General features: G+C 42.0%; 1 protein-coding gene and 1 pseudogene across 1 annotated transcript; both read left to right on the forward strand.

Moving 5' to 3' along the window:
• Nucleotides 1-27042: 27042 nt before the first annotated feature.
• Nucleotides 27043-28285, forward strand: LOC146677169 (uncharacterized; annotated as a pseudogene).
• A 48-nt stretch (nucleotides 28286-28333) lies between these two features.
• LOC146677170 (uncharacterized) lies at nucleotides 28334-29320 on the forward strand. Its single transcript, XM_085381293.1, has 2 exons — nucleotides 28334-28576; nucleotides 28797-29320. The coding sequence occupies exons 1-2, from the start codon at nucleotides 28334-28336 to the stop codon at nucleotides 29313-29315; spliced, it is 762 nt and encodes a 253-aa protein (XP_085237419.1). The 3' UTR covers nucleotides 29316-29320.
• The last annotated feature ends 42769 nt before the right edge of the window (nucleotides 29321-72089 follow it).

The following is a 72089-nucleotide window of genomic DNA, read 5'->3' on the forward strand; positions in this document are numbered from 1 at the left end:
GATAAACTACAAACTGGCTTTGAAATTTATAGAAATGTATATAATTGCTACAACAATGAAATAAAATTAGCCAAACAAGCCTACATTTCCCTGCTGACTAACAATAATATAATTCTGCTGTTTTATTCTCATCCATTCAAAAATGACTTAATTCTTCCAAAACTGTGTCAACAGAGTTTCAATCCACAAATAAATGTAACAAATTTGATGCTTTCTTCCAAAGTTTCTAATACAGGTATAATTAGAGGTAATATCTTAGCCTCCTGTAGTACTTTATTTGACATTGTCTCATATTCTGCTCAGTTCCTACATTCTTACCTGTGCAGTCTACAGATCCTGTAGATCTGGAAATATATACATATATATTTATTTGAACAATGAAACAAGTTTTTTTCACCTGTTTACTGAAACATATTCCAATTATAGTTATATATCATGGACATGGACATAATGTGTAGACTGTCAGCTTTCATTTGACAGTGTCCACAAATCAGATGAAGGGTTTAGGAGTTTCAGCTAACATGTGCCACCCTGTTTTTAAAGAAACCAAAGGTAATCGGACAGTTGCCTCAATAACATGCGGCAGGTGAAACAAGCCATCCTTAAGCTGCGGAAAAACTGAAAGCTGACAGAGCATTAAAAGGAGGAAACCCAGAATCTGGTGATGTCCATGAGTTCAAGACTTCAGGCCGTCATTGCCAGCAAAAGGCTTTCAAAAAGTATTAGAAATGAACATTTTATTTTCAGGGGCAAAGAAGATGAATGCAGAAAGGAAGGACATCGAGTTAGGAACCTGAAGATTCTGATTTATAAACAGCCTTTTATTTTGAAATTCACCTTCAATACTAATATGGTAATAAGTCCACAGATGGCTGAGATCTAGTGGAGAAGATTGGTGGTTTTGTCCGGGTGGTGTTTTGAAATTATAAGCAGCTCCTAAAATGCTCTGCACAGGAAATAGATGATTTATATCCATTCTGCTGCTGACTTGTTCAGCCATTGTTTGTGTTTGTGCCTACTATGGATAATTTGTTGGAAACCTGTCGCTTACACATACATTAAGAAAGTCATTACTCAGGTGGAGATCAGCATTGTAAAGCCGCTACAACTCTCTCTCTCTCTCTCTCTCTCTCTCTCTCTCTCTCTCACACACACACACACACACACACACACACACACACACACACACACACACACACACACACACACACGTGCAGAAACCATATAACTCTCTCACAAACACACAGAAACATCATCTCTGAATCAGCAGGATTTATTTCTGCTTACATGTTAGGAAAAGTTGAGCATTACCTACTGAAGAGCCAAAGGCAGCATTTTAAATGTCTTTTTTAGCTAAAAAGACGAGTCTCCAATATCGTATCTACCTCATTAGTGTCCCCCAAGAGCATATAATGGTTCCTGACCATGGAAGCCAGTAAATATCAGTAACAGATTAAATGCGCACTGCGTATCAAATTACACAGAAGATAGAAGAGAATGAAATATTTTGCCTACCTTTGGCACAAGAAGACTCTTCTTGACAAATACGATTTTTTCAGGTGACAGTATGATGCTGGTTACAGCTGCATTCTTGAAAGGCCCAACAGCAGAGCCCGAGGGTGACACACATTTATCCCCTCACCCTTATTAAACTGTTGGCATCTTTATATAAAAACCCATGTAGAAGTGTAGTAATGGTAATACAAATAGACCAACCATGTTTGGAAACTAGCAGCGCAGTGATACACACAATTAATTGTAAGTGCACACTAATTATTCCCAGAAGTATGCAGAATAACACACTATCAGACACTTCATGGAGAAACCTAAAGAACACAGTGTGTGTCTGAGTGCCTGCTTGTGTGCACATCTATCTTGTTCGGCTGGGGCCTTTAAACATATCTTGCATTAGGAGCGCTGCATATGCACATGTTGGTTGTTGTCGTGCTTTCTCTGCTGTGTTTTTGTTGTTGTTTTTTCTTCAGCCGGTGTCGAAGCAGATTTCCAGTGTTTGCTCTCCCCTCTTTCTCTCCTTCTGTGAACTCTCTCCTCAACTTCTCTTTCTTTCCTCTTTTTCTTTTCTGTCCGTAGTGATTGTAATAACTCAAAAATCCAAATAAAGTTTGAATAAAATATGACTGTTAAGTAGACCATTATGGCAAATGGTCCACTTAGCAAAGTAAAGCATGTTTTGGCCTTCAGACAAAAATTCTGAGGCTACAAAAAAGAAATAAATAAATACTTGAGTAAATTCTTTGATCAGAATGTGTGTCATACCAAAGGCCTGGTGTAGTGAAATGCATATTACATGAATGGCTCTACGTTATGTTTGCCAGTCAGTCTCTGTTATCAGGGTTAGGCTCAAACCTTCCTGTGATTCTGAACTAGATGAGCGTTTAAGAAAACAGATGATTTCTCTTTGCTTTCTGCGCAGCATTTTATGCTGTGTAGTCTTTCCCAGAACACCCACCTGACTTTACACTAACCTGTACACTACTTCATGTGTCATTCAGCACTGTAAAATGACTATGTAATGATTTCATAAATAGTCAGTGTAAAATGGCCAGAGGCAAGTACGCTGGAAGAAACAGCAGCAAGCTACAGTAAATCAGTCTTTATTACACCGTCTCTGTGTAACAACCTGGCAATTTTAATTTATGGTGCACCTCTGTTCTCTTCATTCTCAGGTTATGGAGTGGGCTAGTAAAAGCTTAGATTTGACACCAACTGAAACACTGTGGGAGGATTTGTAAAGGGCAGTAAATGGACACTGAAACATTTTGCATCTGGAGGAATTTTGCATCTACGAATGGTCAAAAATTACAGCCAGTGGATGTAAGTGACATGAGGACTGCATACAAAACATCTTCAAGAGGCTTCTTCTGTTCAACAGAGCAATGGTGGATACTAGTACAAAGCATGTTCTTACTATTTTCCCTAAGAAGAATATATTATCTATTATTTATTTCTTTAGATCAATTGATATTTGTTTACATACTGCCAAAACACAACATCAGTCACCTCAAAGATTTATACTGTAAGATAAAGACACTAAAATAAAGCATGGTCTACGGTGGCCCTCAGAGGTCAAACTGCAACTTATGAAAACACCAGCAAACAGAAAAACTTTCCTCAAATCTTTAAAATTAGCCAATAATTTTCATAGAACTGTTTAGGTCCTGTAAACTACCATTCAAATATTCAGGATTGTTGAATTTATTTTTAAATTACTTTTGGAAAACTCAGAAATACATTCAATATATCTTATGTAGAGCAAAATTGACTTGTTAGGATAAAAAAAACATTATTTGTTCCTGATGTCGTTCCACCATCTCTGGGGAAACAAGGCAGAACACTGCTCATCACTTCAGTATCGAGATGATAAAATAACACATTATGTCAACAAATTGCTTAAACAACCTGATTTGTATTAGAAACAAGCACATATTTTCCTTACCTCACTGGCACACTTATCCATCTGTTGTTTAATTAAGTAAATGACGATTTAAGACTGAATAGGCAACTAATTACTGCAGCTGATTATTCTTGATTACTGCCTGAATGGAAGAGTCTTTGGGATCTCAGGGAGTGGGCATCCCACCACTAACCCCTCATACAGTTTCCCAGTCTAATGCAACCATTAAAATCAAATCATGACTTTCTGTCAGATACCGTAAGACTTTAGAGGTGTTGGTGATACTAACTGCTGTCTCTTGTCATGGGCAAGATGCCCAATTTAAATCTGGCTGTCCTTTAACATTTCGCCTAATCCTTTCTAGTCTGGTTTGCTCTGCCTTGTTCCATTTTCCGCCTCCATGGAGGCAGAAAAATAAAGAGCAAAAATTTTATTTGTATAGCACCTTTCAAGATAAAAATCACAAAGTGCCTCACAGAAAAGATAAAACATAGAAACAGAAATCAAGTCTACAGATCTCAGGCTCAAAGGAAGGGAGTTCCAGAGTCTGGGGGACACAGGTACAAACGCTCTGTCGCCTTTTGTTTTCAGCCTCGTATGTTGGACGACCAGCAGACCCTGATCACATGACCTCAGGGACCTGCTGGGGATGTACAGATGTAAAAGATCTCTGATACAGGTTGGTGCTTGTCCATGTAGATCCCTGAATGTCAAAGTCAAACTCTTGAAGTGGATTCTGAATTTTATGGGGAGCCAGTGCAACTGGATCAGCAGAGGTGTAACGTGGGAGTACTTAGAAGACTTGGTCAGAAGTTTTGCGGCAGACTTGGAGACGATCCACGGAGGCTTTACATAAACACGTGAACAAAGAATTACAATAAGTCAAACGAGATGAGACAAATGCATGGATGACCATTTCTAGTTCTGAGCGTGATATAATGGGACTCAGCTTAGCAATATTTTTTAAATGATAAAAACCGGAGCGAACCAATAAATTAGCATGAGTGTCCAAAGTCACAGCTGAATCAAAAGTTACACCAAGGTTCCTGACAGAAGGTTTGGCAAATGTACTGAGAGGGCCTAAGCTATCCATAACCATAAGTACCAATTTTTGGGAGCACAAACACGGACTTCAGTTTTCTGCTCATTTAGCTGAAGAAAGTTATCAGCCATCCATCCCCTAATGGAATCTAAGCACCTATGCAAAATCTGTAGTTTGAAAACATCTTGGGGCTTAAAGGAGACATACAACTGAATATCATCTGCATAGCAGTGATAAGAAATATCTTTAAAAGTGCTCAATAAGTGCTGAATAGGGAGTATATACTGCAAAAACAATGAAGGCCCCAAAACAGAGCCCTGTGGCACACCATATTCAAGAGAAGTCGAAGAGGACCTGTATTTAGAGTTAGCCACAGAAAAAGATCGTTCACACAGATAGCATGCCAACCAGTCCAAAGCAGACCCCGATATACCCACCCAGTGTCTCAGCCTATCTAGCAAAATGTGATGGTCAACAGTATCAAAGGCAGAGGTCAGGTCCAACATCAGCAAGACAGAACAGTACCCTGCATCACAGTTCATCAAGATGTCATAAGCTGCTTAGCAACAACCTTTTTCTAAAATCTTAGCAATGAATGGTAATTTTGAAATTGGTCTGTAGCTGCTAAGAGGCAGCGGACCACTAGCGGACGTGGTATTGGAGCGATGATTTTGTTTTGCCGGTCATGTTCTTCGCCAAAATCCGGAACGACTACCGAAGATAGCCATGTCGTGGAGACCCGCCCGGGGGTCACGGAGCCGCGGACGACCAAAACAGACGTGGAGACGGTCATTCATTGAGGACCTGAAAGCGGTCGATCTTTCATTGGACGAGGATGGAGATGTGGCTGCAAACTGAGCCCGTTGGCAATCCCTTGCCTCCCAAAGGAGGAACTAAGTCTAAGTCTAAGTAAACTGTAAGAAGACAACCGTCAAGGTTAGGTTTTTTTAACAGTGGGTGAATAACAGTTCAAGTTCAAGTTCAAGTTGGCTTTATTGTCACTTCAACCATATACATTTAGTTCACAGTGAAACGAAACAACGTTCCTCCAGGACCAAGGTGCTACATGCAACATAAATTTACAACATAAGTTAACACTAAACTAGCTAACTAAGAGGCCTAGTTAGCTGGCTAGCAGAGACAAGATGGACTGACCTAACATAATTACAACATAAATTAACAAAAAACTAACTATCTAACTATCTAAGGAAGACTAGGAAGTAAAGAAGTTAGTGCAAAAATCCAGTAATAATATTGTGCAAAAGAGCATTTACAGGTTGGTGTGTACGATAGTTTGGTGGTGTAGGTCGGTCTGGGTCGGTGTGTTTGTGCTTGTGTTGATTAGTCAGTCTAGACTCAATGCTTGAGGTAGTTAAGTTAAGCTGAGTGATAATGTTGTGTGTGTGCGCGTGTGTGTGTGTTTATCAGTCAGTCCCTTTTTGTTGAGGAGACGGATGGCTTGTGGAAAAAAGCTGTTGCACAATCTGGATGTGTGTGCCCGAATGCTTTGGTACCTTTATCCAGATGGTAGGAGTGTGAAGAGTGTGTGAGAGGGGTGTGTCCGATCAGCCACAATGCTGGTGGCTTTGCAAATGCAGCGTGTAGTGTAGATGTCCTCAATAGAGGGGAGAGAGACCCCGATGATCTTGTCTGCTGTTCCCACTATCCGCTGTAGGGTCTTGCGGTCCGATATGGCACAGTTCCCAAACCAGACAGTGATACAGCCACTCAGGATACTCTCGATAGTTCCTCTATAGAAAGTGGTCAGGATCGGTGGTGGAAGCTGGGCCCTTCTCAGTCTTCTCAGAAAGAAGAGACGCTGTTGGGCTTTCTTGTGCAGGGAGCTGGTGTTGAGGGACCAGCCGAGGTCCTTCTCCAGGTGGTGAGACACAGCACCTGGTCGTTTGGAGGAGAGGTGGACTTCCTCACCGCCACGTCGTTCTGCCTGTCGAACTGAGCGTAGAAGCTGTTCAGCGCAACTGGGAGGGAGCCGTGGCTCCTGGTGGCCAGGTTTTCACCTGCTTCAGAACCGGTTTTGATCACCTGACGAGTGGTCTGTATGCTGGAATTAGCATAACAGAGATGTGGTCTGAGTAGCCAAGGTGGGGGCGGGGCTCTGCGCTTTATGCGCCGGGCATGTTTGTGTAAACAAGATCCAGCGTGTTTTCCCCTCTCATTGCAAAGTCCACATACTGATGGAATCTAGGAAGCACTGACTTGAGATTTGCATGGTTGAAATCTCCAGCAACAATAAACAGTCCATCCGGGTGTGTATTTTGCAGTTCACTGATCTTTGTATACAATTCCCCTAGTGCTTCCTTAGCATTAGCGCCAGGTGGAATGTACACGCCGATAATAAAAAAAACAGTGGTGAATTCCCGTGGTAAATAAAAAGGTCTGCATCTAACAATCACAAACTCCACCAGCGATGAGCAATAACTAGAAACTAGCACAGAGTTCTTGCACCATTTCGCGTTGATGTAAACACACAAGCCGCCACCGCGAGTCTTACCACACAGAGCTGAGTTTCTGTCGGCGCGAAACGAGGCCAGCCCGTTTAGCTGAATAGCGGCGTCCGGTACTCTGTCGCTGAGCCATGTCTCCGTTAAAACAAAGACACAGCAGTCTCTAACCTCACGCTGTGTAGCCTGCTGGAGTCGGATGTAATCCAGTTTATTATCCAGGGAACAGGCGTTGGATAAGATGATGGACGGGAGAGCCGGCCGGCTAGGGCTTTTTTTAAAAAAAACAAAAAAATAAATAAATAAACACGTTACACACAAAAACGATGTAGCACCAAATTTTGGCTCCGGAGCGGCCGCTGCGTGCTACTGCCGCGCCGCCAGCTGGGTTAGATCAATCAGCATTCTTACAATAACCAGGGACCTGACCAGAAACCAATGAAGTATTGATAATTGTAAGCATACAGGGACTGATTGACTGAAAGACATTTTTAAACAAAGATCCAGGGAAAATATCAAGAGAGCAGCAGGACGCTTTCATCAAATTAACTAATTTGAGCAGCTCAGATAAGGACACAGGTAAAAATATTTCTAAAATAATAGGCCTAGGTGGAGTTGGAGCAGACAAGAGTGACACAGAAGGAGAGATATTGTTCCTGACATTACTAACTTTTTCAACAGAGAAAGAAAGAAAGTTTTCACAATCTTCATTCGAGGTAACTAAAACAGACTGAACACTCCTTCAGTCAAATATTTTGGGTTTTCTTTTGGTAACCTCAACAGAAAACTAATAAGTCTTTACCTCCCCCACTTCTCTCTCTGTGCTCTCACTCTGTTTTTAAAAAAAATATCAATCAAATTCATATTAAAAATAAGAGAACCACATGAGTGAGGGAAAGCACACAGCGCATCAGCTCTCACCTCACTTCCTGCTATCAATTTCAGAGCAATTAGGTCTTGCAAAGGGTTTTAATTTCAGGTGGGAAATTGAATTCTGTCAAGATATGATCTGCATTAAGACATGTTCACAGCCTAACACTATACTCTGCATATCTGTGACTGTATTGTACTGCTTCAGACACTCATCACACACACACGCACACATTCAAAGACCATTTTATCACACTTTGACAGGATGGGATCAATAAGGAGATACTGGGATATATTAATTGATAAAGGAATCTTAATAAGAAAGTCTATAGAAAAGCTGATAAGTGACATAACTGTTAGACAGCCGCAGCTTTTAAACACCAGACCCTGCTGACATGACTGCAAGCCTGCCTAATACAAAAACAGGAAGTAATGACTTAAATAAATATTTTCACATATTTTTAGTTTCCTTTAGGAGTGAGGTGAGTTTGTATGGTGCAGAGAGCATTGCTCAGCATTTTAACACATATGCTGGGGCTGAGAAATTAAAGTGGTCCATTCTCCAAAGCACAATTAGAAACAGTAAAGTATACAACAGCATCACAAAGTCAATCCATCGAGCTTTGTTCACTGAAACACGAAAAGCAATTTCATGGAATCCACTAAATCAAGAACACTGTCAGAGAACAGTTGTGAAAAAAATGCTATAAAGCAGTAATTTAAGAGGATGATTAGCACCCACTTTTTCTGAGGGGAGGGCAGAGTATTTTGCAGTGGATAGTAGTGTCACGTTGTTTTAACACCTCAACCAGAATGAGACCACCATTGTTGAAGAGAATAAACATTTAACAACAGTCAGTCACAATATAACCACGTCAAATAAAACACTGCCTCTGAACTAATGTGACTTCATTATGCGAGATCTGATTTATCTCCAGTGACAATGGTGTGATGGAGAAAGTAGGTTCTCAAGGTGGAACAGCTTTAAGATCCATCCATCCAGACCTCCCTGGCTGGGGAGAGGGAGGTCTGGGCCTCTTTGCTTAGGCTCTTTGCTTAGGCTGCTGCCCCCGCGACCCGGCCTCGGATGACGATGCATCCATCGTCATCCGAGGCCGAGGCCGAGGCGAGGTGGTTCGGGCATCTTTGTCAGATGCCCGAACCACCTCAACTGGCTCCTTTCGATGTGGAGGAGCAGCGGCTCTACTCTGAGCCCCTCCCGGATGGCTGAACTTCTCACCCTATCTCTAAGGGAGAGGCCAGCCACCCTTCGGAGGAAGCTCATTTCTGCCGCTTGTATCCGCGATCTCGTTCTTTCGGTCACTACCCACAGCTCGTGGCCATAGGTGAGGGTAGGGACGTAGATCGACCGGTAAATTGAGAGCTTCGCTTTTACACTCAGCTCCCTCTTCACCACGACGGACCGGTGCAGCGTCCGCATTACTGCAGCTGCACCGGTCCGTCTGTCGATCTCCGGCTCCCTTCTCCCATCACTCGCGAACAAGACCCAGAGATACTTGAACTCCTCCACTTGGGGCAGGAACTCATCCCCAACCAGAAGTGGGCACTCCACCCTTTTCCGGCTGAGAACCCTGGCCTCAGATTTGGAGGTGCTGATCCTCATTCCCGCTGCTTCACACTCGGCTGCAAACCATTTCAGTGCGAGCTGGAGGCCCTCACCCGATGAAGCCAACAGAACCACATCATCCGCAAAAATCAGAGATGAGATCCTGAGGCCACCAAAGCGAAAGCCCTCCGCCACTTGGCTGCGCCTAGAAATCCTGTCCATAAAAATTATGAACAGAACCGGAGACAAAGGGCAGCCCTGGCGGAGCCCATCACCCACCGGGAACGAGTCTGACTTATTGCTGGCAATGCGAACCAAGCTCTTGCAACGGTTGTATAGGGATCGAATGGCCCGTAGCAATGGGCCAGACACCCCATACTCCCGCAACACCTCCCACAGGACACCCCGAGGGACACGGTCGAATGCCTTCTCCAAGTCCACAAAACACATGTAGACTGGTTGGGCAAACTCCCATGCACCCTCAAGTATCCTCGAGAGGATAAAGAGCTGGTCCAGTGTTCCGCGACCAGGACGAAAACCGCATTGTTCCTCCTGTATCCGAGGTTCGACTAGCGGACGAACTCTCCTTTCCAGCACCCTGGCATAGACTTTCCCAGGGAGGCTGAGGAGTGTGATCCCCCTGTAGTTGGAACACACCCTCCGGTCCCCCTTCTTAAAGATGGGGACCACCACCCCGGTCTGCCAGTCCACAGGTACTGCCCCTGATCTCCACGCAACATTGCAGAGGCGTGTCAACCAGGACAGCCCTACAACGTCCAGAGCCTTCAGGAACTCGGGGCGGACCTCATCAACACCAGGGGCTCTGCCACCAAGGAGTTGTTTAACTGCCTCAGTGACCTCGCCCCCGGAAATTGGCGGGTCATTCCCCTCATCCCCAGACTCTGCTTCCTCCTCGGAAGACGTGTCAGTGGGATTAAGGAGGTCCTCGAAGTATTCCTTCCACCGCCTGACAATTTTCTCAGTCGACGTCAGCAGCGCTCCACCAGCACTATACACAGTGCAGGTAGAGCACCGCTTTCCCCTCCTGAGACGCCTGACGGTTTGCCAGAATCTCTTCGAGGCAGTCCGAAAGTCTTTTTCCATGTCCTCTCCGAACTCCTCCCACACCCGAGTTTTTGCTTCAGCCACTGCCCGAGCCGCATTCCGCTTGGCCTGTCGATACCTGTCGGCTGCCTCCGGAGTCCCACAGGCTAACCAAGCCCGATAGGACTCCTTCTTCAGCCTGGTGGCTCCCTTTACCTCTGGTGTCCACCATTTGGTTCGGGGATTACCACCACGGTAGGCACCAACCACCTTGCGGCCGCAGCTCAATGCAGCAGCTTCGGCAATGGAGACGCTGAACATGGTCCATTCGGACTCAATGTACCCAGTCTCCCTCGGAATGCTGTTGAAGCTCTGCCGGAGGTGTGCGTTGAAGATCTCGCGGACTGGGGCCTCTGCTAGACGTTCCCAGCACACCCTCACTACACGTTTAGGTGCACCAGGTCTGTCCAGCGTCCTCCCCCGCCACCTGATCCAACTCACCACCAGGTGGTGATCAGTTGACAGCTCAGCCCCTCTCTTTACCCGAGTGTCCAGAACATATGGTCGCAGGTCTGGTGATACGATTACAAAATCGATCATCGACCTACGGCCTAGAGCGTCCTGGTGCCACGTGCACTTATGGACACTCTCTAGCCATTTCTAAACAAATGCAAATTTCAAGATGATCGGTTTAATTGTACATAAGTACAGGTGTGGTGGGATGTTGTATGTCGATTGGCTGCACGGGAGGGGTGGTGCAGTGCATTTAGGAGGTGGTGCCAGGGGGAGGCTGTCAAGCACAGCTAGAGAGTGTCTATATGGGTCCACTCCTCTGAGTGTTAAATACAACACTGTTGAGTGTTAAATTAACACTTTTGACAGTGTTATATGTTTAAAAGTAACCTAGTCAGATTTGAAGATTAACAAAGACTAACACTGAGCAGTGCTGATTTTCTAATACTGGAATATTTCTAACATTTTGAGTTATTTTCCAGTGTTAGAAAATCAGCTAGAAAATCAGTTAGTCTTTGTTAATCTTCAAAACTGACTACTTTTAAACATATAACACTGTCAAAAGTGTTAATTTAACACTAAACAGTGTTGTGTTTAACACTCAGAGGAGTGGACCCATATAGACACTCTCTAGTGTTAATTTAACACTGGAGATTTTGCTGTGTAATCATGCCTCCCATATTTCAGTATAAGAAGAAGGAGCCGTGAGCATAAAGCTGCACATGGATACGTGAGACTGGTAAAGGAACGTGAGACTGAAAAGACCATAAATCCTAAAGTCAACATTGTGCTTGTTGTAACATATAGTTGTGTTAACACAACTATATGTTACAACCGTTTGGTTTCTTTTTGCTCAGATGCAGAAGAAGACCCAAACTCAGATGAGAGGAAATTGGTACGGGTGAGGAATAAAGTGCTTATATAAAAAATGGACCCCAGTAATGACTTCAGTACTGAAAAACCGTCAATAACTTGTGAAGTCCATGTAGCTGCTGCCATTAAAGCAAAAGTGAGAACAATTACTAGGATATATTGAAACTTTTTATGGAAATTTAACCTTTTAAGCCAACATGATCTTCTGTTATGTAAAAAAAATTAATATGACAAATAATTTTATCTCATTTATCTTTATTCTTTATCCTACAGTGTGCTCTGGGGCACATTAAACATTCTCAACATGAGCAAAATCAGAAGTTGTGCTCCTCTAACTTCTTGACTTCACATTTGTTAAGCAAAGAAATGCTGTTGTTAAATGCTTCTCAGTGCATTTAAGAATCTGTTTGAAGATTTAATTGTTTATAAGTCATTAAATTGTTTAGTACCTTTCTGATCTTTTAACTATGCATATTCATAAAAGCTCACTATCCTTTATGACCTCCCTACGTTTGTCTTCACTGATTACAAGCTTGTGGTCAGCTTCAGTTACGAGAATGTTTCTTCTCCTTCAGTGGACATCTTGGCTGACACATTAATCATCGAGAGGATACTTCTGTAGACCGCCCAGTGCAGACAGATGATCATTAACACTCAGCATGTTTCTCTGGATCTCTGAATATTTTTGGATAACACATGTGGTCACAACTGATTGACCCCAAGCCATTAAATATGCAAATCTGATTATGTAGCGATTAATCATCATAAATGTGGCAATTACAGCCATGTCACTGAAGTCATCCAAACCCCAGTACAGTAAGCAGGGTTACTGTGGCATTTAGACAGAGTTACCTGAATCATGATGTAAGAACAGACCATGAAAGACAATATTTCGTATCTTTGCATAGCGATATGGTTCATTACTTGATCCCAGTGATCCTCCTAGTCTGAAGATGAGTGCGAATTCATTCAAGTCATGACTAATGAAAATACATTACCAGTAAAAAGTTTGGTCGCACCTTCTCATTTAATGTTTTTTCTTTGTTTTCATGACTGTTTACATTGTAGATTCTCACTGAAGGCGTCAAAATCATGAATGAACACATATGGAATTATGTCGCAAATAACACGCGTGAAATAACTCAAAACATGTTTTATATTTTAGATTATTTGTAATATCCACCCTTTGTTTGATTACTCCTTTGCACTCTTAGCATTCTCTCCATGAGCTTCATGATGTCGTCACCTGAAATGGTTTTCCAACAGTCTTGAAGGAGTTCCCACCTGTTGGCCCTTTTTCCTTCACTCTGCGCTCGCTCCCATCTAATCTCAAACCATCTCCATAGGGTTTAGGTCAGGTGACTGTGGAGACCAGCCCATTTGCCACAGCATTCCATCACTCTACTTCTTGGTCAAATTGCCCTTACACAGCTGACTCAGATGAATGTATCCTCAGCAGCAGAGGTGAGTCTCGGTCTTCTTTTCCACATGTGAGCCAGTTTCTTTGTCATGGTTTTTCCAACAGCAGTTGGGGACACATTCAAAGTGTTTGTAATTTTCCAGACTGACTGACCTTCAGTTTTTAAAGTAATGATGGACTGTCATTTATCTTTACTTAGAACTCATATTATGGCAGGAACCAATCAGCTAGCAGTCAGCTGTCAGCTCTGTACCAACCTGACTTCTGTACAACATAACTGACAGTGCCAACCCCATTAAGAATGCAAGAAATTGACTACATCATGTAGCTCATTGAGAGAAGGAAACAAGTCAACAAAGCAAAGGGTGGCTGCTTTGATAAATAACTCTATATAAGTTTTATATTTAAGATTCCTCAATGTTTTCTTTGCTACATAATCCCATATATCTTGTTTTATATATGTCTACAGTAAGATTTAAGATTTAAGACTCGACAAGTTTATTGTCGTGTCGTATCGTACCTAGCCTGAAACGAAATACTGTTTCTCACCAGCCTCTACAGTGCAATAAACAATGTAGTTTAAAAAAGAATAATTTTAAAAAGAGCAGTAAAAAGGCAGTAATAAATTGCAACAATAAATAGGGATAAATAACATCAAATCTAAATTCTAAATTCTGTATCTACATTGTAGATACATTGTATGTATCTACAATGTAGATACATTGTATGTATCTACATTGTAGATAATGTATCTACAATGTAGAAAATAGCAAAAATAAAGAAAAAACATGGAATGAGAAGGTGTGTCCAAGGCTTTTGACCATGTGGGGGCAGCAGAACATGTTCTTGTAGAAACAGTTAGCTTCACCTGTCCGGATAACCGGTTACTACTGTGTATGTATTTCATGCTCATTCCATAGGTTGCAGTTTTTCTGTATAGCTGCATCTTGATCAATTTGATGGTCATCATTAGCATAACCTGGCGACAAACTTGACTACAACATCAAATTAGGCAAAAATCGTATTGGATGACTTGTTTAAACACAGCTCAAGATGATGCATATTTATGTAATATGTCCAGTTATGTTCCCTAATTATTTAAGGGTGAATTATTTTTTCCACTGTATTTGAAGTCTGAGCTTCAAGACCACAAAGAACAAAAAGCCTGTAGTATAAAGTTCTCTGAACTACCACACGCAGTATGTGGTAATATGAGGTGATAATGCTCTATTAATACCCCAGCAGCATTGTTTGCCAGTAACAAGAAATGTTGAGTTTGCATTTGAATAAAGTTAATATAATTTAATATTATTATAGAGATGAATTACAGTTTAGCTGGATGCAACCTCACGCTTTGCAAGGGAATCTGAATCTAGTGCAGGAATTAAAGTTTAACATTATAAATGTTTAATACAGTGATAGTTGAGTATAAATGCATGGACTTCCTTTTCCAGGAAACATTTGAGGTCACAGACTTTTGGACTGAGGGCTACTCAAATGATTTGTAGACATTGGGTTAAAATTCTCTGTGGTCTAATCATTGCAAACTTAAAGGCTAACTTTAAAATTATTCAGTTAAGATTTTAAGTCTTTAAAATGATTAATGCAAACTGAAAATAAGTTATTTACTACATCATAGAACAAACTGAATCCTAAATCTGCAGCTCGGGATTGGACTGCTGATTAGTACCCATGACTCATCAGTTATGTTTCCAGCTGCTGATGAATCTGTTCCTAAGTCTCCTCTTGCTTACAAAGTCACCACCAAGTATAAGGAGAAGAAAACTGAATGTGTAATTGGGTTTGCATAGGTTGTTAATATATTCCTCTGACTATTATTCTTTCTGCAGGCGTCCAGCTATTCTCACGCATATCTCATCTGTCCCTCCTTAGTTATTCCTATTGATCCACCTTGAACTCCTGTTGATTCCTAATCATTCCCATTCTTTCCAGGCATCTTAGACTTTGGATATTCACCATAATGGGTGCTGCTCTGACATTTGATTAAATTCGCAATAACCACACTTTTTGTTGTGTGTGCATGTGTGCATGTGTGTGTGTGTGTGTGTGTGTGTGTGAGAGAGAGAGAGAGAGAGAGACTGTACGTGATCACCTATGTTCGTCATCAGAATTCTAGTAGTTCATGCCACTGCCCCCTTGCCTCTGTCACGGTCCAGACAAATGGTAAATATAACCTTTATTGGTCCAGACATGCTTGCTCTCATATACACACACACACACACACACACACACACACACACACACACACACACACACACACACACACACACACACACACACACACACACACATTTACAGACAAGGGGGAAAAGAGTCAAAATGGTTCTAAAAGTGAGTGCTACAACTTTCTTTCACTGGCTCTGCTATATTAATTTCTAGACTTGCTGGCCATGTTTAATGCATCAGGCATCAGATTAGCCTGGTGGTTAGGGAGACAGTCCCATAATTAGACAGAAGCAGGTTGGATCCCCCATGCATGGAGATATTATAATGATGGAAGTTTTGACAAATGTGGGCTCAAAGTTTTAAAAATTTATAATGTTCATGGCCATAATCTCCAATTGCTAAAGTAAAATTTCCAAGTGAATATTTATATTTAGAAAATCAGGAACTTTGCAGAGTCAAAGCAACAACACTCAAGCGTCTCTACATCTCCGTCTTTTTACAAACAATGTCGGGGATTCCAGAGTCCAGCACTGTGAGCGCTGTGCTGCTGTAAATGTAGCTGCACTGCTGGCCACTTTATTTTGTGGCACAGCAGAAAGCACGCTGAAATAGCTCATATTTAAAGTTACACATAGATGTATGGATAGCTATCACTGCATTACTTTGACACAATTTGATGACTGACAGGAAAGTTCTGTAGGAATAGTTGGTATTTATTATGATGATGAGTGAAAACTGAATCATGTAAAAAACATGTAAGATAATAACATCAGAGGAAATTACAGTGAATTAGAATAAGAATGTGTGGATTCTGTTAGGCTTTATAATTAACTAAGTACGAGCTCGAGTAATGAGTGTGATCATTGATGGGAAATGCTAAAACGTTTTACGTACCCCAAGTGCTTCCAACAGCTGTGTTTCAGGGCCACTGAGCCGCTCAGGCTGATGACTGAATTGATTGATGCATCAAAAATACATCATGCATCACAAACAACAACAACTATCTATGCAGTTAAGAACATGCCACAGACTTTCATCTGAGACAGTGTCTGTATTAGCCTGGGCTCTACAAGCCTCTGATCTACAACAGTAAAGGCACACAATCTAGACTAAAGACTATATCATTATATTCAAAGCCATGTTTCAGCTGGTGTATCACATTTACAGCAGGTCTGTGTCCCTGACTTTGTTTTTCTTTTACTGAAAACAAACCTGATTCTCTATGCTGGTCTGTGGTGAATTTATTAGCCTCCATTTTTTAAGTCTGGCTAAATAAAAACATTGTTTTGAGAAGCTGAATTTGGCCCATAATGTAGCCAGAACAGCATGCAGTCACTTCCATGTGTCCCCTTACTGTTGTGAGCTTTTTACCTGGACCACCCAAAATATTCAATATTGTATGCACTGGAAATGTTTAACAGTCGGGTTAGGTAAGTAAAAGAGATGGGAATATTTCAATTAAACTGGAATTTCACTCTTAAATTTAAGGTTTAGTCACTGCAGCCAAGACTGAGATCTGCTCTCCGAGAGTCTTTAGGCTCAACACCGAGGGTCATTCTCTAATTTTCTCTAATATTCTGCTTTGAAAGGAGTTTCTTGAAAGTTCCACAGGTTCACTCACCGATTGGTTATGCTGTGATGTCAGTTAAGTATTTCCAAAAGGGTGAATTAGGTAGGCAGGTTTCCAGAGTAGGCAGCCAAATGATCAACTGAGTAGTTCAACAATCTGGTGAGGGGTGACAAGGAGGGCTGAGGTTAAATGCTGCAGGTGAGTATGGAGAGGAACAGGTGCATCAAACTGGAGCCCAGGCAGCCAGCCATACTTCTGGGAGGGAGATCAGTCAAGATCGCCAACTAACAAGCCCTCCATTCCAGGGAGAGACCGAGCAAACAGAGGCGATCCAGAGACTGGCTGGGTCAGCACAAAGAGGAGAAGAGACCATGACATTTCCAAGTAGTTTTTAGTGCCTAAACCTAACAGATGATGTAGTATCCATCATGCTTATGAGCTCAACACACGCTTAATTGGTCAGACATGGTGGGGTGGCTGTAGCTCAGGTGGCAGAGCAGGTCAGCCACTAATCAGAAGATTGATGGTTCGATCCCAGGCTGCCTCCTGGCTGCGTGCCAAATATCCTTGGGCAAGATACTAACCCCATGTTTGCCTACTGGTGGTGGTCAGAGGGACCGGTGGCGCCAGTGTCCGACAGCCTCGCCTCTGTCAGTGCGCCCCAGGGCAGCTGAGGCTACAACGTAGCTTGCCATTGCCTGTGTGTGAATGACTGAATGTAGTGTAAAGCGCTTTGAGGTCCTTAGGGACTGAGTAAAAGCACTATACAAATGCAGGCCATTTACCATGGTGGAATTAATATTATTTCATGAGCATGTATGACTGCCAGGGGGTCACTAGTGTTTATTGATGATGTGGCTGCATACAACATACTGTACTCTCAGCTGAGATTCAGGCAAACACTGCACAGCTGATTGGACAGCTTCACAGTACAAATGATAATCACCTATTGATCCATTGGTGATGGCTTCCATGGCGTCCATGGCTTCTAGGCTGTAGGCAGTCATTGACTACAGCGGAGTATGAATGACACCAGGCTTAAATAGGAGAATAAGCAGTTTGGCATCAACAGAGAAGATTTGACAGGTTTTATTAATGGACACAAACCACATACTCAACTCTACTGCTAAACCCACAAATACATTTTCCTTACAAATAACGCACTATTTCAGAGGGACAAACAGGCTGTCCAGTGGTACAACAAGAAGAATCTAAGGAAGATTGTTACTACAAAGATATAATCAACCAAAGACAAAATTCTTTACCTTTTTTGCTAATTCATATGTATAAAAATGGCTAAAATAACTAAGAAGTTAATGCAATATCTTTGTTAAACTTGATTTGAAACATACTGAGGTGGTGTACTGGGGCAAAATTACATCATTGTCCAATTACCATGGATCTACCTATAACCTGCTTCTGTGTGTGAGGTAACAGGAGGTCAGAACTCTCTTTTTTTTGATGTTCCTACTTATATAATATTTTGTTCAGTTAATCTAGCATTTTTGAACACAAGCATTTTCTTTTTAACAAAGATGCCAAGGCAGCATTCAAGAAATACGTTCAGCCAACTGTGAACTGATGTCTCCAACATCATGGTAAATGGTAAATGGCCTGCATTTGTATAGCGCTTTACTCAGTCCCTAAGGACCCCAAAGCACTTTACACTACATTCAGTCATTCACCCATTCACACACACATTCACACACTGGCAATGGCAAGCTACATTGTAGCCACAGCTGCCCTGGGGCGCACTGACAGAGGCGAGGCTCCCGGACACTGGCGCCACCGGTCCCTCTGACCACCACCAGTAGGCAAACATGGGGTTAGTATCAGCACAGCTTTCATTTTGGAAGCGTTTTTCAGTAACAATAGGCCAAGAAAAAACCTTTTATTTAACATTAAAATGTTTACTGGAACATAAATAAGAAGTGCATAAAGTTGTAAAGTAAAGAGTAACAGTGGGTTCTTGTTGGATATGGCCCTGAATAAATTATAAAACAAATTACAGGTTGAAAACGTACACTTTCTAAAGTAATTCCTACTTACATAATAATATACAGACACTTTATTAAAGTAGATGACTGATGATGGCTACAAGAAGAGAGAAACAGGTGCAAAGAGTGAATTTGTCTAGTATGTAAAAACAGCGTAACAAGCTCGTCCACTTCAGGGTGATTGCTTTCCCTATATTACCTCCACTCTCTGATATCATGCACACCTGTTTCTCCTCACCTATACGCCACGCTCAAGGAAGCAGATATTGGTCTCACATCTGATCCACTGAAAAAAAAACATTCCCAAATGACAGAGGAAGCTTGTTTTCCTGGACTTTACTCTTCATGGTTTTCCAGTTGACAAAAAAAAACAAACATCTGCCAGTCTTTGTCAATTACAAGCACACGGGTGATAAACATATATATGACGTAGAGAAATGATTTCAGTATATCATAGACAATGTGTTCAGTGTACTATAGTACTTTCCTTTCTTAATTTACTTTTTTGCATGACTCTGTCCAAAAGCCTGCAATGTAAGAGATGTCCCTGAGTTATACCAGAGATGTTTTCTGGAATTTCAGCCCTACTTTGAAGGCCCATGTAAGTGAGGGTAGTGGGCTGCATAAATGAACCTTTTAAATGTATTTTTCATGGTTCTTGATCTGACAGTCTTTGATGCCTATGAACAGCCCATTGCACAGACCGCTGACAGGCTGGTTTGACTCTGCATGCTCATTTCTGATTTCTCAGGATGTCTTCTATCCGTCTCTCTTTTCTGTTCTCTGGAACATTTGAACATGACAAGGGTCATTTTGTGATATATGATATACACCAGAGAAAAGTTAAACAATTAAATATTAACAATATTTTTTAATCGTTCACTTCTACAAATAATCTTGTTTCTTTCTTTTCATCAGTTCCATCATCTCCAAACGACCACCCATCTTGCCTCTCTGCTTCTTTCTCACTCCTCCTCATCTGCTCACCCTAGGGTTTTTTGCCTTTCAGCTCAAAGGCCACAATATTTGCGAAGAAGAGGCAGCGGCACAACAATGCACAGCAGACTCCCCACAGCATTCGTAACAGCATCAGCTGGAAGTCAAGAGGAGGAGAGAGGGAGGGGAGAAACATGAGAAGGGGATGGAGAAAGAGTAGGGAAGGAGAGGAAACATCATTGCACAGCCTTTGGAGGACACACAAACCACATCTCATGCCTCAGCAATAGAGAGAGAGAATGGAAACCTCCTCCCAGACCCCTGTAGGAGCAACAACAAACTTTATCACTTTGATATGAAGCCAGTCGATTCAAGGGAAGATGAGAAGAAGAAACGAGGCAGCAGACCTTGCCATTAGTGCAAAGCTACAACAGAGGGGAGCTCGGGGAACGTTTGCATGTATTCCAGCCATTTCTCTACAGCTGGCAGCAACAACACAAGTTTTTGTTAACATTTTTTTATTGTTCTGAGAGGCAGAGTCAGTGAGACACAAGGGAAACAATGGCTTTAAACCCCTTGAAGCTTTCACAGCAAAACATATTATTCTCACTGAGCCTTTTATTCCATTTTGTAGCCTCAAGAACTGATTTTGGCAACAAAAAAACTGTGTGAAAATGTAACTTTGTTACCAATGCAAAACAGCTTATTCCAGTAATTGGGAGAAAATTAATGAAGTGTGAAAAATAATTGTTTTTTTCATTCAATATTATTTAAATATGACTTAAAATAATTCCAGTTGGAGCTAAATATAACTGTTGATGCCTCATAAGTCTGTGTTGCCCTGGCCGACTCAGAGGTGGATTTAAACTGGCTGTGTATGCTTGCAGTAACTCTCATTGTTATTTCACATAGATGTTGCTGGCTCTCTGTTGCTCAATTCAAACTCCAAACAACTGAAAAAAGTATTTTTGAGTGTATGTAGAGGACCTGGTGGGAGAAGAGAAAGCTAGAAGAAGGAAGCTGCAGGATGAAAACGGGGACACAGAAGAGAAGTAACGACAAGGAGAAAAATCAACTTGCCTGTTCTGAACATACTTTAACTCCAGCCATCGCTACCTCTCCTTTCCAGTTTGCATTATTCTGGTTATCACTAGTGTTGTTTGGAAATCGGTGTCTCTACTCAGTTTCACTTTCAACTGTAACGTTACATAAGCCCAATGAAATTCTTACTTTATCTCTAAAAATATGCAACATTATGTAAGAGTTCTGAATGCCTTTACTGAACTCCATAAAGTAGCCAGCTCAGCCTAGTTTATAACAGACAAGTCTACAATAAGAAGAAAACGAAGAAATAAAATAGTGTCTTTTTTTTTTATACTAAACACATAGATATTAAGCTTTTATGGGAATTATTAACTAAAACACATTGGTGCAAATTCAACAAAAGCAAAGATGATAGTAGATGAATAACCTCTAAGAGGGAAAACCATCCGAAAGCCTTACTTAGGTCCAAAATCAGTAAAAGTTGGTAAAGCTGCTGATTCTGTGTATAAGAAGGTTCATGAAAGCCAGGAGGGGGTTTATGGGCTGCATAATGTGTCCTGAACTTATACTGGATTTAATGGGTTATCCAACAGCCTATACTTCAGAATGGACCAACAGCTTTTCCAGAATACAACGATTAGCTAACGTGTTAATTTTCTCAATCTGCCTGCAATCCTACAATAATTATAAAGTTTGATTCTGTAAATAAAAATGCTCTGAGAAGAAATAAGTTTAGCAATTATTATTATCCTGATTGCTTCTTACAGTAAATTGTTCTTGGGGTCCCCTGGGACCCAAGTGGGGGTATGTTAAGTATGTTGGTAGGATGAGGGTAAACAAAAGTCATAACAACCATAAATGCATGTTATTACAGGTGTGCATACTGTGTATGTTTTATATGTATGTTATTTAAAGAAAAAAGATAACTATTTTTGCAAGGTTTATGCTTTTGCAGTGTGAACCGAGCTCTGACTGTAGAAACTTGCTACCTTCTTGTCTTTGTTTTGGAAGCAAAGGCAGCAGCTGTTTCTAGTAGATTTTCCAGTCGAGCATCGGACACTTACATCTGCAGGTAGACTTCCTTGGATTGGGACTTGCAACATCAGCTCTGCTTTCAACCATGGCACGAAAAAGGAACCCTCCATCTGTCTCAGTGTTATGACCCAAGATCACATGTGTCATATGTGTGTGTGTGTGTGATAATATGCGACTCCTCCCACTAGAGGATGTGGTTGCAGGTTTTTCTCTTGCCTCCCTTCCAGGTGTGTGCATAGGTGTGTCTTGATGGAGACAAGTGCCTGCTGAGTGGCTGGGTTGAATTCATTCCTGTTCCCATTGGATAAATGGTTGGAAAGCAAGCCCTTAACAACCAGATGACAGGCACCTCACCTCCCACCAGGCCCCCACCACCCAACAAACAGCCTGTGGGTCTGATGGTTGCTCTCAGTGGTTCTGTGGAAGAAATCTTAGTCAAACAGTTTGTTAGTGAGTGTCTGTGGATATGAGTGCTAGATGAAACCTTTGTAAATAGTTGTAAATTTTTCTGTAAGTTAGATAACTTGGGGTCACATTTCTTATACCCAGCTTATCCCTAGGCTAAAAACAAGAACAAACAGCTTGTAGAACTACTGAGATATATAGATGGATAAGAACTAGAAGGGGCGTGTTTGGAGGCGTGGTCTTGCTCCTGAAATTTATCTCCAATTATAAACTGCATGTCCAGATTCTCCTGAGTGGAAAGTTTTCTCCATATCAGATAGGTACAGTTGCTGTCTGTTCACAGATTGTGGTTAGTGATGAGGACTTTATAACCCACTTCCACATTACGTTTTTTGTTGGAATGTGGCAAAAACTCAGTGACAGCTAAGGTAAAGTGTGTGTGTAATCAAACACACTGGAACTGGACTTTCCTCTGTATCCTCTCCCTTAGTTTTTGCCAAGTTTGTTCAATTTTCTGTTCATTATTGTGGATTGGTTACCATGACATCCATATTTTGATAGATTTGGATGTAACCTAGCATGCACCATTCATCAGATACAAAAGAGATGGTTTGTGAAAGCTCTAGTAGTATGAGGTAACATATACCTGCTTTCTAACTGAACTGGACTGGCTTTCCCCCACATTTTGAACTTTGGTTGTACCTGACATATTGATCATTCCCTGTGTTTTTGTGTAACAGAGTTCAGTTTAGAAAACAGTAATTCACAGAAAAATTTAACTACATCTTAAAATCTTCATGTCAAACTCTTGCAGCATCCTGCTCAAGGCCAGATTTTGTAGCCTGTATGGCCTTTGTGACACATGGATTGTTAAATCTGTCAGGAGGTGTTTTTTACATGATTAGAAGTGCAGATAGTCAAGTTAGAGGGAGAGCAGTCTGTTATGTACCACACAGAGCGCTTTGCAGAAGCAGAGGTGAAAGACACCAATATGAGATTTTTGTTATCATTGAGTTTTCTAGCAAAAAGTGTCAGAGGTTTAAGGATAGATGTTTCACATAGGAGGTGTGTTGTCTTGTTAAATAGATTAATACAAGGGGTTAGAAACAAGACGATACCAGAACAGAGAAGGTCAAGATGTATGTGAGGAGCAAATACAAGCAGACATATCAGGACTAAGAGAATGAGGACAGAGAACAACGAACGCAGTCCTACATAAAACATAAGTATTGCACTTTTTTTGTCAGATATGTTTTTGGTAGAAGGAGCATTGTTAGCTGGTGTTCAACAGCCTTTTATGACTTTTTCATTTGTATTTTTGATTAAACTACAACATGCATCCCAGAAGACAGGAGTGTCTGTAACAGGCACAAGAGGTTGGATGTTTTCTGATTTCACCAGAAGCAAAACATGGAGGCTTAATAGCACAGCACATTTTATGCCATATAAGAAAGGAGAGGGAATGAAAAACCAAGACAACAAAGTTTGTGTTCTTTTGATTGCAAAAAACCTCCTTTTGCAGGTAGTGGGATGGAAAAAAACATAAACCTTCATCTCTTAATGCCCCCCTGAAAAAATAAAATGGCCCAAACCAAAATACATGCTTGTGATTTCCACCTATGATGATTTAGTGCTGTGAGGGTTTCAAGGGGTAGCAGATTTTAGGGTTTGTGTTAGGTTTAGGCAAAAACAACTATTTGCTCAGGTTTAGGAAAACACTTTATTTTCACCTAAAATTATTCACAACAGTACTGCAGGCTGAAAAATGAAGAGTTGAAAATGACAGACACCTTTAATTATTGCCATACTCAGTTGCACCACTGGCAATGGACACCTTGTGAGTAAATGTGACAGGAGCTTTGATAAACCAACATTAATTATCACAGAGAGCAAATTTGGACTTACCAGGATTTTAGTTAAATTACATCTCATATCTTGCATCATCATCCAGATTCTCATATGCAAAATAATAGAAAAACATCAAAAAAGGGTCAATTTTCAACACAAATTCACAGTTTCCATGATGTATATACTTGATAACAAAGTTAGTATAAAAACAATAACATCATGCTACTCATACTGTTAATATCACTGTTTCAGTTTGTAGCTGCAGTCCTCTCTTGACTTTGTGACTTGAGAGATTGATGGCACTGTTGGCATAACCTTCACAACTCACTGACAGTTTGTCATGATGGTGACATTTAACCCACAGCAGTGAAGATAATGAGCACCTTATCCTTTAAGGGTGATAAACATCAGAACAACAGTATTACATTTTTTCCACATTATAAAATAAATCAAAAAGCACAGCACCTAAAGACATCAGTGTTTCAGTCTCACCAGGGAGTCCACATATCAGTCCTGGGAGTGCGAGTCATGCACCAACTGTGTAGAATGCCACAACATACAACTTACATCTCACTGATTGTTAAATTTAGTCTGCCAAATTATGCATGCACTTTGGTATTTCAGTGGTTAGCCGAAGGTTAAGTAAGGAAGGATTCATGTTTCAGACAAATCACCACAAAAAAAAAAAAAAAGGTTTAAATACATTTGCCATGTGGAAATGGAAAAAAGAGGGGAAAAAAATAAACATTTGATATTGGAGACAATATGACTATTTTTTTTTTTATTTCCCTTCATTGTTCCTTATCTTACACATGTGCTGTTTATTATGAGACAGATGTGAAAGTGGTCATGTTGATGACTAAATGGTGAAGAACTATAGTACATATAAACATTATATAAGACAGACAATAGCTTACATATAAAAAACACCAACATTTACTATAATGTTCATATAAGGTGACAATATTTTCCATCACATTGTCTGACTGTGAGCTGTTGAAATTATCTTTAGGGAACTACTGTGAATTCATATATCCGGGTTTCCAATATAGAGATTTATACTGTATTGTTAAAATTTGCTCAAATATTTTCACTTAACCATCCAAATAATTAAATTCAGGTGTTCCAATCATTTCAATAACCACAGGTGTATAAAATCAAGCAGACTGCTTCTACAAACATTTGTGAAAGAATGGGTCGCTCTCAGGAGCGCAGTGAAGTCCAGCATGGTACCGTGATAGGATGTCACCTGTGCAACAAGTCCAGTCACCTCTAAATACTTCACAGCACACTGCTAGGGGTATTATAACAAAGTGGAAGGGATTGGGAACAACAGCAACTCAACAATGAAGCGGAATGACATAAAAAGTGAAGTGAAAGGATGCTGAGGTGCACAGAGGTCACCAACTTTCTACAGAGTCATTTGCTGCACAACTTCAAACTTCATGTGGGCTTCAGATTAGCTCAAGAACAGTGGCTACAGAGCTCCATGGAATGGGTCTGCATGGCCAAGCACCTGGATCCAAGCCTTACATCACCAAGTGCAATGCAAAGTGTCAGATGCAAGCCACGCCATCACTGGACTCTGCAGTGGAGATGTGTTCTCTGGAGTGACAAATTATGCCTCTCTCTGTCTGGCACTGGGTGAGTCTGGGTTTGGTGGTTGCCAGGAGGACGGGACTTGTCTGACTACATTGTGCCAAGTGTAAACATTGGTGGAGGGTAGATTGTGGTGTGGGTTGTTCTTCAGGAGATGGGCTCAGTCCCTTAGTTCCAGTGAAAGGAACTTAAATGTGTCAGCATGCAATGACAACTTTTTTGGACAACTTCATGCTCCAACTGTTACTTTTTTTTTAAGTACTTGGCAAAAGCAACATGTACCTAAACTAAAACAGGGTCACAGCAGCTGCTGTGACTCAATCACATCACAAGAACAAGTGGCTCCCCAACCTTATAAACAGTCAGTGGTGCCAGTCATTATGTAAATGTACTTACAATGGGGTGTGAGGACAGTGTCATGATCATTAATTTATATTAATAAATGCATTTATTATTTACCATTCACAGAGAACTGGTGCAATCACAGCATTGTAGATAGAATTATTCCTCCTTCCCGGCTCAGAGATGGTCTTTCCCGTTTCACAAAAATGTCCCTTTGATTCTTTGCTCAAACCAGCGTTCCTCCCTGTCCAGGATGTGGACTCCTTATAACTGGAACAGTGGCCACTGGCCTGTAGGTGTAAGCAGACTGAAGTCCTGGCCTGACAAGTTTGCCAGTTTTCGGTTTGATTTTTCCAATGTATCAATCACAGCAATTGACCTAGCTCTTAGGAGTGCACACTATATTATGCTGGTGACACCTGATCTTTGGGGTGCACCAATTCTTGACATAGAGTGTTTTGGGGTGTGAAAGCCACAGCGTCACAGTGTTTAGAGAAAATGCATCTCAGCTGTTGTGATACTCCTGACACATAAGGGATCACACTAAAGTTTTCTGCTTAGGCAGCAGTTGTCCTTCTTCTCTCCAGGATCGGCTGGAGGGTTCTTCAGGCGCCTTAAAAATGTCCTGCTGGGATAACCACATTTACTCAGGGCCTTCTTGATGTGATGTTCTTCTACCTCCCTGGCCGCTGTGTCAGTGGGGATGGTGTTTGCTCTGTGTTGTAAACAGTGATGCCGGTAACGCGTTGCTTAGTAACGCGTTACTCCGAATATGACCACTTTTTCAGTAACGACTAATCTAACGCGTTACTATTTCCATAACAGTAGTCAGATTAAAGTTACTTGTCCAAACCACTGTGCGTTACTATTTTTTAAGCAAAAAGATTTGGTTTCTTCTTTTCGTCTCAGCGGATGACAAACGCATACGTGTCGTGAAACGTCACATAAGCGACAGGTCACGTTTCCCGCTCACAAGCAGCCAGCGACGTAAAAAAGTGTAAACAACAATGGAGGGAGAGAGATGTTCGTTCTTTAGCTGGAAATATGGTCACTATTTTGAGTTTCTGTCAACTAAAGATTTAAATATTAAGGTTCGTTGTACACTCTGTGTTGGCGAAAAAGTGTTATCTACCTTCAAAAACACTACGTCAAACTTAAAGAAACATTTGGAGTCGCAGCACAGCACAGTCAAACTCACAGAGAGAGTCCCACCAAGTGGTCCGAAGCAGAGAGCCGTGACTTCCGCAGAAGGTCCTACACCCCCCAAACAACAAAAGTTGGACTTTGGTGCAAAACCAGTAAGTGATGAAGAATTGAAGAAGTTGGTCGCGCAGTATATTGTAGAAGAAATGCTACCTATAAACACTGTTGACTCGCCCTCGTTTCGTGCCATAATAAAAAAGATCCCTACTTCTGTTAATGCCGAGCTGCCTCACCGAACGACTTTTACTTCTTACTTGGAGACGGAGTTTACAGAAATGGAGAGAAATTTGAAGGCCACACTGAATGAGATTGACTTTGTTTCAACTACCGCAGATATTTGGACTGCTAACAACAGAAGCTATATGGGAGTAACGCTCCACTGGATCAGTAGAACCACATTAGAGCGTCACAAGGTTGCATTAGCATGTAGGCGAATTCGTGGTAGACACACGTATGATGTCATTGGTACAGAAATCGAAAAAACATCCACTCCTCTTATGGATTACTCAACAAAGTAGTTGCAACAGTTACTGATAATGGATCCAACTTTGTTAAGGCGTTTCAAGTTTATCATCCTGTCACAGAGTCCGATGATGAGACAGAGGAGGAAGAGTCCAACCCCAAAGACGATGATGTCACTTTTTCTGATCTGTCAGAAATCCTCTCGGCTGAGAATGAAAGTGATGGTCAGCTGTCTCTTCCCCCGCACCGCAGGTGTGCTTCGCACACCATCAACATAATTTGCACACGTGATGTGGAGAAACATTTAACAACCAATGCAGAGAGCAGGGCTGTGTATAGGAGCAGCACAGCAAAATGCACAGCTCTTTGGACCAAATCGAGTAGATCTACACTTGCATCAGAAACAGTGGAAGAAATCAGCAAAAGAAAGCTCCTAATACCAACATCCACAAGGTGGAATTCCTTTGTTGATGCTGTAAAGAGAATTGCAGAAATCCCCATGGGTGAGCTGAATACTCTGTGCACAAAGTTAGGACTGAAGTGCTTCAAAGATCAAGAATACCAGTTCCTGCATGAGTACTGCATGGCCATGAAACCTCTGACTGCAGCACTGGACATTTTACAAGGCGACTGTCCATATGGAACTTTACTACCAACACCTGAAGTTCTGATGCAGAAGACCCAGGCTGTGAAAGATGACCTCTCCAGGATGACTGCATGCCTTCCAGATGCCATTGTACAGGTACGCTCCATCTTGAAATTAGTCAGATTTTTTGCTTCATACAATTCACAAACATGGAACAGAATATTAATTATCATTGAAAAATAAGATTAAAACAATTAAAATGTTTACAAGTAACCTAAAACAAATCCATAATACTGATCTCATATTAGGCATGGTTTGCAAATAATTCAATAACATAATAAATTGTAGGCATAAAAATATCGATTATGTTTTTTAGGCTATTCAGACTCGTTTCGCCGGTGTGCTGGACGACAAAGATGCCCTTCTTGCAGCTGCCAGTTGTCCAAAATTCAAACTCCGATGGCTGAGAGATGCAGGAAGGAGGGAGCGAGTAAAACAGCTTCTGATAGCAGAGTGTTGCACCACTGCTCCTCTGGCAAAAAACCCTGCCAGTGTGCCCAGTGCTACTACATCTAGTAGCCAAGGTGAGATGGACTTTTTCACTTTTGAGGCAGAGCCAGAGGAGGAGACCTATTCTGCAGAAAAAGAAGTCATGGACTACCTGATGTCAGGCTACGACCTTCAGATTCTGCACAAGTTTTCAAGCATAAAGACAATTTTTTTAAAGTATAACACTCCAACCCCATCAAGTGCTCCTGTGGAGCGACTTTTTAGTCTGGGAGGTTTGGTGCTCACGCCTAAAAGAAATCGACTTTCTGACAAAAGGTTTGAGAAGCTTCTGTTAATGAGGTACAACCACTGGTTTACTCGCTCCACTCTACTGTTTCCCCCATAACATGCGATGACAACATATACTGAAAAAAGAGAATGGGGAATCCAATTTAAATAACTATTTACAAGTAATTTTTTTTCATAAGATTAGTCCAAAGTTACAAAAGCGGACAATAGTGCTTAAATGTGGATGGTATAAAAAGTATCTTAAGGGAAGTCAAGAAAGACTCTGTTTCTTTGTTTGTTTGTTTGTTTTTTTTATAAAAAGTATTTATGTTAAGTGAAGTAACAAGACTGTCTTTATTTTCATACAAACAAGTATTTCTGTCAGGAAGAAAGTTTTAAGTTCAACTTCAAATGTCAGGAGATATATTGTTGACATTACTGTTAAAATACACTTCCAATAAAGTGAGTATTGGCAAAATCGGTTGATGTTTTTATGTTGAGGCAGTGGGGAGTGTTATTGGCAGCTTCTGAATGTAACTAATAAAGTAACTAGTAATCTAACTTAGTTACTTGAAAAATTAAGTAATCAGTAAAGTAACTAAGTTACTTTTGGAAGGAGTAATCAGTAGTCCGTAATATATTACTTTTTCAAAGTAACTGTGGCAACACTGGTTGTAAAGTCCTGATGACACCCAGTTTGTGCTCCAGTGGATGATGAGAGTCAAACCTTAAATACTGATCTGTATGTGTTGGTTTCCGGTACACATCAACTTCTAAATGTCCCCCATTAGTGATGGAAATCTCATAGTCTAAGAAGGCTAACCTGCCACTTTTCATATCCTCCCTCTGAGGATATGAAAGGTGAGATTTCATTTTCACCTGGGTTTATCCACATATGTGGAGCAATGTGGTGGTGTTCCAGGGTAGGATTACAGAGCCCTCTTTTTCATGTCCACTATAAACAACAACAAAAAAAAATACAAATTGGCCACAATGTTTCTGCCTGTAGTATTTGTCTCTTGTATGTGAAATATATGGAATGAAGACACAGATCCAAGAGCAAACACACTTGGTCAGTGCTGAGAGTGGTCCTGTTGCTGAGGTTGGGGTCATCTTGTAATCTCTTACAAACTACCTTCACTGCTTTGGTGACTGGAACACAAGTGAAGAGAGGTGTAAATCGTACGAGACCATGGTTTCATCTGCCTCCATGATGACATGATGATGATGAGATGAGCTGAGATAGCCTTTATTTGTCAGTTGCAGTTGCCCACAACTAAGATGACAAACCTTGCAGACCGTACATGCAATCAATGTTCCCCTAAGCTGTGCGCGTGCGCAATTGCGCACTGCTGGCACGGTCTCTGCGCACAGAAAATCTGAGTTGTGCACAAAAAAAAGATGTGAGAGATTTGCAACATTTAGTGCAAATCTTGTGTAGTTAGTGTGTAGTGTAGTCAATGGTTTTGTTGTGTGTGTCAGAACAATGAGGCGACTGCTGAATGTTACAGGAGTTACAGGAGTGATACATCTCCTGTTGTCAGGCCTGCAAGTATCAGGCTGCTGTTCTCCTTTATCTCATAGTGGACAGAAATTATTTCTGGAGTGGTACAAATAATTTGTGTGGCATCAGATTTGATGCAGAACAGCTGATTGTTCTGTAAATAGTGTGAAATGTTTATTTTTAAAAAATGCCTTGACTGTAAATTTTAGGTCATTGTGTCCAATCAGCCAGAACTCTGTTATCGTGGTTCCGAATTGGTAGATGTCATTCAGTGTCCTCCATCGAGAGTGTCACCAGACACAAGATGCAACCGACCATCCAGTATCTGTCAGCAAACATCTCCGCAGGACAATCGGACTCTCACAAGCCCAGGAAGGTGTCAATTCCTTCACGGGACCAGTTGATCAAATCGATAATTATTTTGGTTTTAGAGAACAAGACTGAGAAACTCTTTAAGGGTTAGAGTTAGACGAGACTAGACAAAGACATAGAAGCTGCAGCTGGGAAGATAAGGGAGGGAGAGGGTGAAAGATGTGTCCACCTCCTCCGAGAGCCAAAGAGGGAACTGACATCTCTCACCTTCTTAACAAAATCCAAGCTGTTCTGGATGTGGTGTTCAGAGCTGCCTACCAGCGGGTTGAGGACCAAAGCCAGAGACTTTGAGATGTTACAGGTGACTGAGTTAATCATACAGACAATCAGTCTTAAAGGTACACCCTGTTTATGTATCTTTGGTAAAACTTACAGATTGGTGTAGCGCCCCCTGGGTATAACCTGTGATATGAGGTCCAGTAAATGATATTGTCAAGTCAAGTCAAATGGCTTTTATTGTCATTTCAGCCATGTACAGTGGAATGAGACAGAGTTCTTCCGAAAGCTATGAGTGTCCATGATGGAGGGAAGAGAGGCTCCAATGATCTTCTCAGCTTTTCTCATTATCTCTCATGTTCCAACTCCATCAGACAATCTATCATTATTATGATAGATAATGATATAACCAATACAGAGATATCAGATACACCAGTCTGCATTTAATAATTAGCTATTATTATTCTCCTGTTCTTCTCCACAGTGATCTGTGCTGTTTATGGTTACAAACGCACCCCGTGCTCTGCACCCTGATGCTTTTTCTACTAACATCCGATTTTATGTTTTACTCTCCTAAATTCTCAGTCTCATAACCCAGTTTATTTAATGAGTCACTGTTCTGGCCAAACTATTTTTGGCCAATCAGCTTATTTTAATAAGACCAGCAAACTGTCTTTCACTGTTTCTTAAAAACCATAAACTGTCACGGATCTGGGTCATTTTATTCATTTATGTTCTAATTCTTTACTTGTGCTGTTCTGATTATTATTCTAGGTTTAGTTCAGTGTCAAGTTTGCATCTTTGTGATTTGTTTCTCATTTCCTGTTTTATTTTGATAGTCCCAGCCCTATGTCAGTGTATTTAGTTTTACTTTCCCCCCTCTTGTTGGCTCTAATTTCTCCCAGCTGTGTCTCCCTCCTGTTTCTTATTCCCTGAATACTCCACTCTTTATAAGCCCTGTGCCCTCCGTTAATGTTTCCTACCCTCTGTAATCTGTATGTTTGTCTTGTTTTCCTGTTTAGTTTCTCTGTTCAGAGTTTTGTTTTTGTAAGTTTTATTTATGAGGAGATTTTTCCAGCAATAAACCTGCTTTTTGAGTTTAACCTCCCAGTTTTGAGTCCTCCTCTTGGTTCCACCTTTTCGGCCTGCCTACCACACAGCCTATCATGCCATAAACACGTTTTTTGAACAGTGATTCACTGCTGATGCATCTACAGGAGATATTAGTTAAATATGTGTTCAAACTTGTTGCCACACAAGGTTGTAAAGACTTGAGCTGCACACTGAGTACTGTATGGCTCAGTGGTGCATTGTAGTGGTGCAATTTTCAGATCATGCATATGACCAGTTTTAAAAACACATAAAGGTTGGAAAGGTGGAAGGTTTCAGGAAAATATGTCTTTGCTGGCTCCTTTTAAAAGCAGAACTGGGAAAAAAATATTTTTGTCCCATTGCTCCATTTTTTCGTCCTCATTTTTCAGTTTTTTCTGTCACTTCTACCTCTAGAACTATTTCCTCTCACAGCTGCCTGTGATGAAAAAAGAACAGCTGCTTTTCTTGTTTCATTGAGCATGAGAGTGAGTTTGTTTTGCAATCAGTGGCTTTATTGATTGGATAAAACAGGGATGGTAAGGTGTGTATTTGAAATCAGGACTGAAGACAGAGGCAGTCTGTGTGTTTTACATTGAAAACTTTATAAAAATATTAATCAGGACACATAATGAAAAAAAAAAATACCAGCTGAACCTAAGAAATTTGCTTAAGGCATCTATTTTGGATTTAGGGAGCGGAGATTCTAGACATGATTTATTCATCTTTCTGGGGAAATCCACTTAGATTGTCCAAAACTGGCCTCTCATAATTACCAGCCCTCTGAATCCTTCTTTCTCTTTATTTTTTTTTTATCTTCTCCACATCCCTCTTTTTTTCTTTTCGACCCTGCTGCCCCAGAGCTCCTCTTTACCCAGTTTGTCCAGCTTCTTTTTCTGCTCTCTCTCAATTTACTTTCTCCTCACTTCACCCTCAGTAAGTACTTCTTGCTCTCATGTTTTCCATCTGTGCCTTCTTGTTTACGTCACTCAGTTTCTATCTTTCTGTTTACACACACACACACACACACACACACACACACACACACACACACACACACACACACACACACACACACACACACACACAGCCATGCACTTTCTGCCCTTTCACGACTCGGCCTATATGACACCCGTCACAAAGCTTGCAAATTGTGTGTGTGTGTGTGTGTGTGTGTGTGTGTGTGATCCGTAAAGGCAGCAGCCTCCACTTATATAAATTAAAAACATTAATCAGATTAAGGCTGGGGTGTCAGGTGTGGCATCGGGCCAGCGACTCCATTTTCTTTCTAAAGTAAATGAGAGTAGTCACAGAAAGGATGGAGAGAGCGAAATGCTTCAAAGGGCAGGGGGAGGAAAAGGAAAGTGAGGAGTGAGACCCCTGGCTGTTTTATCCAGGGCTGTCAGTCTCTCTTATGCATCATCATCACAAGTGCACTAGCAGTGAGAACTACATGCTCTGTAGATGAGCTTAACCAAAATGAGTATCCATCAATTTTGTTTTATGCATTCCTCATATACATCAGTTAGTCATAACATTATGGCCACCTGCATATTGTGTTGGTCATCCTTTTGCTGCCAAAACAGCCCTGACCTGTCCAAGCATGTGCTCCACTAGACTTGTTAGCAGCAGATCCTTTAAGTCCTGTAAACTGTGAGGTGGGGCCTCCATGGATCACACTTGTTTGTGCAGCACATCCCACAAATGCTTGATTGGACTGAGATCTGGCGAATTTGAACCATTTTTGCTTTGTGGCAGGGCCCTTTATCCTGCTGAAAGAGGCCACAGGCATCAGGGAAAAGGTGGTACATGGTCTGCAACAATGGTTTGGTAGGTGGTAGTAACATCCACCTCACCCCTCCAGGTCTTACTTCACTGCCCATATAAGTCTCCCAGTAGTACGATGGAGTGACCATGTGGGCCAACCTCCGGCACTGTACCTTTAACCCTTTAAAACCAATCGGAGTGGGCACGCTCTGTTTTGCGTAACTATTTTTAAATCCCGGTAGCACTGCAACCACGTAAGCTAGCGCAATTTTTTTTTTTTTTTTGCATATGAAACCGGAGGAGTTGTACTTACATCTTATGCCATCAGCTTGTCCTAGGTCACGGTTTCCTTCCACATATAGCTTTGCAAAAACTGCATAAAAAGCGCTTGCAGCAACACAAACATAATATTCCAGAAACATGCTTTGCAGATCCAATCAGCTGTTTGTAACACTTCCAACACTCAAAAAAATGAAACGTTGACTTTAATTAAAATTATTTTGTCAACAGGTTCCACGAAATTGCATTGTGTTAGTTTAAAGCAAAAAATCTTTAGTTCATCTAATTTTAAAAAACTACTTAAGATTAACAAGAGATATTTAAGACTACCTAAATCAAGTTATGTTGTATGAACATAGATGATATATTTACAGGTTAGATAGTTTAGATTAGTTACTTCAACACATTTCTTATTTGTGGCAGTAAAATGTTAAATTTAAGTTAGATTAATTCAAATATTATATTTTCAGCCACCTTGTGCTTTACTAATTAGTTTTACATAAATCTATTTTGTCAACAGGTTCCACACAAATGAATTAAGTACATCCAACTTGTTTTTTAAAATTTCTTTTATTGCCAACACATTCAGTGAGCATTTGTGTAAAACCGGTCCGAAACAAAACACGACAGCTCATTAGGGTTAGTAACTAACAGTATGTAGACAGATGCAACACCACGACTTTAAATTAAATGTCTGTATCTGCCAGAAATAGAAGAAAAAAAACATTGAAGACCACATAACATGTTGATAAGATGACACTTGAGTTATGCACATGTGATGCTAGTAAGGTCTGTGGAGTGTTTTTTTCTTTTAGTGTCTAAAATGGATAGCAAAGTTGCTATTTGCAATGATTGCTTAGGGTCAGTCCAGTAACACAACGCCAATGAAGTGCTTTCCTTTAACAATGCAAAGTGAAGTCTCCACCTCAACACCCACAATTAAAAACATTAATGTAATAATAATAATAATAATAATAATAAAAATAATAATAATAAATAGTCCACTGATATTAGCAATGAAAGAAAATTATATCACCATCCCAAATAAAACTTTAATAAAACATGCCAACATTATGGTCTAACAATAAAACAGCTTGTCAGCGTTCAGTTTTTTTGCAACAGGACAGCAGTAACCATTTAACACTTGCCACTGTCAACATTTATTTTACCAGTGTTTGGACAAAAAGCTTGAGTTGTAAACATTTTAACATGGAAACAATTGTTTGTCTTTAAAAGTCCGCAAAATATACATTCATCCTGTATTCCTAACTTACCCTTATTCTTAGTATGTATTGCAATTACCTTTACAATGCACACAATGTAGCACAAACAGAATATGAACATATTTCCACCTCATAACAATATGCCCTGAACGCTAATATACACACCACCCTTCAAAATTTCTGGTGCAGTATCATCTCTCAATTAAATCCTTTGAATCTCAATTAAATCCTCCCCCCCCCCCACAAGAGTAAAATCTCTCAAATTGTAGTAGTTTACAAACTTTTCTAAATTTCTCTTAAATGTAATTTTCCCTTTATCTGTCATTTTCAACAAATTACCATTTTATTCCCATTCAGCCTCCGAAAAACTTCTGTCCATCTGACAGAGCATTCATCGTCCAAATTAAGGGTTGGCTTATTCATTCAGTTTATTCTTGAGCATCTGTACCTTGGTCAAGAGTCTGCTGACATACAGATGAAGGAAGAGCTTCTGAAGTACTTCAAAGAAAGCTTTCAGTCTTGAGGTTAACTGAGATTCAGTGCATATGTCCCACCCATTAAGAGTGCACATGTAGAGGCCAGGTCTTCCAGGTCATGCAGAACACCCGAGATGGTTATACCCACATCGGCTGGAGGAGTGCTGGCATCAACTCTTTCGATGGTGAAGATAGCAAGGGTAATTTGTTCCAGCTCCCTCTGAACAGCTATAGCTGTAGCTTAGACACAAAAAGATAGAAAAATGGCGTCCAGTTTAAGTAAACTCAATATTAGGAACATGCACCCCAGTGAGCCACTATTTTAGACTACAGATTCAACAATAAATATAAATAGTTTGGGTATACAAGAAGATTTCCCAAAACATTTAAACAGGTTCCATGCAAATTACAACAACAACAACATTACAACATGCAACAACATTAGTTATTCAAAATTTGGTTTAATACAGATAAAAAACTAAACTAAAATTATCAACCAATTATTCTTTGAAGAGGATGCTTGGGTCTTCATTCAGGTAAAAAGGTAATGCCCTGAGGACACACTCCCTCCCCTTTTTTTTTTTTTTTTTTTTTTTTTTTTTTTGTGTCCCGTTTGGATCTTTAGCCATCAGAATTGTTGTCTTAAGGCCAAGAAAGATGCCAAGCGGATTTATTTTACCAAGTGGATCATCATGGCCTTGCCATATTGGTCCATTTGATTGACCTTTATTATAATTATGAATTTATTTTATTTTCAGTTGCTACAAACGGGACAGACATGACTGGGGGATAGGACAGGGAGAAAGAATGAAAGAAAGAGAGGGAGAGAAAGAAAACCAAAGGGGAGAAGAGACGGTGAGAAGGGGGGGAAGAAAGAAAAAACAAAAACAAAAAAAAACCAAACAAAACACCTGGATCACCTGTATGAAGAAAAAAAAAACAGAAGAGAAAGCAAACAACAAAGAGCAACATAATAAAAAAAACAGCACCATCGCAATAAACTAGCTAGCAGTAGATAACAGTAGATACTAAATAATAAACGATATTGTGCAGCACGCAAGATAGACAGTGCACAATGTGCTTTGAGGCAGCAGCCAAGAAAGGTGTAGTCCGCGTCTGTGAACACCCGTGTGTACACCCGTGTGTACACCTGTGTGCATACCTGTGTGGATCAGCATGCTTGTATTCCAAAGGTTTCTCCATGTAACGATCTGCTAGGGAGTGTGGGGAGCCATAGCCCCGTCCACCAGGGTATGAAGCAGGTATGGAGGAGATCCAGGCCTCGGATATCCAGAGGCCCCAGAGTACAAGGACCCGAGGAAGACCACCAAAGGGGGGAGAACCATGCCACCCTCCTGGGAAGAGCTGAGTAGAGCCCCAAAGGAGAGGTCACCCCGCAGCTACGGAGTAGAGGCCGGAGGGGGTTGCAGTGGCGTGCCCGCGGGCTCTGCCGGCAGCCAGCTGTGCCAGAGAGGACCGAGCTTCAGGCCCAGAGGCCAGAGGTCTGAGGGCATCCCAACCCCCGGAAGGAGCCCAGCCGGGCCACAGGCGCCCGGCCCCGCCAATCGGCCACCAGGAGTGAGCCGGTACATACATGAGCGCCCAGCCCCAGACGACAAGGACCACCAACACACCAACGTCTGAGGGCATCAGCCACCGGCAGGGAGTGTGGTGAGGGGAGATAGGCCTCCGTACTTTAGAGGGCCTGAGATGTACCCAGAGAGGTTGAGTCTAAGACCCAACCTGACATATAGACACAGACGAACAGGCACACGCTGACACAGACGTGCATTCCCACCCCATATGCACAACCAAATACTCGGCACTCACCCAACGTGTAGACAGACACAAATAGACACTGCACAGACAGTCACACTCCCCAGTACCCCCGCCCTCAGAGGGGCAAGCCGCACCTAGACCCAGGAGATGTAACCCTTCTCTCTGGGGTGGAGGCAAGCGGACCACCTCCTTATCTGCAGTAGCAGGGAGGCCCCGCATCCCAGACCCCAGTCTGACGGCCAGCACCTCCTCCCAGCCCCCCAGCCCTGACGGCTAACAGAACTGGGGTGAGTGAAGACCTCAAACCTCCCTACACCCGCTCATATGTAGTGTTGCTGTGTGCTGTTCTAAAGTGCATTTAAAACTCAGGAGAGCATGGTACTAGCTTCCTCTCAGAGAGCAGCACGGCTCTTCCCGAAAACCCTTAGTGTCTAAATGCATTTATTTATTTATTTTTTTTTTTAAATTTATTTATTTATTTTTGCCTGTCCCGTTTGGCTCTTTTGCCATCAGAATTGTTGTCTAAAGGCAAAGAAAGATGCCCAACGGATTTACTTTACCAAATTGACCATCCCAGCCTTGCCATAATGGTCCATTTGATTCACCTTTTATTGTTTATTTTATTTTCACTTACTGAATACGGGACAGACTTGACTGGGGGAAAGAAGGGGAGAAAGAAAGAGGGAAAGAGAAACAGCTGAGAAGAGGGACGGGGGAGAAGGGCAAAAGACAAAAACCAACAGAACAGAACAGCAGAAAAAGAAAAAAAAATGCATATATCAATCACCTGGATCACCTGCTGAGAAAGAAAAAAGAAAACACGCAGAAGAGAACAAGAATAATAGAATAAACAACATCACAGTGATATATGGGAATATGACAGTAAATACTAAATATTAAACATTATTGTGGAGCACATAAGATCAACAGAACACAGTGTTCTTTGAGGTAGGAGCCAAAAAGGGTGTAGTTTGTGGGTGTGATCACCCGTGTGTACACCTGTGAGCATGGACACGTTTGTTTTAAAAGGTTCCTTCATGTAATGATCTGCTAGAGGGTGTGGGGGGGCCACAGCCCCGTCCTCCAGGGCATGAAGCAGGTATGGAGGAGATCAAAACTCCAGACATCCAGAGGCCCCCAGAACACAAGAGACCAAGGAAGACCAACAGCAAATGCATTTAAAATTGAGGGTAGGGCACCAGCGCCAGAGGTGGGTTGGAGTACACCGACCATCCTCTGGATGCTGTAAAACGTGCCCACCCCCAAGGCCCTATATGTATGTGTTATGTGAGAGTGTGTGAGTAATGTGGATGTCTAGGTTGCAGAATAAAATTGAGGCACAGGCGGCAAGAAGGGGACAGAGGGGGAGTGCCTCCCCTGTACCCTGGTGACATACCTGCACCCCAAGCCCTGCGTGTGTGGGTGGGTGTGGTAGAGTGGGAATAGGGAGGCAGCTGAGGATGGGGAGGGAAGAAAGGGAGGGGCAAGCGGCCCCTCCCTGGGGCCAGCTCCCCCGCTGACCCCAGTAGGCACCCCCACACTCTGGAACCCACCAGGGCAAGGGGGCCCAGGCCCATCCGGACCGGCGCCCGCAGCAGCAGCACCGCCCAGCCCCACAGAGTCCGGGGCAGCCCACCCGACTCCACCCCAGAGAAAACTGCACCCACCCCATCATCCAATCATCTTCCAAACTACACAAGACAATAGACACCCAGGTTGAGTTCATTCTCCACCTCTCCTATATCTCTCCCCCCACCTGCAGAGTGAGCTCCTGTAGTGAGGAGACCACCTGCAAAGATATAACAACCTCCCCACCAGTTAGAGAGCCCCCTAGGGCCGATGCACCAGAGGTCCCCTGCACTGGGGCTGAGCCCCCCTGCACCCACCCGCCCACTGCTCCGGTGACACAACAGCCAGGACCCAAGCCCCCAAGGCCCGGCCAGCACCCCAGACCGGGGGGCGGAGCACCCCCAAGTCTCCACGCCCGTGCCGGACCCTCCCAGGGGCAGCCAGGCTACCAGGCCAGTAACCAACGTCCGCCAGCACAGACCCTCCCCCATCTCCGCTGTACGCAGCCACAAGGAAAACACCATCCAAGAGCCCCAGAGCTCCTAACCAGGTCATGGCCACATCCCCCAGGTTAGTCCCTCTAGGGAAACGTCCGTAGGGACTCCCCAGACGCCCCAAGGCCGTCCCTACCCCCATATCAACCACAATAGTGAAGGCAGGACCAAACCATGACCCCCCACCCCCACTAGGTGATGAAGCTGATCAAAGGAGCCCAAAGGGATTGATCAAATGTGATGGCAGATGTTGTATCAAGACTAATGTGATCTATTAGATGGTTTCTATATTGGTTAGAATTAAGATTATTTTTATTTTTCCAGTTAATAAGGACCATTTTCTTGGCAATGCATAGGGCCGTAAAAACAACGTGGACTGTGTTTATTTCTGCAGTGACCTCATCCAAGTTGCCCAGCAAGCATACTAAAGGGGAGGCTGGAATGTTACATTTCAGACACTTTGATAAGTCTTCACATATCTCACGCCACAATTTCTGGACTGGTGGACAGAATCAAAGAGCGTGGATGTAATTGTCCGGTGTATTTGCTGTGCAGTGTGAGCAGTTGTTGGAAGGTGTATAGCCCATCTTGAACATCCTATGACCAGTATAGTGCACTCTGTGTAATATTTTGTATTGTATTAATTGCAAACTGGGATGTCTGATCCATTGAAAGGCTTTTAAGCATATCTGAGACCAAAGGATTGGGTCTAAGTTGATTGATAAATCTGCTTCCCATTTTGCAATAGGAAGGGATATTGATTCATCTATTTTAGAAAGTGTTCTGTATATTTTAGACAATAATTTGGGGGGTTTTAGACTAAAAAATTGTACCACACTTGGTGGTGTTTGTAATTCAGCTTCACTGGGATTAAATTTCTTTTTTACTATGGATTTAATTTGTTGATATTCCAAAAATCGTTTCTTGTTGATCCCATATTGTGTAACTAGTCTGTCAAACAATTTTATTTAAAAAATTAAGTGTGTGATTTAACAAACTGTAATTTATGACTATGTTGATATGTATAACTCCGCTAGGAAACATGTCCGCCATGACCTGCCCGAAACCAGAAGTGACGTCATTTCCCGGAAATGTAGTTTTTTACCATCATTAGCTTATACTGATGTTTTTAAAAGTTATCTTTGACTTTATGACTTTCTGTGTCATTTCTGGGATGCTTAGGACTCATATTGCACTGCTGGAAATAGTTTATTTTGATGCATATGCTGCTTTTTTGCAAATTTGCACTATAATATTTATTTTCGTTTTTCCTGCAGTATATAAAAATTGGTGTATTTCAAAAATAAAACTATGAAGACACTCAAAATAAATTTCCTGTGGTGGGAAACTACTTTGTGCAACTTTTTTGTATTTACAGTTTTGAGGGATAAACCTCTTAAATTTCTCTAACTAGAAATACATGTTAAAAAAACAAAAAATTTTCAATTTTTTTGTAGTTTATTGCACTTTTTTGCAATTTATGTAATTACTATGCACTTAATGCAGACATATTATTAAAATCTGGGCTATAATGGTTGTATTGATGTATAGCAACTTGAAATGCTCCCAAAAATGGCACTACAGCATGTAAAAGTATACTATAAGCTCTGGCGGACTTGGTTCTATGCTAGGTCTTAAAGGGTTAAGGAGGCAAGTCCAGACTGGAGCAGAGTCCTGCTCCTCTCCAGAAGATGTGTTCTGGTATCAGCTGAGGTTAACCTGACTTTATGTAACCTGTTTATCTCAATCTCACTACTTCTTGAAGAGCTCTACAACACAGCAGCCAAAGTAATTCAACCGATAACTCAACTTTGAAAAACACCAAAATGCACCAACAATACAAATACATTGGTCTATTTCAGAGAACCCATTTTCCAATCTGAGGGTTATAGTTGAGTCAAAAATTTGGCAGTAGCAATTTTTCATATACTGCTACAGCTATGTGCTGCTTCTTTTTTTTTCTCCTGTGAAACTTGTGAAATGCTGATTGTTTTTCTCTACAGCCAACACTGTGGTGGAGAACTCACAGCGAACATGCAGAGATAACTGTGGCGTCAGGTTAACTGGTGACTTGAAATCCACTGTGGTTGTCTGTGAATGTTAGCCCAGTGACAGACTGGTGAGCTGTGCAGGGAGTAGCTTGCTTATGACAGCTAGGAAAGCTGGAAATGGCACGTCTACACTGGCTTCCTTTTTTAGGAGGTTTTTTGATACATTATGGTTACACTTATGCAAGCACTCTGTAGCTAAACTTACCTGTCTCACTCGTACATACACACATTTGTTACAAAGAAAAAGAAGTTATAAGTATAGTGAATATTCTATAGTTACAGTGAGAGACTGCTATAGAGAGACTGCAGGGAGAAAATTGAGTATTTTAGTAACTGAAAAAGGCAGGAGTATGTCAGAGTGTGAGCTTTCAGCTAAAGTTGAGGATTCAGAGGATTCGGTAGAATCTGTTCAAAGGTTTTATTACAACAATGCTGTTGGTGTGGCTGTGGTTAGGAGGAGCTGGACCAACTGGAGACTTGTTAGGAGGAAGCAGAGTTCTGCTCGGGGAGAGGTAATGGTGTGAAGTATGCTGTTGAGGTTTAGAATGTGCATGGCAGGTCAGAGTGGGCAGGCAGGCTGAAATGAGCAATGAGGCAGAGTTGAAACTTGGGCACAGTTCAGTCAGCAAAGAGACAAACTAACAGAAAAAAAACTAGAACAGAATAAAGTGCCAACAAGCGTCTGTTACAACGGTTTCAGCTGTGGTGAGGACAGGGTTCAGCTCAACCAAATGTGTATCTTGCCCATCCAATTAAAAGTTAAGAAAACTATTTTTTTTGGTTTTATTCAGCCAGTGGAAAAAAATGCAGCATTAGTATGGTTTCTAAGTTGCAACTGGCTGGGCAGCCTGCAAAGCCAACGTCAGCCACAGGATACTGTCTTTTCTAAATGTGATCAGTGGTGCCAGAGAGATCAGAAGAAGCAAACCGCTGTGTCTTACAGAGCATGCACAATTGTTATTTTATGAACTCAGGACAAGGCCACAAGTGCACACACACACGCACGCACACACGCACACACGCGCACACACACACACACACACACACACAGACACACTTGCTATAAAAAATATATGTGCAGATCAGTCAGTATGTTGCTCATGTTGTTATTCTCTCTTTCTGCAGCTTTTGTGCTGCAACATGTGCAGAGGCCCCATCTCTCACTTTCATAGTTAAGCTAAGACATTAAACAGAACAACAAATCATTTCTATTGTGTTCTACTCAGAGAAAACAGTGGATACTTAGGAAGTCTTTTTAGCAGCTTGCCAACCATCTTGGATTGAATCCATTTATTTATCTACGCCAATAAATGGAAGAGGAATTATATGTTTAATGTCAGTGTTTATGGACACATATATATTGTAAAGTTAAATACAGTAAAGATACTTTGATAACAGATAAGATAAGATAAAACTTTATTAATCCCTCGGGTGGGTTCCTCTGGGAAATTCGGTTTCCAAAAGCACAGCACCGACAGAAGTCACAGAGTTACAGAATATTTTATATATATATATATATATATATATATATGAGGGATGCAACCCATAACGGCAATGCTCAGTGGCTAGAGGATCTGAGGGCTGACCACAGCGACCTCCCTGAACAGGGTCCAGTAACCATCACAGTGGCAGATATCCAAGAAAGGGTCTCCAGTATGAAGAGTTGGACAGCACCAGGGCCCGACATGGTTCACGCCTACTGGCTGAAGAAGCTGACTGCACTCCACGAGCGTCTGGCAGCACAAATGAACCAGCTGCTAGTTAACGAGAGACACCCGGAATGGCTAACTGAAGGCCGGACGGTCCTGATCCCCAAGGACCCCAAGAAGGGACCGGTCCCCTCCAACTACCGACCAATAACCTGCCTCAGTACTACATGGAAGCTCCTGTCAGGCATCATATCGGCTAAGATGAACAGGCACATGGGTCAATACATGAGCGGGACACAGAAAGGAATTGGCAAGAATACCAGAGGCGCAAAACACCAGCTACTGGTAGACAGAACAATCAGCCGAGACTGCAAGACCAGACTGACCAACCTGTGCACTGCCTGGATCGATTACAAGAAGGCCTATGACTCAATGCCCCACAGCTGGATACTGGAATGCCTAGAATTGTACAAGATCAATGGGACCCTAAGAGCCTTCATCAGGAACTCAATGGGGATGTGGCGTACAACACTAGAGGCCAACTCCAAGCCCATAGCACAAGTCACCATCAAGTGCGGGATCTACCAAGGAGATGCTCTGTCCCCACTGCTGTTCTGCATAGGCCTGAACCCCCTCAGTGAGATCATTAACAAGACTGGCTACGGATACCGACTACAGAACGGAGCAGTTGTCAGCCACCTCCTGTACATGGATGACATCAAGCTGTATGCCAAGAGTGAACGAGACATCGATTCACTGATCCACACTACCAGGCTATACAGCAATGACATTGGAATGTCGTTCGGACTGGAGAAGTGTAGTCGGATGGTAACAAAGAGAGGGAAGGTAGTCAGAACTGAGGGGATTGAACTACCAGAAGGCAACATTGCAGACATAGAGGACAGTTACAAGTACTTGGGGATCCCACAGGCGAATGGGAACCATGAAGAGGCCGCTAGAAAAGCTGCAACCACCAAGTACCTGCAGAGGGTCAGGCAAGTCCTGAGGAGTCAGCTGAATGGTAAGAACAAGATCCGGGCCATCAACACGTACGCCCTGCCCGTGATCAGGTACCCTGCTGGGGTAATAGGCTGGCCAAAGGAGGAGATAGAAGCCACTGACATAAAGACAAGAAAGCTCCTTACCATGCATGGAGGGTTTCACCCCAAATCCAGCACCCTGAGGCTGTACGCTAAGCGGAAGGAAGGGGGCCGGGGACTGGTGAGTGTCAGCACCACAGTCCAGGATGAGACAACGAACATCCAAGAATACATTAGGAAGATGGCCCCAACTGACCGAGTGCTCAGTGAATACCTCAGGCAGCAGAAACCCAAGAAAGAGGAGGGAGACGAGGAACCATCATGGAAGGACAGGCCCCTGCACGGTATGTACCACCGGCAGATAGAGGAGGTGGCTGATATCCAGAAATCCTACCAGTGGCTGGACAAAGCTGGACTGAAAGACAGCACAGAGGCACTAATCATGGCAGCACAAGAACAAGCTCTGAGCACAAGATCCATAGAGGCTGGGGTCTATCACACCAGGCAAGACCCCAGGTGCAGAATGTGTAAAGATGCCCCAGAGACAATCCAGCACATAACAGCAGGGTGCAAGATGCTAGCAGGCAAGGCATACATGGAACGCCATAACCAAGTGGCCGGCATAGTGTACAGGAACATCTGTGCAGAGTATAACCTGGAAGTCCCGAGGTCAAAATGGGAGATGCCCCCAAGGGTGGTGGAGAATGACCGAGCTAAGATCCTGTGGGACTTCCAGATACAGACGGACAAAATGGTGGTGGCTAACCAACCGGACATAGTGGTGGTAGACAAACAGAAGAAGATGGCCGTAGTGATCGATGTAGCGGTTCCGAATGACAGCGATATCAGGAAGAAGGAACACGAGAAGCTGGAGAAATACCAAGGGCTCAGAGAAGAGCTCGAGAGGATGTGGAGGGTGAAGGTAACGGTGGTCCCCGTGGTAATCGGAGCACTAGGTGCGGTGACTCCCAAGCTAGGCGAGTGGCTCCAGCAGATCCCAGGAACAACATCGGAGATCTCTGTCCAGAAGAGCGCAGTCCTGGGAACAGCTAAGATACTGCGCAGGACCCTCAAGCTCCCAGGCCTCTGGTAGAGGACCCGAGCTTGAAGGATAAACCGCCCGCAGGGGCGTGCTGGGTGTTTTTTTTTTTTATATATATATATATATATATATATATATATATATATATATATATATATATATACACACACATACACATATATATAAATACAGAGACATATATAAATAAAATATATGAAGGGGATAAATAGAATAAATAGGAATAAAAACAAAAATACAAGTGAATTGCACATTTCAAGTATTGAGGTCTATTGCACCATTGACTATTAACAAAAGTATTGCACAAAAGGTATTGCACAGTGAAGTGAAGAGGCACTACAGCTTAGTTGTTCCCCCCTCCTTTGTCCTCCTGTTTCCCCTCCCTCTCCCCTCCAGAGAGGAGTTAAACAGTCTGATGGCGTGTGGGACAAAGGAGTTTTTAAGTCTGTTAGTTCTTGTCTTGGGGAGAAGCAACCTGTCACTGAACAGACTCTTCTGGTTGTTAATGGCCGTGTGCAGAGGATGCCCAGCATTGTCCATAATGTCCAGCAGTTTCTTTAGTGTCCTTTTCTCTGCCACTGTCACCAGAGTGTCCAGCTTCATGCCGACCACAGAGCTAGCCTTCCTGATCAGTTTCTCCAGCCTGCATGAGTCATTCTTTGCTGTGCTGCTCCCCCAGCACACCACAGCATAGAAAAGTACTCCAGCAACCACTGACTGGTAAAAAATTCCTCAGGAGCTTCCTGCAGATGTTAAAAGACCTCAGCCTCCTGAGGAAGTACAGTCGGCTTTGGGCTTTTTTATACAGGTGCTCTGTGTTGCATGACCAGTCCAGTTTATTGTCCACCCACAGCCCGAGGTACTTGTACTTGTTGACCACCTCCACCTCGTCCCCCTCTATCTGAACCAGCAGTGGACCTTCTCTGGACCTCCCGAAGTCCACAACCAGTTCCTTAGTCTTTGAGGTGTTGAGTTGCAGGTGGTTTGTGTGACTCCATGCGACAAAGTTCCTCACCAGACTTCTGTACTCCTCTTCCTGATCATCCCAGATACACCCCATGATGGCTGTGTCATCTGCAAACTTCTGAATGTGGCATTTGAGTTGATGAGTTGATGAGTGTGTGCCCAAATAAGTTTTTTTTCACCTTGTTATTGTCCTGTCAAATAAGCACAAGGAATAACAAATAACATTGTCAACTTTTACTGTGACGCAATTTCTCTCAGCTTCAATAAAACCACCGCAGCTGTTCTTTCATGCTTTACAGACTAATGTTCAGACATCCATGAAAGGTTCAAAGTTAGCACTTCAAATGTTCTGATGGACGTTAACAGCAGGACTGGTGACCTGTCCAAGAGGTTCCCCCATGACCGAAAACAATCAACACTTCAGTCAATTGAACATCTGTAATAAGCTCACTCAGAACACTAGTTTAGTCATTAATATTTTTCTTGCGGGACACCAACAACAAAGCCTCTTCGAACACACGTGGACCAGAAACAGTGCTGTGGTATCTTTGCTAATCCTCCCATTGATTAATGTTCAACATTCTGAGTGCTGTGTCTTCTTGTTTTATAATGTTTGAGTAAATGTTTCATTTACTCTCATTTCAGTCTTTTCTCACAGGCTTCAGGGCACTGGCTGCTATGAGCAGGCTCACTTATTGCTGTAAAATATTTGTGAACATATTTTCTGACATGTCACGTTCTTCTCTTTCTCCATCTGTCTGTATTTCTGCCCTTACAATTGTAGTACACACACACACACACACACACACACCCCAACCAAAGTGGGGGGGGGGGGAGCAAGTCCAGAGAAAGAATGAAAATGAGATAAAAGCAGTGATGGGTGGTAGTATAGCAGGAACCTGACAAACACACACATACACACAGTTGCACTCACTCACATACAGAGAAATAAAGAGGGCCTCGATATGCTTCGAGAATAAAGTGTCCTCAATAAATCACCAGTAATCCAGTTTGTTTTCATGCAACAACTCAAGTGTCACTTCATCAGCGAGAGGAATACTTAGTCTTCCAGTTTATTCCATTATTCATGTGTTTCACTGATGGAGAGAGAAAGGAGGATGAGAGGAGAAAAAAAAAGACAAAAGGCTGAAGGATAAAGGCCAAGTAGAAATATCTCATGGATACTGCAATCTGCATTCTACTGACTTAATTGGCGTGACATACTGCCAACAACAGGCACAGCAGTCTGCTAGAAACTGACACTTAGAATATGAGAGACTTATGAAACAGGGAGAGAGGGGTCTTCTGTTTCTTAACAATCTTATTAATCAATCTAGGTCAGGTTGCTGAAACCTTAGCAACAAAAAAATCCTTTCTTTTCTTTTCCTTTTGATTTTTCATCACATCGCGTGGATACTGTGAAAATGGTAGAAAACCACAAGTAACAATCATCTTGTTGCAAATTGAATATTTTTGTTAAATGCTGTTTTTTTGTTATTTTCATACACAATTATAATGCTTAAACATTGAATACTGCCACTGTAGTTTTGCCAGTTACAGTGACAAAGGAGACCAGACATTCTTGTTTCCAATGTGATTAAAATCAAGATCCAATTTAGCGTCGCATCTGAGTCGCAGTTAAATTAAAAAGGTCAAGATTTCAATAGTAAAAAAATGATTTATGATCTTCTCTTGGTTGGAATTAAACGTAGCATAACTTCTTCCCTTTGGGCCAAACAAGGTTAGACTATTGCACTTTAGAGCTCAGTCACTTATAGTGGCCAAAAACTGCCTCAGCCCATGGAGGTGGCTAGGGCATCTGGCAGGGATACCTCCCTGTCACCTCTCGGGTGAGGCTTTCTCGCATGTCTGACCAGAAGTAGACCCCGGGGCGAACTCAGGACAGGCTGAAGAGATTATGTGTGGCTAGCTTGGGAATGCCTCCGTGTCCCATGAGAAGAGCTAGAGGCAATGGCTGGGGAGGAGGTCTAGATGCTTGTACTTAAACTGCTGCCACTGCTATCCAGAGGAATGCACTATTCTTGTAGAGCTATACAAGCAGCATTTGATGCAATTTTTAAAGTTACAGAACAGATCAAAATATCTGCACCACAACCCTGTTAGAAAAAACATCCAGTGACACTCGGGAGCAAAGAAAGAAAAAAACAAAAAGACTCCACTGAGATACTACATTGTAACAGGTCAGAAAAATCTCAGCAACTGAGACAGGAACAGGAAAAGTCGAAAAATAACAGAAGGGCAAAAGAGGAAAATTAACCTACGCTTACATCGTTCTCATTTCTACACCAACTTGGTGCAAGACAGTTAATATAACGAAAAACCTGAATCTACCACAAAGTAACAGGAACAATCTAGCACTTATTTATATTTATATATATATATATATATATATATATATATTTATATATATATATATATATATATATATATATATATGTTACGTCCCCTGGCTAGTCTAGGGGGTTGAAGGGACGAACATAAATGTGGATAGAAAAGGAGGAGCCAAGATGGTAATTTTAAAAGGTTTATTTAATACTGGTGATGGGGTTCAGACCGAGGTGTAACGTCAGGGAGAGCCAAGGCCAACATAACAAACAAAACATCCCTGACGTAGAAATAAAAGAAACTTACCTAACTCCAAAGAAACAAAATATACAACCTATAACCATAACCTACCTAACAACACATAAACAGGAGAAAACAGGGTGTCAAAACAAAAGGCAGCTCTCCCCTACAAGCAGTCTGAACATGAAACAACAATGCTCACACAAAATACAAAGGCATGCAAGCCTGCACAAGTATGGCAACCAAAATGGCCAGAGGGCACAGAAGCACAGCTCCACAGGCCTTAAGTAGTGCTCTGCTGATTACCAATTAGCCGGACTCTGCGCAACATCCAATCAGGACAGAGGAGGTGGAGCCTGGACAAAACAAAGGGTTAATAGGGAGAAGAGACATCCTCCTGGGGGATGTAACACCCCCACCCAGAAAAACAAACGTATAAGATTGTTAACCTTACACCATCACATTCTTGAGAGGGCATCGGCCACAATATTTTCACATCCTCTCTTATGCTTTATTTCAATGTTGTAGTTTTGTGAAATTAAAGCCCACCTCATCAATCGTTGATTGTTGTTATACATACGAGAGAGGAACACGAGAGGATTGTGATCAGTGAAGACCTCCACAGGTTGGGAAGTAGATCCCACATACACGTCAAAATGCTGAAGAGCCAGAAGCATGGCCAGAGTCTCCTTTTCAATTGTCAAGTACCGCCTTTGATGAGTATCGAACTTCTTGCCAAAGAAGCAGACAGGATGACTCACTCCTTGTCCATCATCCTGAAGAAGAACAGCTCCAGCCCCCACCTCACTGGCATCCACTTCAAGCTTGAAAGGTTTCGAAAAGTCTGGAGCAACAAGAACAGGTGAACTCGACAGAAGACCTTTTGCACATTCAAAAGCATGTTGACACTCAGGACTCCAAATGAATGGTACCTTCGGGCTGCACAGGTTTGTCAGTGGTGTTACGACTTCAGAAAAATTCCTACAGAAACACCTGTAGTAACCAACCATCCCCAGAAATCTGCGCAGCTCACGGCGTGTTGTTGGCACAGGAAAGTTAAGAATGGCATTAACCTTTGCACTGATAGGGCGAACCTTGCCCTGCCCAACTTCCTTTCCAAGGTAGGTCACTGTAGCCTTACCAAACTCGCATTTAGCCAAGTTGAGGGTCAAGGAAGCATCAGCTAAACGCTTGAACACAGTGGTTAAAGTGTCGACATGCTCTGACCAGTTGGAGGAATAGATGACCACATCATCAAGATAAACATTACAGTTCGCCACACCAGATAATACAGTTGACATTAACCTCTGAAAGGCAGCAGGAGCATTTCTCATTCCAAATGCCATGACTGTATATTGTAAAAAGTGATCAGGTGTTACGAAAGCTGAGATTTCTGATGCTCTTTCTGTCAGAGGTACTTGCCAATAACCTTTAAGAAGATCAAGCTTACTCACATAAGCAGCAGATCCGACGCTGTCAACACAGTCCTCAATACGGGGCAGTGGGAAGGAATCAGGTACTGTTACTGCATTTACCTTGCGGAAATCTGTGCAAAAGCGAGGTGTTCCATCTGATTTTGGCGTAACCAGGCACAGAGAGCTCCATGGACTATAGCTTGGGATAGCCAATCCATGCTTCAGAAGGTAGTCTACTTCTGTGTTCATCATTTCCCTTTTTGCCATATTCACATGGTAAGCATGCTGCTTAATAGGCACAGCATTCCCAACATCAATGTCGTGCTCTATTACAGTAGTACGGGAAGGCATGTCCCCAAAGAGTTTTAAATGAATGGTGACGAGCCTTTCAATGTCCAACTGTTGCTCACGGGTCAAGTGGGACAGCTATATAGACAACTGGGACAGTACCTCAGAATTAAGCATTCTGGCATTCTGATAGCTGGCATCACAAAGTTTGAGCCCGTCTTTATCTAAACTTGACCTCAATCCTGAGGAAGAGTTCAACAAGAGAGTTTCTGGAGATGAGACTTGCTCTGACGGAGATGCCACAGGCTTATCTGCGGTGCCACAGAAAGAGTCAGCTCTAGAATGAAAGGATTTGAGCATATTGAGATGGCACAAGCGTGTTTTACGCTTCCTATCTGGTGTTTTAATCACATAGTCAGTGTCATTTACTTTCTTATCCACCTGATATGGTCCACAGAAGCGGGCAGACAATGCAGAGCTAGCAGTTGGTAGAAGAACCAAAACCTTGTCACCTGGATTGAAAGATCGAGGAACGGCTTTCTTATCATACCAACTCTTCATCTTCCCCTGAGCAGAGGAGAGGGCTTCTGCAGCTGCCAACCTGGCCTTATGGAGGCGCTCTCTGAACCGTGAAACATAATCCAGAACATTAGTTTTCACAACATGATCTGTTGACAAGATCTGTTCTTTCCCCTCAGGGCTGTGTTCTTTCTCCTCTGCTCTTCTCCCTGTACACCAACTGCTGCACCTCCACCCACCAGTCTGTCAAGCTAATCAAGTTTGCAGATGACACCACCGTTATTGGGCTCATCTCGGACGGGGATGAGTCTGCCTAGAGGAGGGAGGTTGAACGTCTGGTGTCTTGGTGCAGCCACAACAACCTGGTGCTGAATGCCCAGAAGACAGTGGAGATTATTGTGGACTTCAGGAAGCACACAGCTCCACTCCCCCCCATCATCCTGACTGACACCCCCATCACCTCTGTGGACTCATTCCGCTTCCTGGGTACCACCATCACCCAGGACCTGAAGTGGGAGCCCACCATCACCTCCGTCATCAAGAAAGCCCAGCAGAGGATGTACTTCCTGAGGCAGCTGAAGAAATTCAACCTGCCAACACGGACGATGATGCAGTTCTACACTGCAATCATCGAGTCCATCCTCACCTCCTCCATCACCGTGTGGTACGCTGGAGCCACTATCAGGGACAAACAGAGACTGCAGCGTGTTGTGCGCTCTGCTGAGAAGGTGATTGGCTGCAGACTCCCATCTTTGCAGGACCTGTACACCTCCAGGACATTGCGGCGTGCAGCTCGGATCTCAGCTGACCCTTCTCACCCTGGACACAGTCTGTTTGACCTGCTCCCCTCAGGCAGGAGGCTCCGGTCCATTCGCACCAGAACCTCTCGCCATAAGAACAGTTTCTTCCCCTCTGCTGTTGGACACATGAACAATAACCATATGACTGTTCCCACCACTAACACATGACCCTACGCTGTGTTGACTGCATCATTCCATGTTTGGCACTGATCACCACCTGCACTCATGCACATATCTTTCCACGTAGCACTTTTAATTCTTATCCCTACTTTTATTTTTTTCCATGTCTATTTAAGTTCTATTTATGACACTATGTTTGCACTGAAGCACCGCAGCAATTTCCTAATGGTGTAAACCTGCTCAACATTTGGCAATAAACCCCATTCTGATTCTGATTTCAACAACTTCAAAGGTCCCCGAACAGAATGACCAAACACTAGTTCATTTGGGCTAAACCCAAGGGACTCTTGCTTAGCTTCACGCATGGCAAACACCATCAGGGGTACTCCCTCATCCCACTCTTTTCCAGTATCCAAGCAGTATTTCTGCAAAGTTGCCTTGAGTGTCTGATGCCAGCGCTCTAATGCTCCTTGAGACTCAGGATGGTATGCACTTGACACAACATGCTTAATCCCCAGAGTCTGCATGACCTGCTTGAAAAGTTTAGACAGAAAGTTAGTTCTTGGTCTGTCTGGACTACTTTTGGTAAACCAAAAGTAGTGAAGAACTTTGTCAAAACTTTAATCACCAAAGGTGCAGTTATTCTCCTGAGTGGGACAGCTTCTGGAAAACGAGTCGAAGTACACATTGCAGTCAGTAAAAACTGATTACCATTCTTTGTCTTGGGCAATGGACCAACACAGTCCACAATGACACGTTCAAAAGGTTCACCAAGTACTGGTATAGGATGAAGAGGAGCTATAGGAACTGTCTGGTTTGGCTTTCCTGCAATCTGACATGTTTTACAAGTGCGGCAAAACTCAACTACATCAGCCTTCAATCCTGGCCAAAAGAAATGGTTGAGTATCTTGTTGTACGTTTTTGTAACTCCCAAATGACCAGACAGGGGGTGCTCATGTGCAAGGGAGACTACGTAGTGACGATACTCAAGAGGCACAACAATCTGATAAGTAGTGCTCCAGTCACAGTCATCAGAACAGCTTCCCTCTACGTCCGCTGTTAAACTTGGGTGGGCAGTCCACTTGCGCATCAAGACCCCATCTTCCAAGAAATAAGAAGCCTTTTTATTTCCTGTTTCAGAAAGAGAAGTAAAGCATTTAGTCAATGAGGGATCAGACTTCTGAGCAGCAACAAGGCTTTCACGTGTGACTGGCAAGTCTAACTGTGGGAGATGGAGATCCTTCCACTTCTCAGTAGTATCCTTTGAACCACTTTTAAGATCAATCAGGGTTTGCAAATCATCTGTAGCCAGAGCCTGAGCCAACGAAGAGTCTGACAAATCAATTTCTGCAGCTTCACGTCTTGCTTGAGCCCTGGTGAGAACACAAGCAGGAAAAACAGATGGAAAACATGTTGCTAGGTCGTTGCTCTTCAAGTTTGATTCTAGATCATTTGTTACTTCGGGAACAGGTTGCACTTTTCCACCAGCAATATAATTTCCCAAAATAAACTGCACCCCTTTTATGGGCAATGAGGGGCGTACTGCCACAGAGAAGATGCCATTAACCAACTTTGATTTGATGTGTACATAATGCAAAGGAGCTTCGACATAGCCCATTTCAACTCCTTGAATCAGAATACTACCATGACAAGAGGAATGGTCACTCAGGGGTAATACATCAGATAAAATCACAGATCGTGACCCTCCCGTATCTCTGAGTATTCGAATGGGTTTTTCATCCTCAGGCTTCCCAGTCAATGACACAGTGCCATCTAAGAGGAAGGGTTTGAAGCAGGGATCAACTCCTTCACTTTGATCCCTTCTCTCAGCACAGATGGTTTTAATTAAGCCTACTCCTTTTGGTGACTGGTTCTTGCGCTTCAAAGCGGGACATTCAACAACAACATGACCAAGTTTATGACAATAGAAACATTCCCTTTCAGTCCTTGGAGCAAAAGTCTGTCGTGGGCTTGAAAGATCCTTTCGTGGGGGAGGTTCTCTGGTGGTAACTTCACGTTTCTGCACAAAAACAGTTTTATGAGTCAGCACAAATTCATCAGCTATCACAGCTGCTTCTTTCAAAGTGGAAACCTTCTGTTCATTAAGGTGTACAACAATGCATTCTGGCAGGCCATTTTTGAACTCTTCCAGCAGTATCAGTTCACGTAAGGAGTTGTAGTCAGGAACTTTACTTGCTGTTATCCATCTATCAAAAAGAGTAGCTTTTTCATGAGCAAACTCTGCAAAAGTCTGATTTGCTGTTCTTTTGTGATTGCGAAAGCGTTGCCTATACGCTTCGGGAACAAGTTCATAAGCAGCAAGGATAGCAGACTTCACTACATCATATTTCAAACTTTCTTCCAAAGACAAAGCAGAACAGACTTCTTGTGCTTTGCCTACCAATTTGCACTGAAGAAGCAATGGCCAAACTTCTCCCGGCCAGTGCAATGACGCCGCAACACGTTCAAACACATTGAAATATGTATCAACTTCTGATTCACGAAATGGAGGTACCAACACAATGTTTTTACTCACATTGAAACCACCTGGGTTTACAGGGGAGGAGGTTGTTTCATCAACAGACGAATTTGCAGAACTAGGTTGAGTAGTACTTCTTGAAGTCTGTGCCTGTAACTCCAACTGACGCAGTCTGACCTCCCTTTCAATCTGCAACTCCAGCTCCAACCTTTTCAGCTTTAACACCTTTTCTGTCTCTGTTTCCAACTCCAACCTGCGAAGTTCCAACTCTGCCTGACGAGCTTGGGCTTTATCCTGAGCCTCCAATTGTAATTTAGCCAAACGTACCTTGAGTAATACTTCTTGTCTTGAACGAGGAGAAGATGGAGTAGCAAAAGAAGGTGAGCCATTAGTGCTTAACTTTTCCACCGTTTGTTGCTCCCCAGCAGCAGGGTTTTGCCCTTCTTCCTTTAACACAGAAGGCTTCACTCCATTAGGGGACCTGTCAAGAGGAACTGGCAAACGAGGTGATTAAGAAGCAGGAAGCAGGCCTTCTTCTACAAGTTTGTTTGAAACAGCAGTTTTCAAGTCCTGTTTCACCATTTGCCTTGATACATTTAACTCAAAGTGTGCTGCTATAGCAAACAAATCATGTTTTCTACACACGTTTAGCTCCTCCCAAGAAGGATTACTCAAAAATGCACTCAAAGTGAAAACACCAGTTGCCATACTAACTACCTCTGCCAAATACACCAGCAGAAACAAAGAACTCCAAACCTTCACCATCCACAAATGGATTAACCAGGACTTTTATCCCGGACGAGCCCCCAATTTATGTTACGTCCCCTGGCTAGTCTAGGGGGTTGAAGGGACGAACATAAATGTGGATAGAAAAGGAGGAGCCAAGATGGTAATTTTAAAAGGTTTATTTAATACTGGTGATGGGGTTCAGACCGAGGTGTAACGTCAGGGAGAGCCAAGGCCAACATAACAAACAAAACATCCCTGACGTAGAAATAAAAGAAACTTACCTAACTCCAAAGAAACAAAATATACAACCTATAACCATAACCTACCTAACAACACATAAACAGGAGAAAACAGGGTGTCAAAACAAAAGGCAGCTCTCCCCTACAAGCAGTCTGAACATGAAACAACAATGCTCACACAAAATACAAAGGCATGCAAGCCTGCACAAGTATGGCAACCAAAATGGCCAGAGGGCACAGAAGCACAGCTCCACAGGCCTTAAGTAGTGCTCTGCTGATTACCAATTAGCTGGACTCTGCGCAACATCCAATCAGGACAGAGGAGGTGGAGCCTGGACAAAACAAAGGGTTAATAGGGAGAAGAGACATCCTCCTGGGGGATGTAACATTATATATATATATATATATATATATATATATATACCCCGACTACGGAATGGAGCAGTTGTCAGCCACCTCCTGTACATGGATGACATCAAGCTGTATGCCAAGAGTGAACGAGACATCGATTCACTGATCCACACCACCAGGATATACAGCAATGACATAGGGATGTTGTTCGGGCTGGAGAAGTGTAGTCGGATGGTAACAAAGAGAGGGAAGGTAGTCAGAACTGAGGGGATCAAACTACCAGAAGGCAACATTGCAGGCATAGAGGACAGTTACACGTACCTGGGGATCCTGCAGGCGAATGGGAGGAACCATGAAGAGGCTGCTAGGAAAGCTGTAACCACCAAGTACCTGCAGAGGGTCAGGCAAGTCCTGAGGAGTCAGCTGAATGGTAATAACAAGATTCGGGCTATCAACACCTACGCCCTGCCCGTGATCAGGTACCCTGCTGGGGTAATAGGCGGGCCAAAGGAGGAGATAGAAGCCACTGACATAAAGACAAGAAAGCTCCTTACCATGCATGGAGGGTTTCACCCCAAGTCCAGCACCCTGAGGCTGTATGCTAAGTGGAAGGAAGGGGGCCGGGGACTGGTGAGTGTCAGCACCACAGTCCAGGATGAGACAACGAACATCCAAGAATACATTGGGAAGATGAACCTAACTGACAGAGTGCTCAGTGAATACCTCAGGCAGCAGAAACCCAAGAAAGAGGAGGGAGACGAGGAACCATCATGGAAGGACAGGCCCCTGCACGGTATGTACCACCGGCAGATAGAGAACGTGGCTGATTTCCAGAAATCATACCAGTGGCTGGACAAAGCTGGACTGAAAGACAGCACAGAGGCACTAATCATGGCAGCGCAGTAACAAGCACAAGCAGAGAAGAGCTCGAGAAAATATGGAGGGTGAAGGTGACAGTGGTCCCCGTGGTAATCGGAGTACTAGGTGTGGTGACTCCCAAGCTAGGCGAGTGGCTCCAGCAGATCCCGGGACAACAGTGGAGATCTCTGTCCAGAAGAGCGCAGTCCTAGGAACAGCTAAGATACTGCAGGACCCTCAAGCTCCTAGGCCTCTGGTAGAGGACCCGAGCCTGAAGGATTGACCGCCCGCAGGGGCGAGTGGGGAATTTTATATATATATTAGGGGTGCAACGATATTCGTATCGATATTGAACCGTTCGATACAGTGCTTTCGGTTCGGTACGCATATGTATCGAACAATACAAAATTTGTAATTTATTTTATCAACTTTCCTTCTGACGATGCTGTCTGTGTTGAGCGCTCAGTGAATCTGCGTTCGACTGCTCCGCCTAGGGTCGACAGTGCAGCCTAGGCGGAGTAGTCGAACGCAGATTCACTGAGCGCTCAACACAGACAGCATCGTCAGAAGGAAGAGCGCAGGGCAAGCTAGCGAGACAGAAGTTAAGCTCTCCTTACAACATGGACCTCCCCCACCCTCATTCAGATCTGGCGTTTGGAATTATTTTGGTTTTCATGTGACGTATGACCCTGAAGGTAAGCGAGTCATGGACTAAAGTAAAACAGTATGTTGGATGTGCCACGCAATGCTCAATTACATGGGTGGGAACTAGTGTGTTAGCGCAGTTAGCTCGTTAACGTGTTGGCCGTCTAGCCCCATGCACGGGGCGATCGGCGGTAGCTCGTTAAAGGAGATTTGCCGTGTTGTGGCGTTAAGGTCATTTCAACGAGATTAACCTGAAAGCACTAGTGGGAACACAACGAATATGACTGCACATTTACGCCGACATCATCCTAGTGCAAAGACAAGTGGAAGCAGAAAAAAAACAAGCAAGCATGCTACTAACTTTAGCCGAGTCATTTAGACAGCTGTTTAATATGCTGCTGAGAATATAGCCCAGAAGAAGCGGATAGTATAGCTTTTATTTTGGAAAGAGACATTTCTCTGTAATAAACTCTGTTTTCCAAAGATGAGTGATTCCTCAATCAGATACAGGGCTCGCAATATCGCTAGCCCGACGTCCCGGGGCTAGCGATTTTTTCAGTCGGGGTACCAAAATCTATCTCTGCCCTGCCCGTCGGGCTTTTGTAGGAAGGAAAAATATATGTCAATGCTTTTGCATTCTTTCGGAAATGTAGCTGGGTAATTATGTCATTGGCATCGGTGAGCCACTGTCAATATGTGACATATTGAAATCGCGTTTGAATTTGCGCTTGTTTTTTTGCTTTCACTTTGCAATTGTGCGAACTGTGTATAGAGAGCGACAGCACTGATCTGTGAGTGATGATAATTTGTGCACCAATTCCTCTGACATCGTCTTACTAATTGTTAGCTTACCATGCAAACATGACAAGTGAAATCTCCCGCAGCAAGCTTAAACATGTGAGAGGTTGATCGCGCAGAGAATCGCTGAGCTTATGTGAGTGCGTGTGTAAAAGCAGCAGGATATATATTTGACTACGATGACCTGGATGACTGAGAACCTTCACAGACAGATATATATTTTAGTTCTGCTGAGCCAAATAAGACAGGTCAGGGTGAAGAAGTGACAGCCAAAGAAAAGCTTACCACAAAACGGAGAAGTTATGACAAATCAGACTATAAGGCAAAAAGAAAGTGCAGCTTTATGGTTTCATGGACAAAAGAATTTCTGTGGCTGCAATATGACGAGCTAAATAACCAGGGCTGCACATAAGTGGTCCGCAGGTGCGTATTCGCTGTCAAAATAAAAAACACGCACAAGGGTTAGGGTTAAATTTAAAAACTGTACTTTTGAGTTAAAACATATATTTATAATTTTAATAAATGACAAATTAAAAAGGCATGAACATTTTTTTTGTATCGAAAAAATATCGAACCGTGACACCAAAGTATCGAACCGAAACGAACCGTGAATTTTGTGTATCGTTGCACCCCTAATATATATATATATATATATATATATATATATATGTGTGTGTGTGTGAGAATCATGTTCTTTGATTTCTCCAGTGCCTTCGACACCATTCTTCCCTCGGTTCTAAAGGACAAGCTGGTGAACTCTGGAGTGGACCATCACCTCACTACCTGGATCCTGGACTACCTCACCGACCGACCACAGTATGTGAGGACTCAGGGCTGTGTGTCGGACAGGGTCGTCTGCAGTACGGGGGCCCCACAGGGAACGGTTCTGGCTCCGTTCCTCTTCACCATCTACACTGCAGACTTCTCCCACAATTCCACCCAGTGCTTCCTGCAGAAGTTCTCTGATGACTCTGCAATAGTCGGCCTCATCACTGATGGGGACGACAAGGAGTACAGAGGTCTGACCCAAGACTTTGTGGACTGGTGCCAGCTGAACTACCTCCAGATCAACGCCAGTAAAACCAAGGAACTGGTGGTAGACTTCCGCAGGCACAAGCATTCTCCACTGCAACCACTGAACATCCAAGGTATGGACATTGAGGCTGTGGACAGCTACAGGTACCTTGGTGTTCATCTGAACAATAGACTGGACTGGACTCATAACTCAGACGCCCTCTACAGGAAAGGGCAGAGCAGGCTGTACCTGCTGCGGAGACTCAGGTCGTTTGGAGTGGAGGGCCCACTCCTGAAGACCTTCTATGACTCTGTTGTGGCTTCTGCTATCTTTTATGGTGTGGTCTGCTGGGGCGGCAGCATCTCTGCTGGGGACAGGAAGAGACTGAACAGGGTGATCCGAAGGGCCAGCTCTGTTCTAGGATGCCCTCTGGACCCAGTGGAGGTGGTGAGTGACAGGAGAACGGCGGCTAAGCTGTCATCCCTGTTGGACAACATCTCCCACCCCATGCAGCAGACTGTGACAGCACTGAGCAGCTCATTCAGTGGGAGACTGCGGCACCCACGGTGTGGGACGGAGAGATTTCGCAGGTCTTTCCTCCCCACTGCTGTCAGACTCCATAATAAAGACTTTAACTGATCAAGCACACACATCCATACATATGCAATAATACCAAGTGCAATAATCCTTTCTGTCATCGTTGTATTTTTACTCAGTTGTATATAGTATTTGTATTTGTATTCTATTTTTATCTTATTGTATATTTATTTTATTTTATTCTATTCTACTGTATATAGTATTTTATTTTATTCTATTCTGTACAGTTGTGTACTGTATTTATTCTTATTGTATTCTAATTTTTGCCTCATAACTTTTGCACTGTCCACTTCCTGCTGTGACAAAACAAATTTCCCACGTGTGGGACTAATAAAGGTTATCTTATCTTATATATATATATATATATATATATATATATATATATATATATATATATATATATATATATATACACTAAATGCTATTAAAGTAGATTTTTATCTGGATGAGAAATTAAAATTTGCACCTCTTAAATGAGTAGTTGTATAAATATAAGTACAACTGCATCTTTCTAACCCACCATTAATCTTCCCTCGACTGTAAAAACCATAAAAAACATTCTTGCAAAAGAATTCTACAACGCTGAGAAAGCACAAAAAGATTAATTTTGAACTGAGAGGTAATTTCTGTTTAAAGGCAAGTTTAAACTTCGTTGTGAAATGTTTTACACAGAAATATTTAAAGCATGTTCTTCCTCTGTTTCTTCCTCTGGAGTTCGGATGTCCTCCCTCCTTTTTCCTCTCTGTTTGTGCTCTACATGCTGATGGATATTTCCAGTGCAGAAGAAGTGTTGCCCTCCGACCAGAGTCCATCCATCACAACCAGGCAATCCGGCACTAAGCAGCTCCTCGTTTGACATTTACCTCCCGACGACTTCTCATTTCTCAGGAGCAAGTGTTCAGATTTTTTTTTCTGTCATGCTTTGTTTTGTTACTACACTTTTCCATGCTATCCTTTTTCCATATTTTAATACAAATTTACAAATATATTTTTTTACATTAGGAACTAGGATACAAAAAAATATCCATAGATATATATTTTGGAGACATGTCAACGTCTTCACTTTCCGTAAAATATGCCCATAATTTTATTATGGAGATTGCATTTCACAAAAAACATGAATTGCATATTAAAGCGCCCCCTCTTCTACAGTATAACTCAGATGTCCATTAGGAAGCAACAGGAACAAACAACTTTGGATCCAAAAAGCATACAGTCAGGGCGATTTGAAGTCCTCATTACTGACAGAGTTTCATGCGCTTCTTTGAAATAGCTTTCTAAACTTTCTGGTAAAAGCCTCTGGTTATATTTGATCCTTGTTCTGTTTTGTTCCCAAATTCAGACTAGTCTTTTTAGGTTTAAAAGAATAGTAACAGCTCTGGGCAATGCACTCAGTTCCCCTTAGCAGAAGCAGATCTCTGATTTTTAAAAATCAATAAATATGGATGCTAATTCTTTAAATGATGTTGAGATTACTGCTGCCTAAACTGTATTTAAAGATGTAGCCTCGATGACATTAGTCAATGGCTTGATTTGTGTTGGCTTGGCTCGTGTCACTTTGCATTTCAAGCTGAAATGAAAAGATAGTGCTGGGTATTTGGGCAGCACTAACACTGGCTAACGAGCTTTTGTGAGTAATTACGAGTAGAGATGGCACGATACCACTTTTTTATGTCCGATACCGATACCGATATCATAAATTTGGATATCTGCCGATACCGATATGAATCCGATATAGTGTTTTTTAATCAACAAAACTGTTTTTTAAAATATCTTGCTGCATTTTGCAAGTCTGCAAGTTCATACTCAAGTTTAAAACAACAACTACACTAAAGCTATTCTGTTATACCTGTATACAAAAAAAAATATTTCATAGTTCAGCAATACTGATCAATCTAATAAACTTAGACCTACACCATCCTCCCTATTCTGGTATTTTAAAGAGTACTTAGCGTAAATATTAAGCAACCTAACTAATAGGGTTCCAACTCCCAGCAACAACAAAAATAAATAAATAAAAAATAGGGAACCACCCCTCACGCTCCACCTCATGATGCTTAATCGACGTAATCAACCTTAATTTGATGCAGTGTGAAAAAAAATGCACAGAAATCAATTATTTTTCAAGAAATATTAAATAGATTCAACATCTTTCTTCAACAAAATTGCAGACTGCACAGATGGTACCTTCCCAAAGGAAAATGTACTATAGCTTACTAGGGTATATATATTAGACTTAATAGTTACTATATACAGTAATTGACTTCTATTCATTTTACATCAAATTAAAACTTTGGGTGTCAGATAATTATTTATTAAAAGCTAGACATTTTAAATGAGAATAAGAAAGAAAAGTATGTCTTTGTGCCCCCTTTTCCCAGTTAATGCCCTATCGGCCCCCCTGGCTAAACTTTGCTAGATCCGCCCCTGCACAGTTACCAGCCGTCAGCTACGTAGAAAAATATCCTGGTGTAGAAAGTAATATTAAATAAATTGTAACAACAGCTTATCAAGCTTAAACGTGCTGCTGTTGTTCAGCCGCTGGTTTGCTCTTTCTGGCGCAAAGTGGACCAAAAACAAACAAGAGAGACTCACGACAGAAAAGCCGATCAGCTGATCATTAGCAGTTTCACGATTGAAGTAGCAGCCGGAGAGCGAGAGGCAGTCGCTCGTTAAGCTTAACGTGGGAATGCTTTACAAACATTCAGAGATGAACTTACACACTTGCTTTACTTCTCTCGGGGATAACTTTGTCGGAGATGAAATGCCAGGTTGCTAGCGAAGCTCCAAATGCTATCCAGACCACCGACAGGTCCCGCATGCCACAGCTGCTCTATCACGTGATGCATACTGCTCCGACGTTCTGAGGCGAGTTACGGCGTGTTGCAAGTTTTGTGAGGTGCTTTCGTGATATTTAATGGATCGGATTACATTTTTTATTTTTCTCCGATATCCGATCCAGTAATTTAGGTCAGTATCGGACCGATACCGATACGTAATATCGGATCGGTCCATCTCTAATTACGAATGGACTGAAATGGAATGCAGATGTTGGTTAGCTAAAAATAGGCGTATGACTAAATATGCTTACTTCAAGTTTTTAGCTGTTAAGCATTTTCAGTGTTTTGGCACAGTCACCTGAAAACTGACATGTTCTTATCCGTGCATGACTTTAAAACTTAAAAAGCATTTATCGTATTGTGTTTAAGAAAACAATATAACACTTTAAAAATGAACTATAGCTTACTAAAGAATTAGTACAATGTCATTGGTATCAACTGTCCCAAACACATATGCATTGTATTGAACATCTGAACCTGAAGTAGGACTTTAATGTAATATCAGTTTTTACCACAAGATGTTCAGTAAATGTGACCTTTATTTAAGGTTCAAGGTTAACCTATATAGTAACAAAAACTGTTTGTCATGACAGTGTAAAATATTTTACCATTGCACTCAGGAAGAGCTTCTCTAGATTCTAATCAAAGTCAGCTATGATAAGCTGACTTTAGGCTTAAGCACCATTAGACCTTCCTGTGTGGATAGCCTCATATTTAAACGCTGTCGGATGTTTATATTTTCTTTTTTTATCCATCCTAGTAGAACTGGCATTTTAACTAATTTCTACAACGATAAAAGTTAAAGGGGTCCTTTCTAGGTAACAACTTATGTTCTCAAAGGTGGTTAAGAAACATGATGGTATTTGTTTGTTAAAGACATTTATGTAAAAAGCAGTTGTCTACTTTCTGGGCTGCTATCTTTGAGCCTCTTGCTGACAATCAGCCTCATCAATCCATTATCCTAGTTATATCCACTAGAGATGGACCGATCGGATATTCTGTATCGGTATCGGTCCGATATTGACCAAAATTACTGGATCGGATATCGGAGAGAAATAAAAAATGTAATCCGATCCATTAAATATCAAAAAAAGCACCTCACAAAACTTGCAACAAGGTGTAACTCGGCTCATAACCGTAGCACGTTCGTCACGTGATAGAGCGGCTGTGTGTATTTGTAGCCTCGCTACCAAACCAGCATTTCATCTCCGAGAAAGGTTATCGCACAGAGAAGTAAAGCAAGTGTGTAAGTTCATCTCTGAATGTTTGTAAAGCATTCCCATGTTAAGCTTAACAACCGATATAAGGAGCGACTCCCTCTCTCTCCTGCTGCTACTTCAATCGTGAAACTGATTAATGATCAGCTGATCGGCTTTTCAGTCGCGACTAGAGAGCATCCTGGCGGGAAACATCTTAACCTGGTTCGGGAACAGCACCATGCAGGACAGACGAGCTCTACAGAGGGTTGTGCGGTCAGCTGAGCGCACCATCCGCTCCGAGCTCCCTGACCTGCACTCAGTCTACAGCAGGCGGTGCTGGACCAAGGCCAGGAAGATCGTGAAGGACCTCAGCCATCCCAACAACAGACTGTTCTCTCTGTTGAGGTCAGGAAAGCGATTCCGCTCCCTGAAGACCAACACAGAGAGACTGAGGAGGAGCTTCTTCCCGCAGGCGATACGGTCTCTCAATCACACCACCACACAGTACTGACCCACACATACAGTTCTTACACACACACTGGACTTTCTGGACTTTGGTTTTGCACAACACTGGTCACTATATTCTTCATTTCCGGTTAATACTTGTACAGCTGCTGTTATTGTGTATATATTTATTTATATTTAGATTCCTTCATACATTCTTATATAGTTCTGTATTGTGTATTTTGTTGTACAGTTATTTTATTTTCAACTTTAATTTATATATTTATCTTTATCTTATTCTTCCCAGTTAAATTTACCCTTCATTCTAATTTGTGTTGTACAGTTATTTCATTTTTAACCTTAATTTATATTTTATTCCTTCCTAGTTAAATTTACCCTTTTTAATTTTTCATATTTATTTCCTATCTTATTCATAGCCTTTTCCTTTTTTGTTCTCTTTAGGTCACGAGCAGTTGTCCAAGCATTTCACTACATATCGTACTGTGTATGACTGTGTACGTGACAAATAAAATTTGAATTTGAATTTGAATTTGATTTGACTCTGTCTCTCTTGTTTGTTTTTGGCCCACTTTACGCCAGAGGAAACCAGCGGCTGAACAACAGCAGCACGTTTAACCTTGATAAGCTGTTGTTAGAATTTATTTAATATTACTTTCTACACCAGGATCCTTTTCTACGTAGCTGACAGCTGGTAACTGTGCAGGGGCGGATCTAGCAAAGTTTAGCCAGGGGGGCCGATAGGGCATGAACAGGGAAAAGGGGGCACAAAGACATACTTTTCTTTCTTATTCTCATTTAAAATGTCTAGCTTTTAATAAAAAATTATCCGAATCTGACACCCAAAGTTTTTGAAATGATGTAAAATGTATAGAAGTCCATTACTGTATATAGTAACTATTTAGTCTAATATACCCTAGTAAGCTATAGTACTTTTTCCTTTGGGAAGGTACCATCTGTGCAGTCTGCAATTCTGTTGAAGAAAGATGTTGAATCTATTTAATTATACTTGAAAAATAATTGATTTCTGTGCATTTTTTTTTTCACACTGCATCAAATTAAAGTTGATTACGTCGATTAAGCATCATGAGGTGGAGGGTGGTTCCCTATTTTTTTTTTTGCTGGGAGTTTGCAACCCTATTAGTTAGGTTGGCTACTCTTTAAAATACCAGAATAGGGAGGATAGAGTAAGTTTAAGTTCATTAATTAGGCCCCATGGAAAAACTGGGTTACAGTGTCTTGATTAATTTTCATATTTTCCATTACTGGATTAATCTCCTTTATGTTCCACTTTGCACATCTTCCTGTGAGGGTGCAGCAGTATCTCCCATGCAAGGGCCGTGTGCCAAGTGTTGATATGCTCCCAGCTGGGGCCATATAGTATATGCAACACTGTCCCATATAATTGTGTAGCCCTTTAACCACAAATATGCTGTTTCAAGCTGTGGAAAAAGCACTTTGTGGCTATACTGACGTGAACTGTGAACACACATTTTCAAGTATAATCCAATGACTAACAAGGATCTCATCCTGAAATTTCAAAAGCACAGCTAATGTGATTACCATGTTTGACTTTGTGTGTTTCATATTGTGCCTCTCTCTCATTTGTAAGATTACAGTGTTGTCCCATGCTGCCTCCGAGCCAGCTCCCACACTGTAAAGCTCCAAGCATGTAACATATAGAACAGATGGCATCATATTGTCACTGGCCTTTTTGGCATGTGGCCCTAATAACAGTAAGGGTGGATATGAGCAACCTGTATTTTGCAGTCCCAGCAGGGCTCCTCAGAAACCCTTCATTGAGTCAAAGTGGAACGACAGTTGCTCCTCCTTTTGGGCTGCATTTCAAATGCAAATGATTCATGCAAGGACTGGATCTTTATTAACCTTCCCACAAGTTTTCATGTTGGCCATACATGAATCACACTAACGAGGTTTAATACATATAACTCCTGGGAGAGGTAATTGACCCTGACCTTATAATTGCCTCTAATTTCATAGAAATAATAAAGTCTTAGTGTTCAATTAACTTAAAGGTTGTTTGCAACATCCTAATGCTGCTAATAAAGCATCCATGCATTTCTGCTACGCTGATGCTTATGTGGCAGATGGTTAATTCTGATGGCTGTGACTAACCTCCGGCAAAGAATTGTGCATCAAAACAAGAGACAAGACAGTCAAAACTAAAAAACCTGCTGTGGCAAGGAGGGAACATACAGTAGGAAAAAATGCCTTTCAAAAATGGGGAGGAGGCTGCTTACAAAGGCAGAACCTTTAAGATGCCAACCAGAAGGTCAAAATGGCAATCAAGCAGGAGGCCTGCGATCAAGACAGAACCTCTCCACAAGCTGTAACAGTGGAAGAAATCTTTGCTGTCTGCCACAAGGCTTGGGAAAGGCTGGCCAGTTTGCTGAGACAGAAGGCCTACATGTGCAGATCTGAACCTGGACACTTCAGTTTGACAAGGAACATGATAGAAATAGAAAACCAGAACTTGCTGAGTAGACTCTTCTGAAGAGACAGGCATTGGTTGAGCAAGACATAATATGTAATGTTGGCTCAGTGAGTCCTGGCAGCACCTGGTTTAGTCAATAGAGCTAGAGCTTCTGAGTAATGTGAGGCATCCCTGTAAAGATTAATTTAGTTGTATGAATACAGTTAAAATCTTATCTTGGGTAAGATACGGCACCACAAACTTTCTCCAATTCCCTCATTGGCATGTGTGTGTGTAATGGAGTGTGCTGTCTGCATAGAATAAATGGGTGTGGGTCAATGTGGCTTGTAATGTAAAAGTGCTCAATAAATCTAGAAAAACACAAAATCAAATGCAGTCGAAGAGGTAAAACAGTTAATGTCTTTTAGTGGAGGTGACAAGAATACAGAATAACACCTGTCTAAGTTATATTTGAATAATACATGGAGGAGAAAAAACAACAGCAAGATTGGTTTTCCTCTTTTAAGCTGATTCTGTAACATCTGTTGTTAAATGTTTAAATCCATTTCTCAAGGGTGAGTGCATAATTGATGAGGAATTTTGCAGGGAGATTCATGTTTTTTATCCTAGCTGGTGAAATAACTTCAACATAATTTTTATCTTGATACCTTTTATCATGAGATGACTAAATTGGTGCAGACCATTTTTTAAGGAAGGTTCTCTGCCTTTATCTCTACACTATAATATTGTTGTACACTTTGATATCAGCAGGCAAAATATCCAAATACTGCCACCGACTCACAGCTCTGCTGCCGGCTTTTAACACGTCACACAATTTGTAGAAATGAGTTTTAAAATTTTTGTTTGTTTTTAAAGCTTTAAATGCTCTCATCTTCAAATATATATGCAATCTGCTAACTGCTGACTTCTTAAACCCTAAATGCTGCCTGAAATCTTTTGCCAGTGTCACTTTTTTCATTTAATCCAAATTCATCTTTTTAAAACCATATCTGATTCTCAAACTGTGGTTCTTATTTCCTTTTTCATGAGCACATGTTGTATGGCTAAAGAAAATGTCACTGTGAACCAGATATATAAAACTTACCTAGAATATCTGTAATCTACATAATAAAGGTTGTCTTGGAACTGACTTGAATATTTGCATTACCATTTTTGAGCCACGTTCTAAGTAGCAATGCTAAGGGTACCAACCTGTTTTAGAGCAAAACAAATCAACAACATTGATCCAGCCATTTATTCTTTCAGCCAATTCAGGTTTGTGGGAGAATTGAAGGATTTTAGATTTTTTTTTTTTCACAAAAAGGAAATGTGTTTTATTTTATTTTCAAAGTTTAAAGAATAACTACAGCGGACAAAAAAGTTGAATCCAATGTAATTCTGCTGATGTAATAATTTTAACACTGGCAGAATGTATTAACACTCCCAATTTGTAATAAAAAGGAAAGTTATTCTTTCTGTGGAAATAATTAAATTGAATCTAGTTGTCACAATCTGAAAGCAGGGACTCAAGGTTGACGTCTCAGAACACCGTTTATTTACACACCAGTGCGATAATATATACAGTGACGGGGAAAAATCCAGGGTTCCAAGGGAAGGGGAAGGCTCTCTCTCTCACGCTCGCTCACGTCCTCACATCCAACTCACACACGTTTGTACAGCTGGGAGGTCACAGGTCCGGGAAGCTAAACTGGAACAAGAAAGGGAAAAATCACTCACAAGTCACGAAGGTAGGGTGTAAAGGTACAAGACCACGGGAGCTGGGAAGAGAGACTAATGTTAGTAGCACAATCATCCAGCGATGAGAAGATCTGTGGCCCAGCCTCAAATAGTAGTCGGGAAATCAGCTGATTGCCAACTGGTGTGTGAGCCAAGGGCGGGAGCCAGCAGTGAGCTCCGCCCAGGCAGGGAGGTAGGGGAGAGAAAGAGAGACAAAGCAAAAACACAAGTGTAGCCTTGTGAGGCCGGCTGGGCAGGCACGGGGACCATGACACTAGTCGCAGTGTGTAATAACTTTAGTGCAAATAGAGAAGGACATGTTGTTTTTCGCCTCTTTGTATTCAGCTTTTGTGTGTAACAGTTTCCATATAAAGAAATAAACTTCGCCCAGTCAGCCCACTCTCTGGGGAGGATTTACTTTTAAGGAAATAGTATTTTATTTTGTATGTATTCATTCTGTTTTCTTTTGTTCTTTTTGAACATCCTTTAAGAAGTTTGTCATTCAATGAAAATGTGGTAAAAATAACATGACAGACGTTTAGTTGGTTGCACAAACTCATTTGTACACAGCAAAATCTCCAGTGTTAAATTAACACTAGAGAGTGTCTACTGTATATGGGTCCACTCCTCTGAGTGTTAAATACAACACTGTTGAGTGTTAAATTAACACTTTTGACTGTGTTATGTTTAAAAGTAACCTAGTCAGTTTTGAAGATTAACAATGGCTAACACTGAGCAGTGCTGATTTTCTAACACTGGAAAATAACTCAAAATGTTAGAAATATTCCAGTGTTAGAAATGTTATGAAATATGACAGAAGGTTGTGTAGAGTCGGGGAAATTTGCCCTCAGTTAAACCTTCTGTCATATTTCATAATTCATGAAATTATTCACTCAAAATGTTTCAAGCTATCGTGTTTACAGAGAGTGACACAGACGCACAGATGCAGACATCACCTCCTTGGCAAAGCTAACTATTGTGCACAGACATTTATGTAGCCCTGTGACAAACTCCTGAATAACACTGTTACAGTCTGGGTTATTGTCACCAGTCTTCTAGACACTGGGTTGTGTGCTAACTAGGTTCACTTGGGTTCAGGTAGGAATATGTTCCAAACCAAAACCCTAACCTGGAATACAGCAGCAGGGCCTGCTGGATATCGATTCATATCAACTGATTCGGCTTCAGAGCCAGTCCCAAGTGTCCATTACAGAAGCTTTCCTTTTTGACCTGTGATTTTCATCAGCTTTGTTTCAGCCGTGGTAGGTGAGCTTGGTAAAAACTATCCAGTCCTAATCTCCAAGTTGGAAACAATGGCTTTATGTGTTTGTGGTTCAGTCTAAGTTGGCGTTCCTTATGGAAGCAGCAGTGCATAGTAAGAAAATACAAGACAAAAATATCTTCTGCGTGTTTGAGCAATGATGTGAATATTTTATCCTATGAGGACCATGTGGTGTGCAAAGGTTGTTACATAAGTTGGGGAGATGTGTAACCAGCTAAGCTAATCCGGTTTACTCTTCTTTAACAAGCCTTCCTTTCGGTATGCCTAATCTGACTCTCAATCTCATCTCGCTTCCTCTCTTCCCTTTTCTCTCTCAGGGGGATTGTAAAGTGATGAGTCCAATTGCATATACCCACTTCCTTCTCTTTATCACCCCTTCTCTTCCTCTTCTCTTCCTTTTTCTCACTCCCCCTCATCACATATCTTGGACCGGTGGTAATAACCTAAAATGTCGACAACAAATCATCTTCTCTATTCCGATCAGTACATGATGCACGGTGACCTTATGCTATAGAGCACTGGTAGAAAATGAGAAAATGAGTGTCTGGAAGAGGCCGTTTCTTATATTCTAGGAAGCAAGATGGTGCCACAGAGGACTAATCTGAACACTGTTCAGGTCAGAGAAAATGTCAATACAGATCAGCATTGGAAGAGAAAAATATAACAGTGGTTAACACAGTGTATTAGTCTGCAGGCATAATGTAGACACATTGCATTTTACACATCATATGGATTAATCACAGTTATTAAATTCTCATGTGAATGTTTGGTTTCATTTAGATTTGCAGCCAACGTTTGATGGGGATTTTCTGATGATTTTCAATAAGGCTGCTGGCAGTTTGGTTATATATGTGTTTCTGCAATAAAGGCTTGAACTCAAAGTTCCTGAGGCTGATCTCTGTACACCAGATCGTAATAAGGTATTTACCCTGTGTTTGACTGCAGCAGGGCAGAATCTGGCAGGTGTAACTGTAACAGCTGCAGATCATCAGCAGTCAGGTTTGAACTGTTTATCTCCAGCCAGCTTAGTCTGTCTTCAGAAAGAAATCTGGTTGCAAAGTTGTTTGGCAAGCTCCGGGTGTCTGAGCTGTACGGTAAAGTGCTGGCAAAAGGAATGCTTACCCAGGCTTTATTTTTAGACTCTTTCTTGGCTCATTTGTCAGCTAAGTTGATGCTTCTTTTGGGCTAACAATGTGCTTTGATTTGTGCTTCATTTCTTGGCTTGCTAATTAACGGGATGCACCCAAGAATGGACTAAACAGGAAAGAACTGAACAACAGAACTGGCTTGAGGACCCACTGATTTGCCAACTGCCCTAGAATCCCCCTGGTGCATTACTAGCAGTGTTGGGTAAGTTACTTTAAAATAGTAACTTAGTTACATTACTAGTTACTTCTCTCAAAAGTAACTCAGTTACTTCAAGTTACTCGTTACTTTCAAAGTAACTAGTTACTAGGGAAAGTAACTTTGGTTTTACTCAGAATTCTCTTGTTAATGTGTTGCTTCCATAACTTTGCCAATCTTCTAGCTTGCTTACTTGCCACAAGTGCACTGTGCCACCTACCAATAGAAAGGAAAAGATAATGTGCATATTTCCACAAGCGAAATCCCACGCCTGGACCGTCATTAACTGCTGCCATGATTCTAGCCTACGTCACAGCATCATGTGCGCCTTTTATATCCAACACAAAAACTGCAGTTGTGGTGCTTTGATTGTACTCAGAACTCGGAAATTCTGCCTTCTGAATAGGAAGATGTAGGCAACACCAGACTGCAGATGAGCTGCATACAGAGCTGGACTGGGACAGAAAATTGGCCCGGGCATTTTGACTAGAGACCGGCCCACCATTATAGGAAAAATCATAAAGCCTTTGAATGAAAACAAACGCTGTTGTGACAGTGATGTTCACTGACTTGATGGTATAGATGTATCAATCTATTAATCGTTTGTTGTAAGACTCAGAT

The sequence above is a fragment of the Rhamphochromis longiceps genome, linkage group LG2, assembly GCF_057381845.1.
Source record: "Rhamphochromis longiceps isolate RC_006_pf linkage group LG2, R_longiceps_female_GT1.1, whole genome shotgun sequence".
Lineage (NCBI taxonomy): Eukaryota > Metazoa > Chordata > Actinopteri > Cichliformes > Cichlidae > Rhamphochromis > Rhamphochromis longiceps.

Bases quoted from the DNA above. Each gene is read 5' to 3' on its own strand.
- LOC146677170 (XM_085381293.1), top strand. From the start codon at position 28,334: ATGGGTGAGCTGAATACTCTGTGCACAAAGTTAGGACTGAAGTGCTTC. The intron at 28,577-28,796 runs GTACGCTCCATC...TATGTTTTTTAG, and splicing joins TTCCAGATGCCATTGTACAG to GCTATTCAGACTCGTTTCGC.